This window comes from Tinamus guttatus, unplaced genomic scaffold (genome assembly GCF_059628265.1).
Source record: "Tinamus guttatus ecotype Peru unplaced genomic scaffold, ASM5962826v1 Tinamus_guttatus_pri_ptg000301l, whole genome shotgun sequence".
Lineage (NCBI taxonomy): Eukaryota > Metazoa > Chordata > Aves > Tinamiformes > Tinamidae > Tinamus > Tinamus guttatus.
In genome coordinates, this window is record NW_028288835.1 from 602,540 (window position 1) to 673,335 (window position 70,796).

The window sequence follows — 70,796 nt, forward strand, 5'->3', positions numbered from 1 at the left end:
GTGTTAAATCCTGGTCAGAACGAGGTGCCTCTTTTGAGGTCGCCCTGCATTTTCCCTTTGTAGACACTGTGTATGCATCTTCTATGCTACAAGGAGGCAGATTTTTGTCTGATATTACCATTTGAAGCATGTGCCAATGTATTTTTACTGAAATGCTGTTCACTTGCCATGTATTTGTCATGGATTTATATTTACTAAGTAGCCTTGTTAACAATAGATTGCTGGACAGTTTTAGACCACCTGTAATGCTTTGATTCCTCCCTGTTGGCACCCCAGAATTGACAGGCACCTTCTGGGGCAGGGTTGTCATGCTTGCCTTTTGGTTTTGCTCTCCCTAACTTTCAGAACGGATCTTACTTCATTCCTTGGAAGGATATGGTAATATTCTAGACATCAGCTCTTAATTAAGAGATATAGGGCCTGCAAAGAGACCTAGTATCTTTTATTTGACCAGCTCATACGGTTGGTGAAAGCTGTCAAGGTTTCACATACACAGACCTTCCATAGCTCCAATGTACAGAGCATTTTTGTGCAAATAATATCCATTCTTATCTGATGTTTTCTGAGTATTTGCATTATAAAATAGGGCAGTGCAATTACTTTTATGTAAAAAAGTCTATATCTATTATATCTTATCAGCACAAATATATATGTATAAATGTTTCGTGTTAATGTGAAAAAGAAGTTGCAATAAATTATTTTTTCCACTGACTTTCAGAAATGTGAGGATTTTCTTCTCAATAAAAATAACTTTTAAGTGTTTCATTTCATACAAAAAAAAGTTCTCCTTTATTCTAAAACTCTGTAATTCCTAGTCCCAGCTTCAGTCTTTGGCGAGTCCCTGCTCCAGTGTGTGTGCGTGTCCAAGAGCCTCCTGTGTTCGGGTTAGGGGATCAGCTCCTCAGATTGAAGTTGTGCTCAAAATGTAGGTTAACATCCCCAAAAGCCCTGTGTAAATAAATGACTTGGAAACATCATTACTATCCATCCACTTTGAGCAGGATTTAAATCACCCACCAAAAGTTTCGGAATGGGAAATAAAGGGGGAAGCCACATGTGTTTCTTTCCCCCTTCTGGCTGTGCAACAGCCCCATGGCAGCACTCGCAGAGCCTGCCCGGCCCCGGACAGGCGCACAACAGCCGCGTGCACTTAGGGTTGATCAAATCACTGCAGTTTTAGTGGTGATCCCTCCCCGTGTGAGATGTGGGGCAGCTGCCCGTGCTTGGGCACTGCCCCCATCGCCCTGCAAGGACACGGGGTCCTGCCGCGCCGGGCCGAGGGCAGGAACCCACACAGAAACAGGCTTTCTGCAATAAATACGTTGTTCGGGAAACGCTGGTGTAAGTAAGTGCTGTGTTCATCCAACACAGAGTTTCTGTGAAACAAATACTGGTGCTTCTTGCCTCAGTTAAAAATTCTGTTTCAATTACAGGGTTGAAAGCAGCACGAGGACCCTCACTGGGCTTAGCGATTTTGAAGCAGCCTTGTTAAGCACAGGCTGTCAGTGCTTAGGAGGTACTTCATGAAAATTTTCAAAACCCATTAGGCTGCCCGTTAACACGACCCCCTTCCATAGATGATGTTGGTCTTTTCATTGACCCATCCCTGTGTGGGATCCCATCAAAACCCGTTTTTTTTTAATTTGTATGGCAAGGCAAGTACATTTCTGCACGGTACCTTTTTGACAAAAATACTACCCATTTAGCACAGTGACAAGGAAGTATTGCTATAGTCACTAATGATGATCAGTGGATAATCAATCCACTTCCCATAGACTCTGCTGGAATGTTGCAGCTCAAGCTTTCTGCAACTGATTTTTATTTATATTTATGCACCATAAGATACAAATTGTACAGGGAATCCTCAGCGGGAACACACTGGGAACAAAGCTTCATGTTTAATAACCAGGGGAAAAGCAGACAATAATAAACAGTGAATGAGACAGTCGTTTGGGTATGTCCTCAGTATTATCACAGTAGTTATTCTTGTATTTTTTCTTCTTACAAAAAGAAGTAAAAACACTGCACTACTGTGGTAAGAGAAATAAAGCATTGGAAGCTTGTCTTTTTCTTTTAGAGGACCTGCCTGTTTTTATTACCCCACAAAAGCGTTGTTGGCAGCAAAGGCTTATTAGTACCCAAAAAGGTTAATTAACACTAATTTGTATGCACCTATGTATTATACATAAATATGTATTTATAACACAGAAGGAGGAAATCCTCTAATTTGAACAATAAGCCAGGAAGACAAAAGTGTGAAACCAATTACATTACGTGTGGTTTTTCCAGTGCTTTGTGTGTGGTATTTCATGAAGTTGTGGTACAAACCCGTGCTTGTCCAGTCACAAATTCCCGTTCACAGCAGCTGTCATGGGCATGAGAAGGCAATGGGAAGGGATCTGCTGGTACCTGGTGTGAGCGAGGGCCGGGTGGAGCTCCAAGGCTGCGGGGCCTTTCCCTGGGACGTGTGAGATCTCGGGCTATGGATCGCGCTGCAGCGGGACGTGTGAGATCCCGGGCTATGGATCGCGCTGCAGCGGGACGTGTGAGATCCCGGGCTATGGATCGTGCTGCAGCGGGAACGTGTGAGATCCCGGGCTATGGAACGCGCTGCAGCGGGACGTGTGAGATCCCGGGCTATGGAACGCGCTGCAGCGGGGCCGTGGCCGCGGGGTACCCACGCGCTCGTGCCCGCAGACCCTCCGCGTTGCCCGGCGCGCGGCCGGAGCCCCCCGTGTGGATCGGGGATGTTCCCGTGCACGGTGTGTGCGGGTGAACGCTCCCCACGCACCGGGACAGGCTGCAAACCCGTCACTGAGCGCTCCGTCCCGCTCACACAAGGCAGCGCTGGTCGGTGACGTTCTGCACGGCCCGGGCACTCAGCTCGCTGCTCTGGACGGGGTTTTTGGCTGCAGCAAACGCATCGTGTCCCTGGCCTGCCTTGTTCTCTGCAGGTGAGGAGACGTTGTCGGCCTCGTAGCCTGTTTCACTGGAGCACCGGGGCACAGAGAGGGTCCATGGCACTCTTCTTTTTTTGTATATTTGTCTTCATTGCCTGCTAACAAGAGCTTTTCCTTTATTAGGGAGAGACTGAGACGCGATGCACCTGCCTGACAGTGGGAGCGGGAACAAAGAATAGATGGATTCTTAGGAGGGTTCATTCACGAACACTTTCCCATCTCCTTTGTTTTCTTGCTCTGTCAAGGTTTAAATAGAGCAGTGCTACTCTAAGCTTTTAAAAATAATAATGAAAACTCCGTTCCCCGATGTATAACTGCGCCCACAAGACATTATCTTTTCCTCCATTGTTCTTCAGCCCTCTGGCTGGCTTTGGGTGACAATTACGGAAAAACTGTAACAATAGATGCTGTCTCCACCAATTCACTCTCTGTTTTTTACTAGCAGGAAAAAGGCTAATGTGCATTTTCTTCATAATAGTTGCTGGATCTTTCTGCCAAAATGACTGTTTTGAAGATAAAGAAGATAAGGGAATGTAGGAACGATTTTGTGATTATTATTCTGGGAATATGTTTATTGTCTGTTAAACAGGTTTTGTTCCAGACGTAGACTCCATCTCCTGCAGCGATTGCTGTATCCAGCAGTCGTATTGACATTGCCTTTGTTATTGCCTTCGGCACAGATGAGGAGGGGGATTTCAATATCTGCAAAGCAACCAGTACAGATTTGAGGATACAGCGTAACTGCAGTCTCTCCAGGGGAGTAATCTGCGTGATGCGGGTATAGGAGCCCACAGCAGCCAGCCAGCGCTAGCACACATTTATTTTTACCTGTTCATGAGCTGGACACGTCTGGCATGAAGCCTGTGCATTTTTTATATTATCGGTTCTCAGAGCTATTCCAGCCTTCCAAAATTGACTTTGCACTTGGATAAATGTGGTATCCTGTCTAGTGCTCAAACACTGAACTGTTGTTAAGATGACAGAACTTAGCTGAATGCAGATAAAAGACCAAAAGAATTAATGCTTCCTAGATGCAGTTAAACATAATCCCAAACTGGAGGCAAATGAGGTCAACAGTCCTTGGGCTTTAGTTAAAAAACAACTGCATGACTATATTTTTCAGCCTGGAAATAAAACTCTGAGGTCAGTGTTGCTAGCTTCAGTCTTTATGTCAATAGGAGCGTGGTGTTGTAATCAGTATTTCAAAACAATCAATCCGGCTTCATAAATCTTCTGAAATAAGCAACGTGCTAAGTGTGAAGAAAGACACATCCACTTCCCACAAGTCCTGCAGAGCGTATGTAACATTCCTGGAAACACAAATAAAGGCAGGTGATGCCTGTTACTTTCAGACATTTTTTTGCAAGTCAGCTTATTAAAGAGCAGTTTTCATATGCAAAGTGTTCAGAAACAATCTGGCTTTCAAAAAGAGTTTGCAGGGTGCATATCCCTTTTTTACAGAGGGGATAGTGAAGCTTACAGAGATTTAACGGTCTGTCCAAGAAGCCAACCCTCTCTCATAGTGTAAGGGCGCTGCAGCAAGCCTGCAGAAGGGGGTCTGGGTTCGGGATCTTTTAGTTCCTGCCCAGGCAAGTTCAACTTTTCTCTTTCCCTAATATGTGTGAATGGCTTTGGGAGCTGGGAAAGGAGGGGATCCCCTGAACTGCTCTTCATTTGGAAAAAAACTCAGTTTGCTAAGAAAACACAACGCAGAAACTCTTCAGAAGAGGAAATCCTGCACCTTTTCTCAGTTGAAACTCCATGGGGGAATCAGGTGGTTGTCAAAGAGGAACTTGTGGGTTACTGGAACCCCCTGCCTAGGGAGGGCAGGAGGCCCCTGTGCCCAAAGCCAGGGGCTGTGGCCGCGTTACGGCCGCGCGGGCAGCGCGTGCATCGACTGAAGCACCACAACGTCACTGCAAATGTTAGGGTGAGAAATCTGTTAACTGACCCGTTCTTTTAACACGTGAATGCATTTGCAATGGCAGGAGAGAATCAGCAGCTGTAAAAACACTCTGGTTTATACCTGGATTGCTGATGAGAGGCTTCCCACCCACGCCTGCCCCAGCACCCCGAGGGAGCCGGCCCCGGCGGCCTGGGCATCGCGAGGGTTTGCTCCTGAGCTCGCACCTCGCGTCTCTGCCGTTGCTTCCTAAGCGGAGTCTTCTTCCCTGGCTCTGGTCTGGGAGCAGCTTCCCTGCACGGAGCGCTGGGAAGCGCGCGGGCAGGACCCGGCTCCCCGAGCCCGCGCACGGCCCCGCGGCGCCTCCCGGCCGCTTCCCAGCGGCACCGGCGGGCTCAGGTTATCCCGCATGGAGCAGGGCACGGAGCGGCGACAGCAGCGCTCCCCTCCGTGCTAAAACCTGCTAACAAAAGGTACCCCGAGAGGTGCTTGAGAAACCTAAGGCACTGTATGAAACCGGCGGGTTCCTTCCCAAAAAGAGCCGCCTCCTCCCGTGCTGCCGTTTGGAAGCAGGTCAGTAAGGCTGGAGCCGCCAAGGCTGTGATGAGCGGCAGCAGCAAGGGCTGCTCTGTGGTGAGTTAAGGAGACCCCTGCGGACCTCGTCTTGGGCCTCTCTCCAGAAATGCTCTGGTATTTAAAGCCCTCGCTTGCAAATGTGAACCAAATGGCTAACCTTGTCCTTATTATAAAGAGAAGAAAAGAGCTCTCCAGCAGGGTGAATAAACAGGACAGCAGAAATAACTCCTAACCTGCAATTAAACCGGCAATTCATCTTTTCCTGCAGCCTTTGTTAAAGCGGAATTATTTACAGTCACTTCTGCTGTTCATTTTCGAAGGCTGCCTGGGGTGCAGCAAGAGTGCTGGTGTGATGGCCTGATCCCTAGTTCCCCAAGAGGCCTGACCTCAGTTCTCCCTTGAACCGTGTGTCCTCAGGGCACGATCCCAAAGCCACGCGTCCTGCCGGTCAAGGGACACGCTCCACTCTTTATTTGCAGCTATTCTGCTTCCCTGGACGCGCTGGTTGGAAAGGGAACCAAAGGCTGGACCGGCCGGTTGCTCTTCTGCTTTGGGCACTGGCCGCTTCCCCGGCACCCTGGTGCTGTGCTGGGGTCTCTGTGGGACCCCTGGGCGCCCCTTCCCAACACTGAGCCAAGGAGAGACTCTCCCAGCACCCACACTGTGGATTCAAGCCTTAAATGCACCTTTCCAGCTGAAATCAGCAGTTTGGTGACAAGCAAACCAGCTCCTTGGGTTTGTTTCTTGCAAGTTATGAATCCTTGTCTTTCCCTCACTCCCTCTTTCTTCCCTCTCCCCAGAAAATCATAAAAAAAATTCATTCCTGTCTCCTTCTGGTTTGGACTTTCCATTATCCAACAGTTTAATGTTTAGTGTTGGCATTCGGGTCATCTAACACTGCTGGAATTCATGTCGTTTGAAAAATATGTGTTACATGGTTCATTACATTTTGGTTTGGCAATTCACAAAACAGCTGTTGTCTTTCTGATGTTCATATGTTGCATTATAACAGCTGTCTTATGTCGTAGGATGCAATATAACACGGTGATTTAACATGAACATAAGACTCTAGTTCTATTAAAATGGTTAAAATTTCCTTGATCTTTAGTAGCTTTTTTAGTATGGATTATGACTATCCTATGTGACCCTTTGTCTACTTCCAATCCAAGATAAATTAATTAAACTTCTCCCAAACTATACAAAATATGCCCATAACTAACTTCATAGGAAGCTTAACTTACAGCTCTTGGAAGGAAACTGTCCTAGAAGCAAGTAAATCTTGTTACAAAGCGGATCCTATTTAGAGAGTTAATGGCTTGTTTTAGCTGTTTAGAGAGAAGACTTACAAGCCAAGGACAATATGCTACTACATTTTTCTAAGCATTTCACTTTCTGGATAATTTATTTCAGAAGACTTTTGGATCATTTTTACTTGCATGGCAGCCAATTTTATTGCCCCTGTGAACCTGGAGACTGTTGTAGCAACTGCAGCATTGCTGTAAGACTAAGTTATAACAGGAAATTACCACAATCTGTTTTGCTTGGTCTGCTAATAAAATTAGTGGCTGGAAGAGCCAGTCAGCACTTCAGGAGTAACTAACTTCTGTTGTGGAGCATTCAGATTTCTGAGAGAGGAGCTGAAAACCTCCACAGGCTGCGTTTGTCTGTGGCATTTCTCCCAAAGCAGGGCAATCCATTTTACAGATCTACTTTTGTGCCTTATGTCAGCTAATTTGACCACAGCCCTCCTTGGTGAAATACAGTAAATGTTGTATTAAGACAAGCTATATTGAAGATGTCTCTAAATTGGGGACAGGAATGAAAATTGTTGAAAAGAAAAAAAGAAAATAAAAAAGCATCATATTAAATCCAGGCTATTACTCACACTTGAAACATGCCCAGAGATCTTACATCTGATTTTATTCTATCCTGCAGTTCTACCATTTCAAACTACTGCACAGTCTTTAACTATGAGGATGTGGATGAAGTCCATGGACTGCTAAAGAGAGTCTTTACTTTTGCCCTTTTCTGTTTTTCTCACAGTTCTCTTTTCCTTCTCTTTATCATGGCAGCACAGCTATGAACTTTGGGGAGCGTTTATCAGGATCGTTGTATCTGCTCAGTGTACTTGAAAACATCCCTAAGTCATTTGATTTACTAACCTCAGTAGCCGTGTCCATTTGGAACATCCTCTGCTCCTAACAGCAAACACATGTTGGGAAAAACGCCTTGCCTTGGCAAATCAAAGAGCAGCTTTGCTTTTGATGAAGTGCAAATGTTTTAATTCTATCAGCGTACGACTTGGTGCAGAAAAGTCTAATAATAATGAGGGAATATGGACGTGAGCTCAAGAGGAGAGGATCAGAGGAGCAGCCTCCCAACAAGCAGCTTAATGAATAGTTTTAAGCACTGCTGTGACTTTTCCAGTCATGTTCCTTTCCTTGTGCTCTTCGTGGGAAAATAAAACAGATAACAGATAACGAGGAGGACACAGTGCGAGGGAGACTCGGTCCTTTCTGAGCCTTCGGGCTCCTTTAGATGCAAAGCTTTCCTTTCCCTGCCTGGACACGTCCTCGAGCAGCGCGTGGGACTCCTTGCTCTGCGGGCACCCGGGCAAGGCGGCTCTGCATGGGACACGATGGGATGTCCCGTGCCAAGGGATTGCTCCCATCAGTGCCAAGGAAGCAGCACAAAGCGATGCTGGGCCCTGCTGGGTGCTCTTTTTCTTTTTCTTTACATGGATAGCCAAAGGAATCACCTTTTATTTTTAAGTCTGAGAGATGCCTTATGACTGTCGTCTCTTTCCTGCTCTTAAGCCAAATATGTTGTTGCAGGTGAACTAGCCTTTCATTTCAAACAGCAGGCCAGGTATGTGCTTTATTTCATTAATCTGACTTTAATAACACCTGCCTAATTCGGTTAAACCCATTCAGTCCGAATATGCAGAATATCCGAATATCCTATCTCGTTTGGCAGGGCAATCACATATGGTTTATTGCTTTAAATCTCTGTAAACTAATGTTTGACCTTTTTCAGCTGACTATTTGAAGGCAGAGACCCTTTGAATAACCTGGCACTTATAAATCCACCCAGGGAGCCTAAAAAGCCAAGTTTTACCCTTGCTGTAACCCTGAAGAACTTGTCCTGCTTTAGGCACTGTTGGGTGGCGTTTTGTTGTTAGTGAAGTCCGTGTCATTAGCGACTGCCTCCTGTTTTCTTTACAGGCGACCTGATTGCTTTTCTTGCAATCATGTAAGTGAGTGACCAACCTGTGGAGGATTTTATCCTCTGCCCTCTATCCAGGGAAGGTTGTCGGAATTAAGCCACTGAATTTGCCTGCTTTTAGTTTAGTTCTGCAATTTGCAGCCTTTCGCCTGCTCTAGCTGTGGAGAGCGTGATGAAAACGTGTGTGAGGATGAGTGCCCCGGGGCTGACACTCAGCGCAGGAGCTGGAGCTGCCAAGGACACGGAGGGTAAAACGGAGGGCAGAGAGCCAGGGGTGTCCCCAGCGCAGGAGCTGCCTGGGTGCTCAGCCCTCTGGTTTCCTTGGGTACCCATCTCCTGGTAGAAACGCCACAAGAAATGTTCTGGTATCTCCCTCCTGTTGAAAACTGCCCTTTTCTCTGCCTTTTCACCAATTTTTTCCCCATTTGACATGTCTTTGGGATTGAAGAAAGCATTTAATTTGCTCGCGGTGTTTCAGATCTCTAGATTTCCAGACATCCAGATTTTCCAGATAGAAATTTCTTATCAACTTGTTGTTCTAAAGACTTCTTGGGGTATCTCCAGAAAATGTGCAATCTCAGCTGGAGATGATTGGGTCATGTAGCAGCAGTAAAGAAAGAATAAATAGCCTCAGAATTTAGCTCAGAATCTCATAATCTACTATCTGCTACTGTCCCCAGTCTTCAACAGTCTATTGCTTATTTTTATTTTATTATTATTATTACTTGGTTTTTGACATTTGCAGGGTTGGACTCGAAGCTGTTGTCAAAGAGGTGAGTGGCAGGGCTGGGCTCCTCGGTGTGGTGCGAAGCATTGCATTGCATTGCATTGCATTGCATTGCATTGCATTGCATTGCATTGCAGCAGCATTGCAGCAGCTGTGCATCCTGCTGCCTTGCAAGGAGGGCCCGGAGGCTCCGTGGGGGCTGTGCCCGTCGCCTCGGGAATGCTCTGCCCAGCTGGGGCTGTTTTGGTGATTCATTTTATGTTGATGCAATTAAGCTTTTCTTGTGTGGGGTGTGAAGGAGGGAGCAGGAGAGACTAGATGAGGGAGTGTGGGTGGTGGTTTTCTTGCTCTAAAAGATGTTGGTGTTCTGCAAGATCTGCTTTGAACTGAGAGTAGGGGTTGATGCTTTCCAGTTTCTGGAGCCTGCAGGAGGGTCTGGTCTAGTGAGGGGCTTCCTGTGCTGAAGCCCTAGTCTGACATGGGCTGCTGCGAAACAAAGGACATGGACAACGAAGGACATGGACAACGAAGGCTTTTGGGGGGAAATGGAATGACCGCTCTGAAGTGCAGCGATTGACTGCCTGGCACCCCTTTGTTTCCCTCAAGAATTTTGAGGTATGTAGTTCTTTAAGTGATCATTTTGCCTTTTTTTTTTTTTCCAGTTACTAGTTGGCATTTGCTGGACTTTGCTGTTCCAACAGCAAGCACTGCTTCTCATAGCTTAGTGTGGAAGCAGCCATTCGATGAAGTGTCTCTGGTTAGAAAGTTCCTCCTGTTCTCTGGCTTGTGCCACGGAGAGCATGCTTTGCTGGCTTTATTTGGGTAGTTGTCTGAAGTTTTGACTACAATAACCCAACAAAATTCCATTTGTTCAAACTACAGATCAAGAAGCGATGTAAGCTTCCAGGTTAAAGCATCCCCAGTGCCTAAGGGAACTCTAGGTTTACATGGGTGTGCTTTGAAGTCACTGAGTGGTTCCAGTTTGGAAAACTTCCACTGAGCTCACTGGACTTTAGGGCATCTCTGTAACAAATCATATTGGCCCTGTGACACCGTGGACAGAAATGTGAATTTTTGCTTCAAGGTGTCTGGTTGTGAATGCAGCAGGCTGGCTGGCCTGTCCTCCTGAGCTGGAGCAGGAGCAATACTTCAGATCTGTTTCCCTTGGCAGCTACAGCACACGAAGGCTTCCATGGTGGTTATGTTGATTATCCCAGGGAATTGAATTATATTAAAATACTTAATTGGTACCTCCAATAACCTTAGCTGTGGAAAGTGCCCCATGAAAGAAGTTACTTTAGTGGCATGAGTACGAGTTAGGCTGAACAATGCCAGAAGCAAGCATTGTTTTATCAATAAATGTCTTTTTTGCAACTTCTGGGGCTCACAGGCAGTGCTGAGAAGCCTGCACTTCCCAGCTTCTGTACAAAAAACTTCCTGTTTGTAATGGTTCCTTTTCATTATCTACATTTGATTGACAACTTAAAACGATGTTTTTAGGTATCTGAGGGTTAATTGACAACACCCTGCCTTACATGCCTGTTTGCAGGTTTTGGCAGGTGGAAGGGACAGGGGCAGCTCTTTCCCCTGGGCACCAGGGCTGTGCTGGACGTGTTAGCGAGTCGTCTGTGCCTCGGGGCCGGGCGAACCGCAGCGTTAGCACCGCAGAGCTGGAGCGTGCGGCTGCCCAGGCCCCGTGGAGCCAAAGGAAGGCTCTCCTGGAGGCAGGGGGTCTCTGGCTTGGGAAAGAGCAGCGGGGTGTGGGGAGCTCTTCCTCCACGCTGCTCTGTGAAGCCAATCGTGCAGGTGGTTTGAACAAGCCCTGTTGGTGTCCCCGCTCCTGGGCCCGTGGCGTGCGGGGTGCCCCTCTCTGCGCCGCGGTTGTGCCCGGGGAAAGGGGCAGGAAGGAGCCTCTCTCCTCAGGAGTCACCCTGCGTCCTGCGAGGTCTTTACCCTGGTGAGGAGTCACTGGAGGCGAACTTGGCTGGGTGGATACAGGCACTTAGAGCAAGAGAGCCAGCAGGACCCAGACAGTCATAGCCTGGGATCCACAGCAATATCCTGTTCATCTGCAGCTTACCATTAATAACCCAGTCATGTTTCAACAGTGCAATAGTTAATTATTGCAATATGAACTTGAAAATACTTCCTGTATCCTGGGTTTACTAAGTGGATCAACTGTCAGCCTGAGAATGTGTTTAACTTGGGAGGCAGTTACCCCACGCTATAAACATCAGTCCCTCTAGTTACTGCAAGGGAAATACTTCTAAAACAGAGTGCTCTGGCCAGTGGTATGAGTGCAGCAGTACAGTTCATCCTGGCCTGAGGTTTTAGAAGCCGGTTTGTGTAAGCTCTTCAATGAATCCCTCAGTGGGGAATGGGGATGGGTATGTTTTTAATTTGCCTCAGGAATTAATCTAAACATTGTGCTGCAAAGACAGTGTTTCTCAGCTCAGACTAAGTAATATTTGGTCTATGAGTAATTCCTCTGAAATATTTCCAGAGCATTATTAATCAGAGGAAAATAATCCATCTTGGATTATACTGAGCAGTTCTATAATAAGATGCTCCGTGGGGAGAAGCCTGTGGTACGTGGGACATCTGCTGGAGAGACCCTGCAATGAATCCATCCACGACACAAAAACCTAACCCGAGCCCTCCTGTCCAGGCGGTTCCGTGCTCGTTTTGCCTTGTGGATTAAGGAAATGCCACCCCTGTTTGCTGGTCTCTTTGGTCAAAAGGGAATAGCTTCTCCTTGCATAAAGCCTTGTTTTCTGGCTCTCCTTTTAGAGCTTTTTACTTGCATTGCAACACTATAGTCTTTGAAATACAGCTAGAGGGAAGGAGGCAATGAGCCAGGGAGGCTTCTTAAATGCTGTGGTGCGAGTTTTGGTATTCACAGCCTTCCCACCACACATTTGCCTATGGGAATCTCTCTGTGGGAGCAGGAAGCTGCCTTCCTTGTACCAGTACTTGCTCTGGTACTCTCACCAGCTTCCCAAAGCTGTGAACATTAGGGTCAATGTTTTAGATTCAGATTATTAGCACGGGGAAAACTTTCTGAACTCCGTCCTTCGACCACAGAGCTGCATTTGCAAAAAGAAAAAGCAAACGAGTAAGCAGCAAGGTAGTGCTAAGAGAGACGCTCTGTCAAAACTACCTTGCTGCAGTCGGAATAGATATATCACTTTAACTCATCCAGTAAAACGCAGTATTTTCTTAAATCTTCCCTGACGCTCTGTCACCTTCACAGCTGCGTAGTCCTGCTCTGGACAGCACGCAGGCCGCCTTGGTTGTGCTGCAGGCGCTTGCTGTCTGCAGCCGTGCTGAGGAACCAGCAGCTCTGCACAACCCCAGCAGCAGAGCCCGTGCAGAGAGCCCTGACCCGGCCTGTCCTTGGGCTTGGGTGAACAGCGCCCGTCTTTGGGTTAGCAGAACCTGTGAGCACCCTCTGGGTTAGCAGAACCTGTGAGCACCCTCTGGGTTAGCAGAACCCGCAGGCAACCTGGTATTGCAGCTTGTCCCGGGGCAGGGGAGCTCTGCAAAAGGCCCTTCCGTCGCGTGCTGGCCTCTACGTAGTGGAGCCTCCCCTCTGAGCACTGGCCTTTTGTGCTGATTCTTTAGCATGTTCTGGGCTTCGTTTCTTTTGCCGGCCCTGCCCAGCAGGAACAATACCAATTTACCCTTGGTTAGCCCTTATAATTTCAGCCTGGATTTATTTAGTCCTTAATAGCAGAAGCAAACAAACACGCCCCCCTCCAAACACTGTGACAACTGCATAACGCTTTGATCTTTCTCATGTCGTGTATTAGATCACTGTTTCATCTCTCTCCTGTTTTTTTCACCCAGAAGCCAGACAATAGCCCGATTTCTGCTTCCCAACCCGGGTGTTCTGGCGTCCAGCAGTGACAGCCACGAGCTGTGTGAGCTGGAGCTGCTCCTGGGGCAGGAGCAGAGCAGCCCGGGCCGCCCCGCGTCCCTCCTCGTGGCCCCGCGTTGGCCGCTGCTTGGGCTCGGGAAGCAGGGTTGGATAGATCTTTACGAAGCAGAAACATCTCCTGGGTTTCCCGAGCGGCTGATCCTAGTGCTTGTGCTGATGGGAAGCAGTTGCCAAAGGACAGTGTTCTCATTACGTTGTAAATAACCTTGGGGACGTGGCTGCTTAAGCAAATACATGTGCTGTATCCACTATGGAAATAATCAATCACTAGAGGTGAGGAGGCTGTATGGAAGCGCAGCGTGAATTACAGGGTGTTTCAGGTGTTTTTGGAGAGCGCAGGGGGCAGCTGCCCAGCACAAGGGCTGCAGAGCCCTGGAGCTCTCTGGGGAGTCACGATGCAGGAGGGAGAACGTTGGAGCCCGTCAGCACATCCAAAGTGCATCCCTACTGTGGGGGTTAGCCTGGAATGCCAAGTCTAAACTGCCCTGGCACCTGGGAGCAATCTGTAAGCTTCTGAATAAAGCTATCCAACAGATAGCTGCTACCTGCGGCTTATTCTGAATAGCAATCCATGCTTCCAGCCAGGATCATCCTTTAGCATGTAGCCTGAAACTTAATCTTGGGTGCATCTTGTCCCTGCCTCTTCTGAGGTGTTTCTATCAGAGCTCCGTTTGGCACCTCCAAATGCATGGAAAGCCGGACAGCTGGACTCTGGGAAGACATTCTGGAAGGCATGGATTTGTTCAGAACTAATTTCAGATGTTTATGCTAGACAGTGGTACGTATTAGAGACACTGTATGAAGGGAATAAATCTTACCCTAACTTTAAATGGTTATGATGCTTGCTAAGATGTTGTATTTATTTATTTTTTTTAAAATCTTTATTATGTAATTTTTATGGGTTTTAGTGTATGTATGATGAGGAGTGTTTATGTAAACTATATTATTACACATCTTTGAAAGCTTATTTAGTTGCCAAAATCTTCTCTAAAATGTCATAAGAAGCTGAGCTACTTCTGCTCCCTGAGAGTTTCACCCTGATGTAGGAAAGCGCAGCAGCTTTTCTAGCAGTTTTAAAACAATAACCTTTCAGGAAGCCTGATTTAGCACTAAAGCATGGAAACTCTTATTCTTGCTGACTCTATCCAGGTCTTGCTAATAATCTTTATCACCCTCTTTCCCAACCTTAAACACTGAAATTACGTTGCTCGATCCTACTGAATCATCTTGAATTTTTATTGCTTCCAGCAAAGAAAAACGCGGTCAACAGGATATTTATAAGTAGTGAGATCAGTAGCTTCGTTGCCTTAATAACATTTCAGCCATCCAGGCAGGTCTGTTTTCTCTCTGGACTCCAACAGTGTGAGTTTGGGCTGTGTTTGCCCTCCTGCCTGGTCCACCCAGATGCTTTGGGTGTCTCAGTTTTGGATTTATAGTAGTAGGCAGACTCATGAGTGTGTCTTTTTTTTTCTTTCTTTCTTTCTTTCTTTCTTTCTTTCTTTCTTTTTGGTGGTGGAATGGGGATGTATTTCAGGCAGAGCACATTTGTAGTTCTGCAAATTCAACCTACAATATTCTTCACTGGAACATTTGCATATGGTGCACAGGTAGCAAAAACTTTATGACTTTATATGGTATTTGCTTTTTTTTAATTATGGCAATTCTGCACCTTTATTGGAGGTTAAGGAATGTGTCATTTATGCTAACATGTATGTTAACATGAATTATTTCTCCTTGCTCAAAATGCAGAAGTTTTAAACTAGGTCAAAGAGAAAACATTGCATTTTCTGTCAGTATCACTTCTTATGCTACTATAAAAAAATTAGTACTTTTAAAACAATTTTAGATAAAGATTACATTTTTCTTTGAGAGAAAGTGAGACTTTGCAAAGTTTCGCTCTTGAAGGTTATTTAACAGAGACAAATAGTGCAAGGCAATAAGAAACAGGAAAGGTAAGAGATGTAGGAATGGCCACAGTAAAAGATATTACTGTCTCCTTTTGCTCCTTAAAAAAAGGAAAGGCAGTTGCGAAAACACTTAGTTTTGTGCAAGTCCCTAACATTCCTGTATTCCCTTCGTTTCTTCCTTGTGCGTTGGCTGCTCTTGAGACGGAAGATTCCACTGAGGCATTTCAGGTGCCTTCAGCAGCAGAAAGATGCACATCCAGCAGAAGTTGGTCAGGATATACTCGAGCAGCTCTATGATTGTGATCATGCTGGCACCACAGAACAGCCCGAGCTGGCCACCGACATCAGCTGCAACAGCAGGAAATAAACACATGTCACCCTGAGCATCCGGGTTAGTCTAGCAGGCCAACAAAGCTCTGCTGCGTTCAAGAGCTAAATAAATGTGCATAATTCATCACTTTGAGGAGATAGAGTTAATATGCTTAAGAATGTTTATGGGAGAAGATTAACATTTCAATGAAGATTCTAAAATAACAAACCAAAAACAAGTACAGCGCAAGAAATTCTGCTGTGGAGCATGTGCATAAAACATTTCCTACTTCCATGTCTTTTCAGCCTTTTCCTTGCTTCTCCTCCCCCTTTTTCCCTTTTGCCTCCAAATCCTTTATGCCTCACTACTGTTGCAGTTCTATGTGTTGTATAGCCACAAATGAGTGCAAAATCTCCACCGTTGTCCATGGTGCAAGTCATTTACTGGAATAGCAGGAGCCTTTCGAAATGGAGTGCGCAACCAGTGTGTGGTTGTTGCCATTAGAATATAAAAGGCACTGCCTTTTGTTTAGAAACCCAGCTAGCCCATGACTGGGGGTGGGAAGCAGGATTATTTTTGGTTTAATTATTAATCAACAATAAACAAATATTAAATAACACTCGCTTACCAAGCAACTCGGCTACAGTCAAGGCCTTCTGCTGCTGTGTTGTTTTGTAGTTCAGATCGTTATATTTAATGTCAATATGCACAAGATTCTCCCTAATGACAAATACACACAGTCTTACTCAAGACAGTCAGGTTGGCTGTTCGTATTTATCTCCTATTAGGATGGAGTGAGTTCAAGGAGTGCCGTGGTGTCTTTTATTGAGATTAAATCTGCAAGAAATCAGAGGGCTGAAGAAAATGTGCTGGTAACTTATAACAGGAGGAGCAGATCTTTGGTTTTTGTGACTCGGTGCGGTTGAACTCCAGCATTTCCAGGGTCTTAAAGAAGCTGGAGTGGAAGGTTATGCAGTCTGAACCAGGGCAGGTCGGGTGCTGGCCATGCCCTTGGTGCAGCGCCCACCACCCTGGATCCTGGGCAAGTGCACGCTCCATCCTGCTGATGTCAATGGGGCCCAATGCAGGAGACCTTTGTCCTGTGCTCAGACGTTTAGCTTTGTCTCCTGCCAAGAGCCTTTCTTACCCAATTTTATTCTCGCAGGCTGCAAAATAGAAGAGAATGTAAATCTCTGTTGAAGCAAGACCTCTGGAATTATTCAGGGGAATAGAGAGCTCATCTTTAGGAATCTGCATAGCCATTGAACAGAAAATAAACATAACCATTGTGGGGTAAAACAGCCACAGAAACTGTTTTCACAAAATTGAAGAGTAAAGGAAGTGATTATTTTTCAGTAGTGTTAATAGATATAGATTGAGTTGGAAAAAAATAAGCATGTTAATTTTTGGCAAATACTGTTATTTGCCATAGAGATTCATCACTTCTATCTCTTTGTGTGAAAAATCCAAAATTCAGGTAATCCCAGAAGGGCTGAGGTTGGAAGGGGCCTCTGGAGATCCCCCAGTGCAGCCCCTGCTCCACAGGGACACCCAGAGCAGGGGCACAGGGTCCATCCAGGCGGGTTGGAGATCTCCAGAGCAGGAGCCTCCACAGCCTCTCTGGGCAGCCTGTGCCAGGGCTCGGGCACCCTCACACCAAGGAAGTTCTTCCTCACGTGGAGATGGAGCTGCCTGGGGTTCAACTTGTACCCGTTACCCCTTGTCCTGTTGATAGCCATCACCAAGCCTATTTAGCCTATTTTAATAGATTCTATTAATAATAAAGTTTCTTACTGTTATAATGATCGCACCACTAGCAACTCCAGTAAATTGGTAAATAGTTAACTTTTCCCTTTTACATTTTCAGAAATCAATAGGTCTCCACGTTTTAAAGTTGGGATTATGGACTCATTAATATGTTGGCATGATTCCTATTGGGTAAAACTTAGTAACGGAAGAATGTTCTTATTTTTGCTTGCTTAATTGAATAACTTCTGGCTTGTGCACAATGTTTGCAGACAGTAAAATAATCACTAATGCTAAAATGTTCTCAAAGGCTTATTTTTTCAGTATAATTATGGGTTTCATTTTCATAATCTTAATATATTCCCTGTTCATGTATTCCCTGATCTGGGTTGTTTGCTGGCTTTGGTTGTGAAAGAGTTAAAGGTCTCAAGTCCTGTCTACTGGATGGATTGCTCAAGTGGATTGTGGGTATCTGATAACCTACTCTTATTATGTTTTAAGAGATCAGGGACAGGGAATCTAATTGAGAACACTATTTTTCTTTAACGGGGGTGTCTGTTTTATGGCATTGACAAGTACATTTAAAAACAATTGATCCTATTCCTTAATAGGCATAGCATTAAGTGAGATTACCTGATGTATTCTGGGGTTTTCTTCAGCTTTGCAGAAATGAATTTTATGGCTTTTTCTCCTGCAAAACTTGAGTAGGTGACAGTGGTAGGATAATCTGTTTCTTCACATGGGACAGGGCAAGTGGAGTTGTGGGTTCCTGCTGTGCATAATCCATTCAGCTCTATTTCATCTGAAATGTCAGGAGAAAAATCGTATGCGATATTTCTGAAAATGCACATGTTTGAGGCATTTTTTGAGAATTCTAGAGTGGTTTTTAAGATACTCTAATAAATACATGGGGCAAGCTATCCTTAGAAATGTGAATAAATGAATATTTGTAATGGGCATTTGGGAAACGGGTGCATAACAGTAAGGCCTGGGATCTCTGTGCTCTGTGGGAAGCCTCTTTCCTGGAGGTCCCCGCAGCAGGAGCTGGACCCCAAAGCTGAGGAAGCCCCAAAGCTGAGGAAGCCCCAAAGCTGAGGAAACCCCAAAGCTGAGGAAACCCCAAAGCTGAGGAAGCCCCGCAGCTTCCCGTTGCTCCGCGATGGATGTCATCACGGCTGCGGGCTTTCCACCCGGGTGACAGGTCTCGTAGCCCGCGATAACCGCTCTAAGCACCTGCAGGCCTCTCTCCTTCACCCTGGGCTGCCCCGCGGAAGGGGCCGTGGTGCCCGGCAGGCGGGTGCAGCGCCGTCACCCACCGCGACCCGCCGCGTCCAGCCCTGGGTGCGTGTCCTGTCACCCTCGGCATCGCCTCGGCGCGCCTTTTGCTCCGTTACTCAGTGGTTTCTGCGGAACTTGGTCCCAGAATATCTGTTAAGGAATATACCTATTCCTACCACGGCACACTATCAAAGCTCGAGATTATAGAAGACTGTGAGCTTAATGGAATTTGTTATTCTAGCACAGGCCTGAGGGGAAAAAAACAATAACTGTCCATAGTAACGTCTTGCTTGAACATATTGCATAGACATAATACCACCCCACCCGCCAAAAAAAAACCAAACCCACACACAAATGTAAATCATCTTGTTTTCCTTAAGCATTCATTTATCATTTTCAGTATTTTCCAGAAAGCCTATGAAATGAATTACATCTATAGAATTTTGAAAACATATAATCTGTTTTAACTTTTAAAAGGAAAAACCTTAAAGTGCAGGGGTTTTGAGTTGATTTTTATCCCCACAAGTTAGCAAATCTTACTACTGTGCTCTTCATAGCTCTCTCTTGAACAAAAAGAATAGAAAGAGCATTGGAGCTAGAAGGATGACACCATGAAGGTTCACAAATGCAAGCAAGACTCTTGATTAGTGAAAATTAATTCTACATGCTTCAGTTTTGAACTGTTTGACTAACACAAGTTATTATCTGTTTTTAACAGGCACTTACTCAGTGCCTGGTTTGGTCTGTTTTCAGAATTCTAAATTAAATGTGACGTGCTTCATTTCAGCACAGATTTCAGTGTTTGGTTTTAATTGAGAGAGAATTTCTGCTGTTTGGAATTGGCATAGTAAATATGAATATGAAATTATTACTTACAGAGTGCAGGATAAACACAAGCGTAAAACTTCTGTATATTGCATTCTGTTCCATTTCCTTAAAAATAAACAGATAAATTCAGGAGCATAAATTAACAATCTTAGCTCCTAGCTTTACTTGGCTAAACTGAAGAGTAAAGCCATCAAAGTCTGCATATTACTTCATGCTTCTTATTTTTTAAGTGAGAAAAGGGTTCAAAGTAGCACAACAGTTATGAATGCCAAAAAGGGGGTATGTATGTGGAAATACAACAGAACGAACCACGAGGCTTTTTGCTGGAGTAAATATCTTTATTATATGCACCAGCCAAAAGCTTCTTTTAAGCTGGTGGCTCACTCTTGGCGTTAGCTTGCTCTGGCCAGGAATTTCTGTCTTTCCTTATGGAAATAAACAATAAGGTAGGGAGCTGGTCTATAGAATTTACTGAGTGGGTTTCAGTGGCAGTTCAGACCTTTGTGCAAGACTTGGAGATGTCACAGCTAAGACTGCACCCCAGTGCAAAGTTTGGGGTTTCAGATGGTCTGTTTCCAGCGCAGATTGTCTCCTTGCCTGGGAATATTGCTTGGCCTTTTGGAAGTGCCAAGATATCTGCCAAAGGAGTTCCTTTAAATGATAGGCTCTCTGTTTCCTTACAAGCACATCATCAGCACCATTCTGAAAATAGTCACTATCCTTAAACATTTTGCAAAAGAATTAGGCTTGCCTGTATACCAGGAAAGCTTGTTTTTAGAATAAATCACCTGAAATATCTCTACAAACAAATGTACAAATCTACACAGTCAAATTCCTAATGAAGTGCCTACAGCTAGGTCAGGCCATTTATTAGACTGACTAATGGAGATAATAGTGAACTGTAGCACAATTTAAGGAATATTTAAGGAATTGAGGAATCGCATTTAAGGAACGTTAAGGAATATTTAGTGTCTCCAAAAATATCAGAATTCGTGAATAGCAGGTTTGGCAATGATTATATATTATCACTCATACACTAGCTTATACTTTGCACTTGGATTCTTTTATATATAGAGCTGACGTTAAGAAGATATTAAAAAGAATGTTCAATAACATGCATGAGTTATTCCTTTGTTGTTTCCTTCTAGCTGCAGCATTAAACAGGAACAGTTAATCCACTTTCTGTTCAAACTCTTTTAATGACATTTTCTCTATGGTGGGAGGCTATTCTAAAAATATTCTAAAAGTGAAAGCTCAGAGACTTCTTCAAATGTCTGCAAAAAATGTCTTTTACCCAGAATATTGATTTTAAATGACACTATGTTGTCAGTTACTGCATGCTTTCAAGTCCCCACAGCTGATTTTGCTGACGAAGGGGTTAAGGCTAAGGTCTGCCTTCTTCTCTGGGGGCTTTTGGTTCTGCTGAGCTGCTTATATGTGTATATATATATATTCATATTTTAAAAAACAGCTGTGAGAGCCGAGTTTGGAGTTCTAGTTCTTGCTTCACAGGGAGTAGCCCTGTTATTACTTTTGCTGCTGGAAAGCAAGGGCACTAGTCTGGGCTATTCCTTACATTTCTAGAGCAATTTGGGTGCCCTGGGGGATTCAAGAGGGGGGATTATGGCACACATCTGTCCTCAGTGTTTCCCACGGCCCTGTCGGCTTTCGCAGGGCCCCCTTGCAGGTACCAGACTTTGTCCCTTGTTTGGGTAGGGAACCAAGTTCTCCTGCTTTGGCCAGTCAATCCTGCCCTGGCTGCCGACCACCTGAAAAGTTAGTGTTGTCCCACAGAAAACAAGAAATCTGGGGGTTTTTTTTTTAATGGGTTTAGTTCCATATCTTTAGGAGGTCAAGACAGACCTCATAGAGGTTTTTCTCCCAGCCCTGAAGCACAATCTTTTATTTATTTAAGATTTTTGTATCATAAGAACAGCTAATGATCAGGCCCTACTCTTAGAGCTCACAAAATGTCTTATTTGTATTCTTGAATTAAAATAAAATGACAGGCTTATTTAATTTAAAATAAATTTAGATACTGTATCCCTGTAAAACTAAATCAATCTTATCTATAGACACTACTCAAGAATCTGCCCCTTTTTGCTTGCTGCTAAAATACGAGCAAGGTCTGCTAGCAAGATAACCTTTAAATACAGCGTACGTTAATATGATATTCTGGAGTAATACCTGGAAGAGTGAACGGTAGACAGCCACACCAATCCTGTACGTACCGGGCCTTGCACTCCTGCAAGCATCCAAAAGTGCTATAAACCTTGTGGTGCTGAAGTTTCATGTCAGGTTTGCACTCTCCCCATGGGTATTCTTGAATAATTGTCTGTAGGATAGTAGTAAAAGAAGATATATCTTTTGTCTCTCTTTCTTTTTTCATATTTTGAAGTGCTAGAGGAAGCTTGTTTGTATCGTAAGCAAAAATGTTGTTGATTTAATTGGATGCAATTATAGTTCGTACTTTTGGAGTTATTTTAAAAAGAATTTCCTCTTTAATATGGCAAAAATAGCTTATGAGTTAGCCTTGATCATGAGGGTAATCCACCTCTATAGGTTTTGACAAGGAAGCAGAGCTCACTTTAGCTTGCATGTAGAACTTCAAAGTCCTGGTGTCTAGAATGAGCCACACCACTAATACTCATAAAAACAGTTCAGCAAGCTTGATTCTGGAACTGAGAAGAGAATTAAATACAGAGAACAAATATATTCCTCCTGAAAATACTTCTTTGTTCCCCCACGTTTGAGAATACATATGTGTTGATTTCAGATTGAACAGGACAAGTTAAAATGGGATTCCATATTCTAGTCTTAGGTGAGTGTGAATAGGCCTGTGGAGAAGCAGGAAAGGTAGTTATGTGTCTTAAATAATGCATGAAAAGTGTGTTTTTCAGATGTACTAGGATTTTTCGTGAAGGGAATAGCAACAGGGAAAACTTGCATTATTTTGAGGTTGATGGTCTTAATGTAAAAAGAGCATTTTATCACTTCTAGAGAAAATGTTCTTTGTCTAAAACAAAAGTGATAACCTGCTTTTCTAGATTTCATAAAACAGGATCAGTCTAGACTCTAGTGTGCTAACTTGTCTTTTTCTGGTATGACATTAGTAATAATAGACTGTGTTATTGGACAGCTGTTGTGGTATCCTTGTAATGATATCCCTGTAGCACTACACGGCAGTGAGGTTGTAAGATCTTAGAAAAGAGAGGTTGACTTTATCTGGGAAGAAAGAGAGCAGTAATTTTGGCTACAGTTGGAGGAAACATTATTCTCCAGAACGGCTGTGGCATGACTATTTTAATTTCCAAACCTTTCAGTCACCATCATGCTTCAGAACAGAATTGGAGAGGGCAAAGCCTGCTCGACGGAGAAGGCCCTACCTTGAGCTGGCGGATGGCCACCTGCGCGTGCATGCCCACCGGCGTGGATAGACCCAGGCCGTCGAAGCGCGGGAGCTCCTTGGGCGAATGGATAACGTAGGTTATACCAGCATCAATGTAACCCAGGGAGGGGTCATCGATGAATTGTTCCTGATAAACAAAGCCAAAGCAATTTTAAATAATTCTTTTTATCACCTAAAGCTTTACTGTTGTTTAAATCGGTGCAACGCATTTTTATGTGGTTTTAAATCCCCAGCTGTATCTTTGACAATTTAGAGAAAGGTGTAAAAGCAAAATTACCTGAATTTCCTTGGTTGCACCCCTATTTGGGTTTTCTTCCAACTGTTCTAAAGCATTGGCTTTTTTTGTTTTCCTCCTGTTATCTTCCATCTTCAGCAACAAGAATTCACAGTACAACAGTGATTAACAGCTTGGAGAACTACTCCTTTTACTTGCAGCTACCTCTCCTGTTTCTGCAGCCTTTCCACTACCATCTCCAGGACTTGTCACTTCTGTTCATGTTACCTAAAGAGCCAAACTGAATGTCTCACTCATTTTACCACTCTTAGTTTTCTTCTCTAGTCTCATAGGTAGCGTATCGTGAGTTGTCTGTGTGTTCTGTTGATCAAGTATCTACAGTGCCAAGATCAGATCTTTGCTGACATCAAGCTGCTACTGAAACCAACATTTGGTAGGTAGAAATTTTATCCATGGGATCTTCTCTACTCAGCCTTCATTTAAAATTAAACATTAGTTCCCTGAAGGGCTTGCATTATATTTCACACAGATGCTGTTTCAGTTGTGGGTTGCATTACTGATAGTTTTCAGAATAATTTAGCTGAGGACAGCATCAACAGTCATCTCAGATTTTTAAATCAGTTTTATCTTTCCTCTAAAATCCCTTCTCAGTCAGAAAGAAATAGTGTGCACATGAAATTCTGTAAGTGTGCGTACAATTCTACTAATCTGTAAATTAGCACAGCAAAGAATTATTAGGATGACTGTACCTGTTTAACATCAAAAAGTAAACTTAAACCTCGTCCAGAAAGAGTCACTCTTCTCTTTTGCGGGAGATCGTTGTGATTAAAAGTAAAGCAGTTTCCGTATTCAGTGAAAACATGTTCAAAATCCTTCACAGAAAGAAATAGAAGGAAGATTAAAATAAAAGCAAGATCACTTAAAATTATATTACTGAGTCACAGTGCAAGAGATGGGCTGTTTTATTCCCCAAGGAAGTGTTAAATATTACATTTAGAAAAGCGTTAACTAATGGGAATTATCAAAAGGAACTTATGCTTTCCTATGGGGAGAGGAAGCTATAGAAATCTAAAGGAGAATTTCAGTGTTTATTAATATCTATGGGCTGTTACACAATTCAGTGAGGTCCTATTTTGTTTTATTACACCTGTTTCATATAGAAAATATATATTGGGGAGCAAATTTTTCTTCTAAGTTAAGTGTTTACTAAACACTTAACTTCAAAATAAACTGTCATAGTATAAATGAAAATACAGGACATAAAATTTCTGTGCCAGAAAACCACCTGGTCACTCACCGGAAAAATTCTCTATTATAAGTGTATCTGCCTGTTTTGAAGTTTTAGTCATTAGTTGGTAATGTATCTTTTCAGTTAAGCGAATTCATCAATGCCTAATTGTAGAATGGAGAGCATGTTTTCATGTTTGGATTAACCCAAAACAATATAAACCTGATTTTTTAATGTTTACTTGTTCTATTTGAGTTCTAAAATATTTTATGTAAGAACTGACATAAAAATGAGAGGATCATATTTTTCAATGATTTTCCAAAATTCCCAAAGATGGGCTGTATTCATTTCCATACTTAAAATTTAAGTCCAGAACAGCTGGGGAAACTCTATGCAGAACCCACACAAAAAGTGATTCCTTCAGCTGAGTGCGACTATGCAATTGTGTTTTGCAAAAATTCCATTCAAACTGAATGGAATAGAAAATGCTGCCGGATAAAGCCTGGAGGCATTGCACTTTTTTTAAAGGCTGATGTTTATGCAGAAAGGGTATTTAGGCAGAAAGTAATTTAGATTGAAATCCCCATTTACAGCCCAGGGAGCCTTAGTAGGCAGTCTCTGCAGGCTTGTTTAGAGCAGGAGCTCTTCTCTCCATCTCTCCAAAGGGAACCCAGGAGAGTAGCTGGCCGAATTAGCTATGTAAAGTTGAGTGCTGACACTATATCCCCTTTCCCCTCTGTGCTACTGTTCTAGTAAAAGGAAAAATATTTACCTCTGGGTAACACGTCTTTCCAAAAAATTGACATTCTAGCAATGTGCTGCTGTTGAGATAAAACCCGTGTTCCCTTGTGAACTCTTTAATGCTAAAGTTCTGGTTGCCAAGAAGGAATTTGTTTAGCTCTTGAGAAAAGTTTTCTTGCATAGCCTCTTTCTGGTAAACTCCAGACATGATGCTCCAAAGGAAATAGATAATTTGGAGGTTGGTTACTGCATGAGCTTGAAACCTGTCAGCAGGAAGAAGAGAGAATTCTGCAGAGTTATAGAACTGATCCCAGTGTTTTTTGCCAAATTATGACATGATTTGCTTGTTGTCTGTCCTTAGACTACATCTAATTCTTGTCCACAATATTTTCAATGTCTACAACACCAATAACCAATGCAGCCTCCATTTCTACTAAAGGAGAGTTTTCTATACCCAGGAAGGGCCCCTTCTTGTGGCAGTTCTGGTCAGTAATATGAGCAGCATTTCTGCTGTGTGTGGTTGTTAATGCAGATTGGCCGTCTGCAGCGGCCCAAGCCTGGCTTTGCAGAACCGAGGGCACGCGGAGCAAGTGCATGGATGTGCAGGAAACGAGCTTGGAGGGCTGTTCCTCGAAGAGGATGGTGGGGGGAAGAAAGAAAAAAAGACTGTGTTGCATCAATCACCAAACTGATTTCTTGGTGAATTTGTGGTGTTTGTGTGTGCCTGGTTTACTAAGGCACTGCACACTGTAGCAGAGAGCTCTCACGAGCTCCCACTGCAACACGGTGGCACAAACCAAAGGTGACCCTTGTTCCTAGGATCCACTTGAAAATCTCAGAACCATGATGAGGTATTAGAGGTGCTTTCCTGACACAGAGCATTAAAGTCATAGTGAAACAAATTAATGGTGTACAGTGCAGTTATGATACGTTTGGTCTCAAAATGCTGAAAAACGAATAAACTCAATAAAATGCTGAAAAATGAATAAAAATATATGGGTGTGTACATATGGATATATGTACATGACAATAGCACATTCTTTATTTAAATTGATTTTTTTGTTTCTCTCTCTCTCTTTTTTTTAAAGCATATCATTGTTTTTGTATGATAGATCTTAATGCCGAAACTTGAGGAAGATCAGCAGGAGCAGATCTTTGCAACTGAATTGGAGCCAAAAGATGAAGGCAAAGGCAGCTCTGTGCCTCTTCCATGTTGGTCTGTCAGCAAATAACTCGCTGCTAAAAACAGGAATAAAGAATAAGCACAGCATGAACAGATGGGTGTGGAAGAAACTTGTCACCTAACTGTGACTTCAGTGGCCAGCTGCCAGGCTCAGCAGGTTGCTGTTTACTTGCAATGCGCTGCAGTTATAGTCACAAGAACTGGGAGATTTCTATCATGCACAGCCCACTCTACTCAGCAGAGACAGTCTGCGGGGCAGGTCTGCAGCATAACCCTTGGATGGTTTTGTGAAGGGCAACTGGAAGGAATTCAAGTGAAGCAGGAAGGCTCTGAGTATTTAAAACCTGGACTTTTGGCTTATTCCGCCAGCAGAAGGTGGGTGTTAACAAAATTGCTCCCTCTTAATGAAACAATGTGAGTAAACTACTTTTCTAAAACTGTTGTTAGATTATGTACTTGCTCTAGAAAGCAGGTAGTGTGCTTGCTACTTTCCTTTTAAACTGAGCACCTCTGGAAAAGCAAGCTGGTTTCTGTTACACTTCTACATTTGTATGAGGTTTCTATTTGAGCTTCTCTATCTGCAAATCTTGACTTTTAACTTTGTGACTGTTCCATGGCCACACTGCAGAAGGAGCACCCCTGGTTAATGTGGCTCCACAGAGGTGTGGAATACATACCCCTTGAAGCCCCATTTTTCTCGTTTTGTGTGATTTGCTTAAAGAAGTTATGGGGTCTGGCTGTGTTAGAGGTGTCAGATAAAGGCTTGTTGCCTCTCAAAAGCGACCAAGAGGAGTAGCTGTTACCTGTTCAAGTTGCAAAAAGTCACAGCAGGAAACTCAACATTTTCCACATACTGAACATGAACTGAAGTTGTTGTTGGCCAGCTGAAGTAATAGATGAAGCGATTGCAGATTTGCCAAGAGACGATGGCAAGGGAGCCCATGACCACCAAGAGCCACAGCGCTCTGCGTGTCTTGCTCTGCGTCTGGACAATATTATGCACTCCATGAAACGACGTGGATGAGGCAAAATCCTGATGGTACTTCCTTCTGTCCTCCAAACGTGGCAGCAGTTTCTTTATTAAGTACAATCGTGTCTTTTCCAATAATCCTTAATATTGAACAAGATGGAAGCACATTTTCAATATTACCATTGAAATGGCACTTGAGAAAGGAAACTATGTGATTCTGGCACTGGAGAGCAGTTTAGGACAGTCGTAAATTGTCTCCGTAGGGAGTAAACTTGCTTCTAAGGGTGCTCCAGAGCTCTGGAAGCACTGTGTGCTCGATTGGCTCAATGATGCCTCAAGACTAAACCGTTCAGTGTTTTAAGTGTAACATATTTAAATGAACAGTTTCCCTTTTATGGAAAGATTTGGATTTGATATACCTCTGTGATCTAAAACTTCAGGATGCTGTGAACCTGATATAAAAAGCTAGGCATCTGCTACTTTCAGTAATGTCCTGTTAAAGGCCTGGTCCTTTTCACTTGCTTTGAGGAAAAAAAGATGAAAAAGGAATTATAGTTTTTTAGAATTTCTCTCTTTGATTATTGAAAATTTCTGGATGCAACTTAAAAGGGTAGAGGTTCAAAGGCAGACCTTTTCTTTAGGTTTCTATTGCTCTCCTTCCATGCATTCGCAGGAGGAATGTTTTTAATTTTCATTTGTCTCTTGCTTTGTTCAAACTGATGTTACAAAGAGAAAAAAAATCTAAGGTTAAGGGCTATAGCACTAATGAGTGTAATCAATACCTGTAAATGTAGCCAGATGAAGTTTGTCAGGGAATGATCTTGTGAGATCGGGGACCACAAAACACCCAAGCCAGGGGTGCCTGATAAGGCCTTTGCTGTAGCTAATCATAACTGCTTTCCTAGTCAGAGGCTTTTTGCAGAGTGCTCCAGATTGTTATCAGCTATTCTGTCACTAAGAAAGGGTCTGAAAATAGTAACTTAACAAAACTTTGCCAGACATCATTATTTGGGGTCTGAAAAGAAACGGTTCAGACTAACCTTTAACAGCAATTAAATGCCTCTCATATTCTGTGTTTTTTAACTCCAAAATAGACAGTGTGGCATGTGTTGTAGGAAAAGACCATACCCTTTACTAGATCAAATAAAATACTTGAAGTTATGGTAGCTGGACGAAGGAACAAAGGAATGTAAAGCTATAGGGTCAAAGCTATAGGGAACACTCTGGGATGTTGCGTTGGCCTCTCTGCACACTGTGAGAATAAACCCCAGGTGCTACTAGGCTTCAAAATATTTTTGAAAGGAAATAATTTTTTGTTATTTCTTTCTTTCCTTCTTTTTTTTTTTTTTTTTCAAATATATGTGTGCAAGCTTTTGACAATACTGGTATGATTTACCATGCCACCTTTTTACTGTCCAAGAGCTGTTCCAGCTCTTCCTGCTGGAAAACTCTTGGAAGGTGTCCCCTGAATCCCTTGGTGAAGCTGTAAAGCCAGGTGTGCTTTTGTCCATAACACAGGAGCTAAGGGGAAGCTGACACAGAGCTGCCTTCTGTGCAGACTAAAGCGCTGGCCCAAGAGGAATGGGTAGAATTTTATATTCTCTTGGTGTCAGATAGGCATGCTGGTAACTGTTTTGAGGAGCCAAAAAGGCAATTTTTCTAATCATTCAGCTCGGGCCTTATTCTGGTTCTTTTAAAGGGAGCAGTGGCTTCAATGATCTACAATGACTTCACAGAATAATTGAATGGTGACTTCAGCAACGACTTCTCAGGCTATTTCTCAATAGTTAGGCTTTTATTTCTGGCAACAATCCTTCTTTTCAGGATTACAGATTAGAATTTAAACAAAAAAAAGTTTATTGGGAGTCTACATAAGCCACTGATACAATCTCCTTGTAGTATTCAAGATACTTATCTAGGAAGACATCTGGCCAATGCACTGGATTTCTGTCTGCTGCGTTGGAGATAAATGGCATTTCTGGGCTCCTCTCCACAGTTATCAGCGTGTGATTCTCCCTCTTTGCATCTTCCCTGAGTAACAGCAGAGCAAAGGACATTCCTACCATGCGTCGCTGTCTGTAGACTTCAACATGTGACTGAAAATGGAACCGTTTTCCCAGGGGAAGTGCTGTTTGTGCATTCTGCCTATGAAAGTCTTTAAGAAACCATATTCTACTTTCAAATTTCCTCAGAAAATAATATTTTAAATTAATTAACTGGAAGCGAAGCCCTTTCATATTAGAAATAAGGTACACATTTTATTTTCACAGTTGCAACGTTTAATTGTCATCAGCTCTTCATTAATGCAAACATTGGAGAATGACCTTAAAAAAGAAATACTTATGTTCAAGCTCAGCCAGGGCCCTTACCTGTATGGAGGGGCTAATTCAGGGAGGTCCTGTGTGACTTGTCTCTGTGTAAAGCTTGGTTAGTTTAGATAGATTCAAGATTTAAAATCGCTGAAGAATCATTCAGGAGTGGCATTGCCTAGTTAAACCATTAGGTTTATTCTAAGTGCACAAAGGAGCAATAGTTGCAGCCATTCTCTCCCTCCCTAACACTTTCCCTACAAGCTTCCTTCTCATCTCCCTCCTTTACATCCTAAAAAAGGTGAACTGCTGCTATTCTTGGCCAAGGTACAAAAAGAAGACATTGTTTCTCATATTTCATGTAAATTCTAAGAGAAAAAACAGAAACAAAACAAACTTACATGTAAGTAAAACTTTAGGTAGCACACTGTGGTTTGCCTGCTTACATACCTTTGGCATCCAGTTGAATGAGTCTCCCAAGTGGCTCCATGAGGCTGTCCTTGTTCCAGTAGGGAAGGAATGGATGCACTAAGCTGCTTTATCACTGCCAGGTAATGGCTTTTATAGAAAACTAAATGGGAGGTGATACCCAATGACACACAACACTGGGCAATTTACCTGCCAGGGTTGCTATGTTTTGCCTTTAAATAACATGGTCTGCAAAGTAAAAGAGAAGATTAGCTTTATGACAGGATCTCAAGTACATATATATAAATATGTCAAGTGCATATAATATTAAACCAATAATGGCAGAAATGCAGCTTTCTGTCTTGGACATTGCCTTACATTGCAAATGACTTTCCTATTTTTTTTGCTTTTTTATTAGAAGGATCAGTTGTTTTCACTAAAATGTTGTGCTGTTTAGAACTGAACAAATTCCCTGTAGTAGGTAAGGAGCCCACCTTCCTTGGAGGGCATGAGCATCTGCCATGGGGCTGCCTCCGTCAGCAGGACGCAGCTATTCCCCCACTCCCCCAGTTTAATGCTTTTGTGGAGCTTAGCCCACAGGAATGAGTGTTGCTAGCGAGAACTGACCAGGTGGGTGGGATGAGAGGGCACGCAGAGTCTCCTATTCCATTAGCTGCTTATGAAGAAGTGTGAGAGCTGATTCTGTTTTACACCAGTGGAATGGTAGGGTTTGAAATCTCTTTTATGGAAAGACCTGGGCATCTAATAAAAGGCAACAGGGAAATACTAAAAAATTCCAGCCTGGAGCGGGCTTGAGAAGACTTTGAGGTAGATCCAGAAAACTTCACCATTTCTCTGCCCTAAGAGAGGTGGGAATTTGGGGGCTGCTTCTTCAATCATTGATTCCCTTAGTAATGGTCCCATTTAATGCCCAGTTTCTAGGTAAACTAGCTTGGCCCTTCATCACCTCAGTCTTCAACTGTTTCATTACTATTTTCTGCCTATTTTCAAGCTGCAATAATTTAGTTAAAGCACTCAACTCTATTTAGCCTTTCCAGGATGACAAGCAGTGGATTTCTGTACCAAACTTGTTGGAAATCTCCTACTTTTGTGTAAGCACTAGGAACTCAGCACTCAGCACTAGCACTCAGCCAGTGGAGTAGCTAAAATAGGCTGCTTTTCAGTATCTATGTTGTTCAACCATATCTAACACACTACTGAACATTTATTTGTGGATCTGTTGCTTTCTATCAAAATAAAGCATTCTAATTCAGATTATCAGGTGACAGCCATGATGTCACTTAAAACTTACATGTGTTCTTAAAGGGATATTATGTTGGTCTTTCATACTGTACTGTTCACAGGGTTAAAGAAGTACAATCTGTAAGCCATTCTCTACAGGCCAAATGGGATTCACCTTAGTTTCTCTTTCAAATGTTGAGCTGATAAGCATGCTTGACATCTAATCTCTTATAAAATTTCTTTTTTAAGATTATTTAAAATATTAGACTAACTAGCCGCCTCTCCTGTGGTGGTTTTTTACAAAAAAGAAAACACTTCATGGCTGTCTTATAGTAATTTATTCTTAAAGAAACACTAGGGGGCGAAAAGTAACTGCCTTGTGTGGCCAACCTGCATGAGAGACTGCAAAATGACCCTGGAAACGACAGCTTCCCTCTTCCTTCTCCCGCCTGTCCGGACACAAAATCTAAGTAAGTAACTTGCAGAATTAATTTGTAGTGTTTTAAGTGTAGTAATCTTAGGGGTGTTTTTTTGTCTTTCCCAAAGATTTTGCAGAAACATCTTACAAATTATGGATCTTCTCTATATTTCCTCCTCTGCCGAGGCCTGGTGGGGTGTATAGCCTAGATGCAACAAAATTTCTTCAATGAATTCTTATTCTGTATATATATAAGCATTTACTAACATACAGAATGGCAATTATTTAATTCATACATAAAAATACCAGTAAAAAGTGTCCTTGTGCTACTAGTGTCCTACAGCTGATGGATTTTTTGTTTGGTTGGTTTCTCCCCGAGGACTGTTTCATCCTGCTCTGGTTTAAGCCTGTTACTTCTTTTTCTGTCCCTCTGTGCATGGAGAATCATTTATCCATTTTCTCTTTGAAGGACGCCTATCCACAGTCTTTTCAGTCTTCTGCAAGCTACACAATTCCAATGTAATTCTTTCCATCTCTCTTAATAGGCAGTGTTTTCTACACAAACCATTTGTTATTTTTGCAGTTCTCTGCTCTCTTGCCACGTGTTCTTCCTCTTGAACAGCGGTGCCCAGGGCATAGCAGGAGCAGACAAATCCTTTCTGATAGTGGATGGAAGGGGAGGTCTCCATGGCACATGGAAATCTTGCATTTAAAAGTCCCAGTGTAGCGATCGTTCTTTGCATTGCTTCACTTTGTCGTTTAACTTACTATTTTTGATTAACTGAAATACCCAGATCATGTGTGAAAATGTTATTTGCCAGTTTGATTATCCCTGCTTAAGTTCAAAGTACTACCACTGAAACTGCACATTATTTCAGTGCATTTCTTCAATGCACGAAGATTGTTTTGGATCCCCGTCTCTCCTGACAACATGCTATGGTACCTTCATCATCTGGGATGCGCTCCTGAATCCCGTCAGGTTAGGGGTTTGTTGGCAGTTTGTCCTGGCCAGCTGTGCCGTGGGTGAACAGCAGGAGACCTTCAACCACGGGAAGGGCTGGGAGCAGCCCAAGGCTCCAGCCTGGGGTCCTGCTGCGCCTGCGTCATGAACAGCATCAGTGTGTCCGGGAGGGGAAGAACAACAGCCTGCCTGCACTGAAAGGATGAGCCCTGCAATACGGGGCTGTAGGATGTCGAAAGGGGAAGGGTTTGCCTTGGGACAACTGCGACACCTCATGTATTCTTAGCTGTGACCAAGGTTTGTTGTTTCCTTAACTTTATTCACTTTGTTGATACTGATCCTCCTTGATGAAAGGAGGAAGTTGTGTTAATGCCAGTGAAAGAACATGTGCTCCCTACCCAGGAAATAATTATCAGTCTGAATATGAAGAGGATAAATTGCTCTCGTGGTGCAGTTCGGAGCTCAGGCTTGGGTCCTTGGCCATCTGAGTGTAGTGAGCAGGCGAGTGCAAGCCCAGCTCTGCCATGAGTGCTGGCATGAAGAAAATACTGCGTATGCAATGCTGTATATTAAGAGAGTAGTAGGAACTGGAGGTGGTAATGAGAGTTCCTTTTTAAGTAAAGTTTGGGGTGGGAGACCCAATCCTAGCATTTCTAGCAGGAGTAGATACTAAGTAATGAGAAAGACTTCTGCTCCATTCTGCAGAGCCAAAAATGACAGACAAGAGGGAAACTATACTGCAACATGGGAAATGTTAATGGAAGTTAAACATATGCTGAGAAGTGACAACACAGGTTTTTGTGTTTAAAAAATAGAACAAATACAATATTAAAAAGTCCTTTCAGCACTATCTCTTCTCTGTGTTTGTAGTTTGCAAGACCTTGAGCTCTGTTCCTCCCCCTAAATACAAATGTCTGATTGGATTTTTAATATTGCATCAACTTTAAGCTTGTTTATTTAAGCCTTGAGTTACTAAATTTTATTTCTTTCTTGAAAAAGACTGTTAACTTCAAATGCTGGCTAAAGACCAATGCTAGTTTGGAAAATCAGGAAATACTCACAGAGCCAAGGTTTTGTTGTCAAATCTCCTTTCCCCTTGTGTGTCTTTCCTCACCTGTCTCTCTCCTATGTTATATCACTGAATTGCCTGGGGATGTGACTCTGTTCTGTGCTCGTATAGAAGGTCTGGCTTGGGCTGCAAGCTGCTTCAGGTATGCACTAAGCAATGAGAAGAAAGCCAAACAAGGGTATCTAGAAATAGTGTGCTGGGCTGAGCCTATCACAAACACAAATTAATGGTCAAATGCAGGCCCATCATTATAATTATCAACTTATTTTTTAAAAAAAAAAAAAAAGCCTTTCAGTTCTGGAAAGCTTTTTTGGAAGATTCTTTCAGTTCAGGACATTGAGTAATGTGTAGGCTCGAATGTAATTTGTCTGTCTTTGAGTTCTTTTCAAAAAAGCAGGATAGTGATGATCCAGAAATGTTTTGAGATGTCCCTTGTCAACAGAACCTCACAACTGGCTGCTGCACTGCTTGCTTTTGCACTTCACTGTCATGTTTACACTTCTGTGGTCCAAGAGACATTTTCTTTCACCACTGTAATTTTGTGGTGGTAACGGCGCTCACATCAACACATCATTAAGGTGGGTTTCTGAAGGTACCCATTTTGAAGGTAGAGTTAAAGCAAGTGCAGAAGAGGGTCACTGGAACTATGAAGGCTGTGGTTCAGTTATTTCACACAGGCTGTGATTTAGCACCAAATGGAAATTAAAGTTGCTTGGTTGCTCGGAAGGAGGTTTGAAAGCAGCCCGGGGCACCGCTCCGCCAGACGGATGCATTTCCATGTACAAGTCATCGCTGCAGGCTGCAGATTCACAGGAGAGGGTTGTTCAGTACAGGGCCACAAGGACCTTAGAAGTCCTAGACTTTATCCAGTGCAGTCATTCTTAGTTAGCACAGACATTTTCAATCCACTCACTCCTAGACTGTGATTCTAGGTAGGGTAACATCATAGGATAACAGCTTTGGGAAGCTTCAAGTGTCACTTGCTTGTAGCCAGAAGGTCTCCAAGCTCTCTGTTCAATTTAAGGAAGCTTGGAAGAACCTTGATCTGGGAAGGTTTTGTAATCAAAGTGAGAGCTTGACCAGAAAAAAAAGGATGAAAGTGTCCAAACTATTTATATGTGCTTTTTATCTCCAGAAAGGAATTCCTGTAGGACAACATAGGTGAATAAGTCACTTCTAAAATAATAGAAGAGATGGACTCTTGGCTGGATTCGTGGCAGTGGGAGCTCATTCTTACCCAGCTCTCCTGAGGCTAATGTTCAATGCTAACCAAAAAGAGTTTATTTTGTGGACTCTTGGCTCCAGCTGTCTATGAATACACAGCAGGACGCTCTGCCCTGCCCTGCGCCCCAGCTGGCTTCGTTACAGAGACTCTTTTGCCTTTGCAGCTCACATGTTGCAGCCCAGGTGAGTTCACTTTGTCTCTTCTTGAGCCGTTTCGCAGCCGAGATGGGCCGGGATAGGGTACCTGGGCAGGGGAAGGGCAGGTAGAGCGGGGAGGACGGGGGAGTAAGGAGAGTGCTCAACTGCTCCTGTTCTCGGCCATGCCAGCCAAATCCGTTCCTGGAATCTGGCGTTTTTTGTTTGTTTGTTTCCCCCTCCCTTTTTTTCCCCGCCTCAGTATTTGACTGTTCATCCTGTATTCAGCCCAGCCACGAAACAGAACGTTCTGGCTCTGTGCTCAAGGTTACTGCACACGGATCCATTTCTGGATTCACCGAGCACTGACTTTCAGGATGGAGAGGGGGGAAAACAACACAAACAAACAAACCAACGCAGGCACCGCTCTCGAGGCCCGGGCGTTCCAGCCCTTTCCATGCTCACAGCCCAGAGTCATCCCAACACGCAGAGCAAGTGGGGTGTAGTTACTTACCTGTTCCCACGTTCTTCTGAGTGAGAACGGCAAAGGCGCTGACGGGGCATTTTGAGAAAAGGGTAACACCATCAATTAATTACGGTTACATGTTGCTCTCACGTAATCTTGCATGGGAGAATTTTTTAATTGAGACTCCTTTGTACTTTATAGCTCTGATATAAAGAGCACAAAGTGGCTGTAAAATCCCCATTGGCATAAAGGCCACTGAAGGGAGAACCGGATCCCAGCACTGAGCCACTATTTTGAGCAGTATGACCGAAACATGAGGAGACATTTGTTTTTCTGTCATTTATGAGGGTTTCTGCAGGCAAACCAGAGCCGAGGGCACTTTGTTGGGGCAAACCTGCTTTCATTTGTGCTCTTGGCTATGCTGCTAGCAAACACTTTCAGAATCAGGTAGTATAAGCCCCTGTTCCCACTCTGTCTGTCCGTACCAATTTCATCACACATTTGTGAGGCCTTCCTGACATCACATTGCAAGAGATGGTCTGTAGTATTCACTATATTTGAGAAGTGAATAGTGTATATGGTGTGCGTAGCACCCTATGGAGGACACAGGCGCATAGAGTACTCCCTTTCAGAGGCTAAGGAATAATTTTTTGAACCTATGGTATTAGGTAGTATTTTTTGTTAAACATATATATTTTTTCATCCCCTGCTTCTTATAAAAGTACAAAACTTGAGCTCAGCATCTCTATCTACACTGCATACAAACTGAACAGCTTGGTTGTCTATGACTTTCTCTGCTATGGAAAAGAACTGGGAAATTTGTTGAGGCTTTTCTGAGATCTGATCAAATATTTCACTAATTACGTTTCAGTAGTGACAAAGCTGCCAAAAGACTCTTCTTGCTTATTTTAAATCACCATCAGTGTTGTACAAACAGAGTTAGAGGAGTGCACTTGTGTATGTGGGACTTGAACCCAAACCAAGTGTTTTTTTTTTTCTTTTTTCCAGTGCTTGGCAGTTTTCTGGAGGTTTGGAGCCTTGCATTCTTGCATGCTCTCAGCTATGTCGTGCTCCTGTAAGGTTGCTAGTTGCAAGTGAAACGCAGGAGGAACTGACGGTAGGGCCAGAATTGAAGACAGAAGACCCATGGCCCCTGGGGACAATCCTGGGCCTGGCTGAGCTTTCAAACCACAGGGGCAGAGAGGTTTGACAGGGAGAGGAGCACGTGGTGATTCGTCACCGGTGACGCTCGCGGGCCGGTTTTGCTTCCATCTCCAAGCTTCTCCTTAGGCTGTCGCTTATCACCGAGGTGCTTTGGGACCGATCAACTAAGATCCTTACGCAGAGAGTTTGGACGATGGGAAACACCTTTCTGGGTTGCTGCGTTCTGGCTGATTTGGTGTCATTCCGTTAAGTGAAGCTCCGCTCCTGCCGAAACGGGATGAGAGCTGCTGTAGGGCTCAGTGGAGATAGGAGCTTGGGTAGGTTTTGAGAGAGCTCCGTAATCCTGAACCAGTTAAGGGCAGATATACTTCCCAAAGAGGGAGTTAATGTTTCGTTAAGCTCAGGGTTTAAAAGGGCTCTAAAACTTCAAAGTCCTTCCCCTACCAGGTAGTAATATAAAGGCTTCAAGGCCAGACGGGTGCTCTGGAAGTTTGTGTTTCACAGAGGAAAGCAAAGCTGCACAAGAAAGTAGACAAGTGTTTTTAGTTTGTGTGGGTTTTTTTTCCGGATTAAATTCATATTCTTTCTTTGCTTGTGCCTCAGAGAAAAGGTTTGATTTCACTAGGGAGGCTCAGGCTGTGTGTTTAGTTAAAGGTGTATGGGGATGACAACATAAGGCCTCCTTTTCTGTGCATTTGAGAGCCCTTAACCATGTTAAAGGTTGTGTTATTTGGTTTGTAGTAACGTTCTTTAAGCGCAAAGGGAAAGGTGTAGCGCACAGATGTCATCCTCTGCGTCTGCATTCGCAGTAGATGTGAGCAGTGAGGAGCAGGTCACTGTCAGGTTGTGCATCATGAAGGAGGCGCAGCTTGACCTGAACGATTCCTGCATCCCAAGGGTGACTTTTTTGTGAACCGCTTTTAGTTCAAGTGACTAAACCAGCTGAGACGAGCAGCCCCCAGCACCCGCTGGGAGCCTGGCGGAGGCTACGTGCCCTGAGCTCACAGGGCCTGCAGTGTTTGCAGTACGACTGAGCAGTAAGTTCTTTTTTAAGGGAGCTGGCAGGCCCAATGACGAAAGAAATGCACCCTGCTTACTGGTTTCTTCACCGTGTGTTAAGCTGATGATTAAACAGAATTGAGTAACATCTGTCAACAGATGAGAGTGAAACTTTTGCATGAAGAAATTTTCATGAGTTAAACCCTGGAAAAAAAAATGCATGAGATGTATACGACTATTTTTTAGCTCTCTAACCTAAGACAATCTGTGTGCATTTTTGAAAATAAGTATATTTGGAATCTCTTGCAAACATAGTTTTGAAAATATTGGGAATCTCTTGCAGACATAGTTGCAAATTTCTACCTTGCTTTAACAAGTCCTATATCAAATATTGCCGTTCACTTGCCCTGTCATTGAGTCGCCGGCGTTGGTCCCCACACAGCTGGGAGGGCTCGAAGCCCTCGCCGGGGAAGGCAGCAAAGGGCAGCGCGAGGATCGCGGCGGGTCGTGTTTGGGCTGCACATCACAGCAGCACGTCAGCATCCCGACCTTTGCGCTGCGGGAGGTTCCGCGGCCGGCGAGGAGCAGGGCCGGGCTGGAGGCCGGGGCCGGGGCCGGGCTGGAGGCTGCGGACGGGGCCGGGCCGGCCCGCGGTTACAAATACGGGGCTGGCGCTGGCGGTGGCCGCGTTCGGAGCCGTCGCGGAGGCTGCGGGGCGGCACCATGAGCGGCTGCCCCTTCGTGGGCAGCAAGTACCAGTGGGTGCCTCTTCCCTCTGCTCCGCGTTCTAGCAGCAGCGCTGGAGTGTAGGAGCCCAGGGAGGAGTGAACTGGCAAAAGCAGCTGCTGCTGCCGGGCTGTCCCCCTGCTACGGGACAGGAGACGGGACAGGGAAGCTGTTGGATATTTGGTGCACAGGATTAATGTCACCAGCTGCTGCTGTGAAAAGCTGCATTGCAAATATATTGTGTTTATTTAGTGACTGCTTTCGTGGTTCAGCTTCTCAAAGCAAGATATTTTCTGAACCCTAGGTGCAACTGTTAGTAAAACTGCTGTTTTATTCACAGCTTTTATTTATTTATCTATGTATTTACCCATTTTTCCTTTTAGATTTAACTTTAGCAAGCTGTCTTTGGAAGATGAAAAAGATGACAAGTCCCAAGAAGGGCTGAATAAAGCGAGCAGGGGTGGACTCGTCTATGGAGACTATCTCCAAGTAAGCGCAAGGCCTTGATTCTCAGCGCCCTGCTCCCCCTTACAGTGTTTTGACCCTTCTCCTCCCCGTGACTACATAGACTTTTGCTAGAAGATCTCTGTTTCCCAGAAGATGACTGGTGAACAGCTGAATATGTCATCTGGAGAATGTGCTGGACAGTTTTCTTTCTTTTTTTTTTTTTTGGTAATTTAAAAAAAAACTTGAAATGATTTTCTGAACTCTACTGCCTGAGGTATCTGAATGTCTCAGTTCTTTTTTATTACTATTATTTTTATTAAAAATAAGCGACCCTTGTGACCATTTAGCCTGACTATTAATATAGGCTGCAATTTAAGGCCTGTACTTTTTTTTTTGTATAGTATTTCTAATTGCCAACTACTCTGTAGGAATACTGCCACTGATAGCAGAATGGAGAGCATTACTGAATAGCCTTATTTTTATTTTTAAGCTGAACAAAATATTGAACGCTCAAGAACTCCAGAGTGAAAAGAAAGGAAACAAAATCCATGATGAGCATCTTTTTATTGTGACACATCAAGGTAAGTGGCTGCGAGAAGTCAAGGGGGGGTTGGCTGGTGTTCTTGCTAAGGGGAGTAAATTAGTGCTAAAACATGCAATACATAAATCATTCCACTTTAGCCACTACAACCCTCTTACACAAATATAAGCACAGATAAAAGAGTGTTTCCCCTATATCCTTTGTAGGGCTGTAATCAACTATTCTTAGGAAGCATCATAATATTTGGAAACCAAAGATTTGAATTCTGATTTGAATTCTGGATTCCGATTATAGAAAAATGAAGGTGGGGGCCGGTTGTGTCTTGTCTGAAACCTCAGTCCCATTTTAACCGTCACGCTGGGAACACACAGTCTATGTAAAGGTTATAAGTAGCTCTGAGATTAGCTGGGGAGGCCATAGTGCTTCTCCTGGATCCGATGAAAAATCTGTTAATATCCTTGATGCTTTATTGTTTCGTGTAATAATAATTTAGGTAAAGGATGGCATGCTTAAAATGGATGTGTATTTCTATATCAGCATCTCAAATACCAACAGTGTAAATATAAGCTCTTCATTTTTAATCAAAATATAAATATTTCATTTCATCAATAGTATGAAGAAAACCCAGCGAGATCTTGAAGTTAATGCCAATGATGCTTATTTCCTTGCAGCTTATGAACTTTGGTTTAAGCAGATTCTATGGGAAATGGACTCTGTTCGGGTGATCTTCGAAAATGGCCATGTAAGTTAAGAACAAATACACTTTGGGGGAAAATGCAGCCCTTTCTCCTTCCTCCTGCCTCACGGCCTGATGTATTTGGGCTTTACTAAATTAACATGCACATGTGTCTATAAAACAACAACAGCACACACGCACAAAAAAACCCTCAAAAAACAAACCTGGAATTCTGCTGAGGAGTTCCTAGGTCATGACAGTACAGGGATTTGATCTGCAAAATGCCATTTCCTCCTGCCTTTTGCCTTTTAGCTATGTCACTCTCCAGAACCAAGTTCACGGGCCAAAATGCTTTATCTTCTCCTGTTAGCACGGGGTAGTTTTGCAGACTCTCATTTCAGAATATTCGGCATGCTCAGAGGCAACACTGAGAAGGAGAAGGCTAGTGCGTATCTTTGTGTTGAAATGTCACTTCTGGCTTTTTTTCAAATATTTGCAAGCTACATACTGTTGATTGCAGTGGCAACCCCTTCCATCCAGTATCTAATAGGTGAAAGGAAAACTCTTTTCAGGAATTGCATGTAATTAAATGAAGCATAACACCAATAATCAAAATGACCATGTATGATTGTGTGAGAATTTCTGAAAAATGACAAGTATAATATTCATTTTGTTATATATATAAATAAATTGCTCAAAAATAATATGTAACATCTTTAAACATTTGCCCAAAGCTAAATACATTTTGTAACTATAAATAATGTAAACAAACACCTGATTTTATGCTATATCAAAGAAAGATGGCTGTCTGCATGTAATTTGAAATATGCATTGTGTTGAATAACATCCTGAATGCGTGTGTGATGTGAGGAAAATTTGAGAGAACACAGAAAATAAGGAGCCTTTCTACTAAAATGTTCAAAGAAAATGCTTTTGTTCTCCTCAACATTCACAATTTTGTTGGCTTTCTAGTGCAACATGATAGCCAAGTCAGAATTAGTTCTTAGGTAGGATAATTTTTCATTTATTTCTGTGATAAATTAAACCTATTTTTTTGATTGGAATTCAAAATGTCAATGTTAAAGTTAAGAACATATTAAGATGATTGGGTAAATGGTTTTCATCCTTCAATTTGTAGTTTGATATTTTTTGGTTGCATGCGCCAAAAAAAATTATCCCATCAAAATTAGTAGGAGTTTTATCAGCCTTTTCTGGAGGCCAAGTGTTCAACCTACCCTTAAGACAGCTGCCTTATTTTCCATTTGATCTTTTTTGTTTCCCACCAGATGCAACTTTCTCTGTTTTTCTCTGCTTGCAAATGAGCTTTATAGATGCTCCTGGGATCTCCTAGGGTATCTCCCAGGTTATTCAGCTTCTCGACTCTTTCTCCAGCTGTCTCTTGACTTGTTCTTTCATTGATTACAGTAGAAATGATTTTTGACTGAGAATTTGATTTCTTATGACGACATCTATTTCAGTAAAAAACACAACAACAACAGAAAATCCTCCCATATATTTGGCCCAGTTATGAGGTATTAGCACTGACAAAATCAGATTTTGGTCTTTTGAAATTTATAGTTTCATTTTTTGGTTAAAAATAGGGTTCTGTCTTCAACATGAGATTTTCATGTGGGAACTATAGCAATGTGCAACTTCAAAAAGACCTTAAGTAGGCAAAATGCAGGCTCTTTACAGAACCCTTTTCCACCTGGTGTGATCCTTGTGTTTTCCTAAGGTGAGAGATGAGCGGAACATGCTGAAGGTTGTTACTCGAATGCACAGAATCTCCATGATTCTCAAACTACTTGTGGAACAGTTCTCTGTTTTGGAGACCATGACTGCACTGGACTTCTTTGATTTCAGGTAGATACTTCCCAGCTCTCCACGGGGATCTGTGGGTGAGTGTCACCCCTAGGGTGGCTGTGCAGCCAGGGCAGGACTTGCGCGTGCCCGGGCAGTGCGAAACACCTGATCGTGCAGCGAGGATGAGCGCGAGCTCCAAAGAGAGCCCTGGCGTTAGAGCGCAAGGCCGAGCTTTGGTGCGAGCCCAGCGGGCTCTGCAACGATGTGCAAGTTATTTTTTGATATTTAGGCTTGATGCTTTGAAAACAGATTAATTAAATTAATGGCAGAAATGAGAAAAACTGTTGTATTCTGCTTGAGTCTCCGATCTGCCTGATTCCTCACTTAAATGCCATCCAGCACCCCATCCATTTCTACATTGTTTAAATGCATTTTTTTGCCTTTTTTTTAACAGTCCCTAACTTAGAAGCACATGAAACATAATGTTGATTCTATTTGAAGTTTGAGACCTGTGCCCTTCTGCCCTGTAGATAACATTCTGATACTCAATTAAAAGATCAAATCAATAATTCGTTCTCACCAAATCTTGTATCTTCAGTCTAAAGTATATTGCAGTTGTCTAACAATGTGGGTTTTCAGGTTACTTTATTAAACACTTCTTCCTATATGAACAACCTAACATAAGTTTGAAACAAGCCCGTTATTAATCCCTCAAATAAAACCCACTAAGGGTTTTTATGGACTTGATTCTATTTCACAGAAGATAGTTATTCTTAAGTGTATTAAGTCTATTTAAAATGCATTTAATTACATTTTAACGATGTGAAAACCTTCCTAATACCTGCCTGGAGGGAAGATGATTTTCTGTTCGGAAAGGAAATGATACTCGCTCAAGCTTCCTCCTGTACTACGCACAAAATTCCTCTTGAAAACACAGTATAAACATGTGTAGGTGCCTGTGTGCAAACACACACTATACAGCGAGAAAAAAAATATATATCGTGGTTGCATTAAAATAGCTTTTATTGGTATTGTCTTAGTTGCAACCATAGTACAAAAGTTCAGACATGTATTTGGTGTTCTTCAAATGTGAGAGATATCGTCCTTTTTCTTTTATTAAGAACCAGGAAACCCACGCCATAGAACAATGGCCTTTTTCTTTTTTCTGTCTCTCATTTTCTTTTCCTCCGTTCCCACAGGGAGTACCTCAGCCCAGCCTCGGGTTTCCAGAGCCTGCAGTTCCGCTTGCTGGAGAACAAGATCGGCGTCCCGCAGAGCCTGCGCGTGCCCTACAACCGGCGGCACTACCGGGACAGCTTCAAGGGGCAGGACTACGAGCAGCTGCTGCGCTCGGAGCAGGAGCCAACGCTGCTGCAGCTCGTGGAGGTAACGGGCTCCTCTTGCGCCTCGCCTTCCTCGCTCCAGGAAGGAGGGTGTTCCTCAGTGCGCTCAGGGAGGAACTCTTCCCTTGGAACTTCCCCTGGAACTTCCAAGTTCCCTTGATGAGCTGCCGATTGCCCCGTCAATCCACAACTGGATTTGTAGCAAATTTAACATGAAAGGGAGTCAGCCATCAAAAACCAACAGCACTGCTGACTTCTCATGACATCTCCTCTGGTCTGAAGGGAAAAGCCTCACTGGGTTTTCAATTGGTAAATTGTATTCTGGGAGTCTAAGATGTCTGCGAATATCTGGGTGCTGCTTCATCCCCTTTGTATTTCATGGCCTTAAGCTCTATTTTGGAATAAAACTTTTGTAATATTTCCCCTGGTAGTGACGCTTACAGTTATTAGACAAGACCATCAAAGAAAAGCAAAATATCTTAACCAAGAAAGGAAAGAAGAAAGAGATGTTTATCTTACGTTTCATGATCACTTACCTTGATTTTAGTCTTTTTTCAAACTCATGAATAACTCAGAGTAACTTGTCTAACACCTCACCTGTCATTTTCATAATTAAATTTATGCAACTTTCTAAAGAATAAGCCTCAACAGCATCCATTTATTCTCTATTCATTCCCCTAATGACAGCTCTTATAGAACATATATGAGGTTTATGCAACTTTTCTTCCCATATGAAGACTTGGTGATCTTGAGGTTTCTTTCAGATGAGAAGGAGCTAAATCAAATGATGCCTAAAGAAGATCTAATCAGAAAATTTTCTATTTTTTTTCTTCCTAATTTCATTCCTATTACTGTAAAGAAATCAGAGCAGAAGCTCTCATTACTGCTAAGTAAATATGTTTTGCTTTATCAACTTCTTACATTCTGAGGTAAGTTAATGACGGTGTGCCTGATCAGTGTTCGCTCCTTCTGACATAACAGAAACTAGCTGTTCCATTGGGTTGTTCTTTATCTTTCTCATGAGTCTCATGTCTTTACATTCATCCTATTTATGGGGGATGAGATTGTCTTCCTGTATTAATAAACTTAAAAGGGAATTGGTTTAAAAAAACGCGGTTAGAATGAGACAATTTCTGTCTTCCAACACCTTTGATTTAGGAATTATTCGGAATCTCTGGATTATAGCTTATTATATAGGTATAAATCTTGCATGTGGACACACTTCTTAGAGTATCTCTGCAGGAAATTACACTGGAACAACACCAGTAATATAATTGTGTTCCTTTAACTTGTAATTCTTTGGTAATTTATTTACATTATTAATATTGGAATACATTATTGTTGTCATTAAAGGCATGGCTGGAAAGAACACCAGGACTTGAAGCAGAAGGATTTGATTTCTGGGGACAGTTTGAAGTGAATGTTTTGAGAGGTCTGGAAGAGGAATTTGCCCTGGTGCAGGTATGCAATGCACTCCTGATCTAACTGTAAGCAGAGCGCTGGCAAGATCGCATCCTAAAATTTAGTTTTAGACCACTACACTTCAGCAGCCTCTGTTTGCAAGAGGCATGAAAAAAATGCACATTTTTTCCAGGAAATCCGATTAAGTTCTTAACTTGACATCTAAAAATGCTTAAAGCATATATGGATTTTAATTGCAAAAAGAAAAGAGATAGTATCAGTGGAAGGATGAGAACTGAATTTACAGAAACAATAACTTTGAGTGCCTGCATTTACAGTTCCGAGTAAGCTCCACAAGTTTGAGTCCTTACGGATGATGGAAAGTCATGCAGCTTCATTAGCAGCTGCTTGTTTTTATGTAATGATATGTGACAATCTGCTGCTGAGAGATCCTTTGAATTACATGGGCAAATGAGCATACTAAAAAAACACTTCATTTTTAGAAGCAAATGAATTAGCTGTCCCAGAATATTATAAGGCATGTAGGTTGAACTGCATGTTTTAATAAAGAAGGAAAAAAAAAAAGAGAAAAAAGAAAAAAAAGCATAAAGCAAGAACTAATCAAGTTCTTGAGAACGCCTGCTTACCACTTCCCAATTCTTCCACCTACTTGCATTTTGTTCTTTTCTGCACAAGGGGTGTTTCTTTTGCCTTAAAAATTAAGAAAGAAAATAACTAGATTTCAAACAAATGAATATTAGATTTTTCTATTGCCTACAGACCTAAAGTTATATGTTGCACCTTTCTGAGTATTCATTTATCCAAATTGTATAGTAGCTATTGTAAATTTTTTTGTACATTTTGTCATAATTCTTTTGCCAAGATGACTCATGTCTTTGCCATGAGATGACTCATCTGCCTTATTGGAATATACAGCCCTTACATTTAAGGTATGAGCTTACAAAGTATTGCTGATAGAAATAAAAATCACATCATGGATCATTCAAGAGCTTAATTTTGCCCTGCTGAATTCTAAAAAAAATACTTTTACTTTAAATATCAAAGGCCAAACCAGAATCAGAAGAAAAAGATGACCTATTATTGGAACTCCAAAAACAGAAAGATGTACTTCTTTCGTTATTTGATGAAAAACGCCATGAACACCTTCTTAGTAAAGGTAGAATATATTAATACATTGATGAATTTTTTTTTTGTATTTTATATGACACAGATGTAATTATCAACTATTATCATTAAGTTTGCAGAAAAATGTCAGCAAACTAAGGACAGCTGTTTTTTGCAGGAGAAAGAAGACTGTCTTATAAAGCACTGAAGGGTGCCCTAATGATCTACTTCTACAGGTAATGTCACAAGATGCACCTTGAGGGGTTAGCGGGAGCGGGAGAGGTGAAGGTTGGGGACACGGTCATGGACTGGTTCCGGTTGGACGGGGCCTTGGAGAGCGCCCTGTTCTAGCCGTCTGCTCCAGCCAGGCCATGGCTTAGCTCCAAGCCAGCTGAGGCTGCTCGGGGCAGCCAAAGGAGAAGGATCTGCCTGGGTTGAGGTCCCTCAGCCTCCCTAGGAGGCCACTTCCGGTGCTTGGCCCCATGTTGTGTCCCGGATCAAGCAAATGTTTTGTGCCAGCTGCACTGCAGTGTCCTACAAAGGTTTGGAGTATGTTTCCAAGGATGAGATTGAGGCTTGCATGGCAGAAGCTGTTATTGGACTATCTCCTGGTACCCTACTACCAATTTGGGAAAATGTACACAAGTCAGCGATACGCATTGCTGAAGTGATAACTTTGCAAAATATAGTGTGTCCTTTACATTGAGATGTCTTTTCTTCTCTTTGCTTTTCCAAGAGAAGAGCCTCGTTTCCAGGTTCCCTTTCAGCTTCTTACTTCTCTCATGGATATTGACGTGCTCATGACCAAATGGAGGTGTAAGTTTCTCACTTTTACTGTGATATTCTGTCTTTAGCATCCAGGGTGTTATTTCACCCTTTCTTGCACTGTTTATGCCCAGACTTTTAGAACTTCTGAGTTCATTCTTTTGAAGAATTTTTTGGTATGTTGGTGAAAAGATGAACACCTTTCTTTGTGGGTTAATAAGTATTATTTTCCGGCGTCCCCTCCCGACATTCATGACTATGATGTTGTCATATGCAAACATTCCTTCTGTTCCTTCCCCACCTAGACAAGCACAAATGACTGCACAAACGTGGTGTTACCAGATTATAATCATGCACAACAGTGTACGCTATCTGTACTAGGCAGAATTAATCATTCTGTATCAACTGACTGAAAAGTGGCAGAATGGATTCTTGCTTTGCTGGAGATGGTTCCCGGCAGTGGCGGTATTTGCACGGTATTTGCTGGCCTGCCCTCGCCGTGGCGCAGCCCCAGGCACGTCCCTGCTGTGTTCTAGATAACCACGTGTGCATGGTGCACAGGATGATCGGCAGCAAGGCCGGCACGGGCGGCTCCTCCGGCTACCACTACCTGCGCTCCACGGTGAGGTAAGGCTGGTCCTGCCTCGTGCAGGAGCGGTTCCTGCAGCCCGCCTTCGGACAAGGCTGAACTCCAAGGAGCTCCTGGAGAAGGTTCTTGAGGGTTCTGAGCTGAGGGCCTTCCTAGGCTACCGAGCAGCTCTAATTGGTCTGATTCTCGTTTTTCAGCGACAGATACAAGGTGTTCGTGGATCTGTTCAATCTTTCAACGTTTCTAGTGCCAAGGCATTGGATACCCAAGATGAACCCAACAATCCATAAATTCCTCTATACAGCAGAATATTGCGACAGCTCCTATTTCAGCAGCGACGACTCGGATTAAAGCGCCTTTCCAGGCTGACTGCTCTAAAGAACTTCAGACCTATGGCAGTGATTGGTGCGCTCTCAAATACAGCAACAGCTCTTGTACAGTGGGGGGGTGTAAATATGTATTTATATATGACAACTCTGTGAATAGTATAATCAGCTTGCAGCAGAAATTGCTATGAAATGTCTGTTTTGCATTAGGCTATGTTAAGAGATCCCAATTAAACTTACTGGCCAATTTGACTCAGCATTAACTGTTAAAAATTTGAATCTTAAAGCCCTCATTTTGGGAAAGGGAGCAAATCAGACAGAATTACCACTCTCATATTTTATTTGTACATATTTTTTGTATTACCGAGTTTGCCTAAAGGCTGTTACTAAATTTCTTTCCAGATTAGGATATAATTAGTCTTAACAGCTTCATAAAAATACTAGTATATGAGTCCTAGTGAATTTTCAAAAAGAAATTTGAAGTAAGATTTAAAAAAGCAAGATTTTAGAAAAATCTTAAGTCCTGAATCTATGGAAACTGAAATCTTCATATATATATATATATATATATATATATATATACACACGTTATATATATACATATATTATATATTGGAGATATTTTTTCTGTGTGTGGTTACGCATAAATAGAATTGTCATTAAAAATACTTATTAAGAATAACTCAAGTACTTCATTTTACATTTCAAATAAAGTAGTATTAAAGATTTTTGTTGTCATCTTTTAAAGCAAGAATAATATCCAAACAGCCATATGACAAACATTAGAAGTTTTTAATTCAAAATATCATTATAGTAAGGACACAAATAGACAAAACTGAGCCAAATTTGACCAGTAAGTGTTGATAGAGCTGGGTCTGCCTCTCATTAGATGGGTTCTTGTCTTTCTAAATATTTTTCTTAAAAATACCTGAAATTAACCCATACAGAGCATGGGCGAGTTGTTCTGTATCTTAGTGTAACTACTTACGCCTGCTAAGTATACCTCAAAAATTGTAAACATGTAGAACTTCCTTTATAGCTTTATATACTTTTTTATAACCTTAGCTATTGTTTTCTAATTAAAGTAGGCTACTCAGTCTGTGAAGTGTTAAGGGAAGATCATATTAGAAAATATGGATATCTACTTCTCATTTTGGCAATCTGAGGTTTTCCGCCGATAAAATTTCAATGAGAGGCTGAACTACAACTACGTCACAAATGGTCATTCTCCCCTTCAAACTCCCAACAGGGAGAGCTGAAAGGGCTAAAAAATGACCACACTTACACTGAAGATTTCTGAATATTCCTTGCATTTGCCATAAGACAATTATACACAGAGCTATTAACATAGTCACAAGTGAGTGCAAAAATTGCAAAATTGCTTCAATACTTTTCCTAAGTTTTTCCTAAAATACAGAAGGCCTTCTAGCTGGACATTTCACAGCATTGCGGAATTGCATGTTTACCTCTGAATTCTACTGCATTTTTACAGATCACCAAACCTGGAACCCTTTTTGTTTCCCAAGCAGTCCCAATCCCTCCAATTGATACAGGGTCAAGAATAAACAGTTTAATTGGGAAATTCAGCCTTTACTCTCTATGGAGTATCCTCTGACTCTGGCCTCCTCCTTTCCTCCTCCTGCCCTAAAACTTTTTCTATAATAAATACATTTCTGACTTGGCCCTTTGCAATTGGCTGCAGCATCAGCATGAAGTAGAGAAGAGAGAAAGCAGGGAGCTGACAAAGCTCTCGGAGCCCAGCTCAGCTGGCCTCAGTCCCACCTCGGCTGGCCTCAATCCAGCCTCCTGAAGAGTTGCTGCTTGCTGTTCTATGCATCCAAAAACCCTGTTTAGAAACCTCGGCCAGTGCTTCCCTGCTCTGAGAACACACAACTTACTTATATTTACTGAAGAAAGGTCAAAGACTGAAACGGAAGAACAGCAGCAATATGGACATGGGTTGCTCTGGAAACAGCTTTATGACCCTACAGCTCCCTTTTTTATTCTTCTACTTCTGGAAAGGAGAAAAAAAAATAGGGTTCTACAAAAAGGAGGACAAAATGCATGTGGCTGAAGCGCCAGAAAAGCCCAGACAGACGTCAAGCCTAACAGAATATTTTCTTCTGACCTCTCCTTCTCCCCACAATAAGAACAGGCTTAATCATGGTTCTTCTCACATTCAAAGCATTTCAGGTAGCCTCTGTCATACAGCTGATTTCTTGCTTCAGAATCCTTCTCATTTGTCATCACTACATTCCTCGTTAGAAGACCTCTGGAGTGAATTTTCTAGTGTTCAATACCTTGAAGAGGGAGTTTAAATTTACAGTTTCCGTCCATTTTTATAACTTTTTTTTTTTCCTCACTTTGCAGTCAACACACAGTCCTCGCCTTCCGGCAAGATCTGATATGCAACACACATTTGAAATGAAAATATTTTTTTAAAACCTGGTCAAGGCCTATCTGCCCAAAAGAGGACATTCCTGGTGCAGTAGTTGAAGTTAGGAAATGTTGCTTTGAAGTAAAGTCTCCACATGCAGTAAACACCAAACTATTAACCAAGTAATAATTGTGTGCTTCAGCCAGTAAACGTCAAACAAACACTGATGAAACTGTATCCGCTATACCTAAAATGAAAGAAATATTTTTGAATAAATACTGAAATCAGAACTGCGTTAAACGAGACTTGACAGAATTTGTATCCTCTGCCCATGACGATAGGTGAACTGCAAGGGGAAAGAGAAATTCAGCAGCCCTTTTATTTCTCTATTGACTAACACTCTTTATAGTTGAGCCCTACTCACCTCCCTCTTCTGCTCTCATGTTCATAATTTTAGGTATTGAGAAGTCAGCATTACAATATGGCTGCTGAATCTAAAGCTTAAAATTGTCTTTTTAAACCAGATGCACCACCACATTCAGGTTGTTAGTGGTAGACTAACATACAACATGAAACTATGAAGCTTTGTAAGATCACCAAGAGACTACAGAAGAGTTTCTTTTATGGGAGACTTTTTTAAACACTTCACACACACACACAGGCCCAGAGCAACTCTGCTTTTACTCGTGCTCAATTGGAGCCTTTTTGGATTGCTGTACTCCTTTAAGTACTAAGGGCAAAGCCTCCCTGGAGCCTGTGAAGGTATCAAAGGGCGACAGATGTTAACTTACAGCTTTACAGCTCTCAACCTCAACAGCAACATCAGAGCACTCCTAAAAGGGAAAACATCACCTAGCAAAGGTGAGTAGCTGCTGATCTTGACTGGCTGCTCCTGTGTAGCACATGGCAGAAAAAGGGAATTATCCTGCTTTATCAGCTCTCTATTTTGAAAATAATGAAACTGTTCTTCCTGACCACCACTGCAGCTGACTTGCTTTAATCACCATTACTGGTCAATCACTGTTTCAAAATAGTTTGTTTATACAACCATAAATGTGAATCAACGTTTCAGCGACATCAAACAGCTACGATTTGCCTGTATTGGCTCTATTTGTGCTGTCCTGAACTTAACTCGTAGCAAACTGGCTACAAGCTCAATATCATCTATTTTTATTTGAAGCTGATTTCCATCATCTTACACCTTTTACAATGGCTCTGAAAGGTACTGTGAAACACACAAAAGCTGTAGACCTTTCTCATGGAAGGTAAAGCCAAGGAAAGACCTACAGCATTTGCCTAAGAGAAGAATTTAAAGGCTGCACAATGCTTACGGCCTAGCAGTCCAAGGACAGCAATTGGGCTTAGCAGCCTCTGCTTGTGAACACAGGCTTTACTTTCCTGGGTTCTATATCCAGCAGTTCTGCAGAAACTGACTTGTTAAGTATTGTTATGCTTTATGCAACCCTACCTTTTGTAGAATGTTTTATGATCATTCTATATGGCATGGTTCAACGAGGAAATGATTTATTTTTCTACCTGGCCTCATCTAATCTTCTTTTAAAACACAGATGTAATACAGGACTGACTTCTATTTTCTCTCTGAGCCCCCCCACACACTCTCATACTGCTTTGCTTATACAGAGTAACCCCCAGCACAGGGCCTTTAGTGCTCACATTTTTGTCACTTACCACACACGTTGTTGCCTAGCTTAACTCGAACATAACCATCTATTCCCCATGCTCGCCCCCACGAGTTCTGCACAATCCAGTAGGGGATGCTACCTAGAAAAAAAACATTTTCATAAAACAAGAGCCAACATGAGATTTGAGAGGCATAAAAAGCTTGTAACACCATTCTAATGTCTCATGGCTTTTACTGGTTTGATGACAGAGTACAGTGAAATTTATTACTATCCACACAGAGGACGGAGCTAATATTTCAGTGCTAATAGACTTGAAACACCTGGGTCTTTACGAGGGTCACAAAGCCCCAGAAAGCTACAGGAGGATGGAGAGAAGAGCTTCGCTCCGGGGACTGGCCTGCACTTTCAGAACTGAGGTGGAGAACATCCAGTCTAAGCAATGTGCATTTCATCACGTGCAGCACAGGAGGCAAGCTGCAAGGAAGAAAGCAAACCCAAAACCTGCCGGATGGAGGTTGGGTCGCTCGAAACTCACCTGTTCTGTCAAAACCAGTGATGAGCACGGCATGATTTGCCTTCCCACTGGAGCAGTGATACTGAATGATTCCCCCAAGGTAATCCTGCCAGCTCACTGCATCCACCGTCACCGCCAAGGGGCCCCTCTCCAGCAGCAGCCGCAGCATCTCCTCCTCCTGGCCGCTGCGCGGGGTGTGGGATAGGGCAAGGTTACTTGGGCCAGCACGACAAAGCTACTGGAGAGGTGGCGCTTGCTCAGCGCAAATGATTTAAGAAACAAGTAATTCAACCCTTTCCTGAAAGTTCTATGCACCATGCAGTCAATAGATAGCTCTTTTATGCACCACAATTTATCAAAATAGCATTAGGGCACACAACCTAAGCAAAAAGGTGCAGTTCCATAGATACAACTCTATTAAAATGAAGCAGGCTTCTGGGCCCAGTCCTGAGGCAACAACAAACAACAGCTACATTTTAGATCTCAGTTAATAAAAAAATGCTTTTGACAAGTGATTTTTCTATAGCATTTTCCATCTTTTTTCAGAGAAGTAACTTTAATACACAATAATACACTGAATTACGTACCCCAACATATTTAAAAATACAGGCTATACAACAGAAAAAAATGCTACTATTAATCTTTTACCATTAGTATCCTTGTATAGTAACATAAAGGAACAGGAAATTTCTATCATTGCATGGTATCTGGAAAATGTAAATTTGGCATATACACAATGGCAATGCTATAATTGATTTTAGTCATTTCTATCCAACAGTAATTCACATCCTTGTTAAAATTACAGCTCAGCTTGCAGTTTAGCATGAAGCTATATTGTACTGATAAAAATTAGAAAAAAAGTCATATTCAATACAAAATCCTAAAAGGCTGGAAGTTGTCTTTACGAAATTCAGTTTATAACACTGTTTCCCAAGGAAACCCTCTTCAAGAGGGTGGCGTTATGCAAGCAGTTAAATGCTTAAATAACTGAACACTTGCCAAGTTTTTCAACAAATTCAGCATGAAGCCAAATTCTAGCCTTTTGCTCCTTGGGGCTTTTAAGTACATCCTAATAATTTTTTTTGAGAAGCATATGTCGTCGTTAAAAGTTGTCCAGCATATCTACATGGGGCCACACAGGCAGAGATAACCACGGCTGAGAAGAGCTGCCCGCACGATTGACTCGATTCACTGCAGCAAGGCACAATATCAGAATGTAACCTATTAGTTCTTCTCCAGTACATAGCTACAGGACTGCAGCAGCAGTAACTTCTCAACCTTTGGCTGGTCAACGCACTATAGGCTCTGGCTGGCCCCACAGCTAGTGGGCACAGAAGGACAGCAAATAAAAAGAATCAATAATAGTTACCTGAAGTCATACGCAGCAAATCCTGTTATTGAAACTCCAAAATCCGAGCGATGAAAATAATGGCACAATCCTGTCTGAGCTTTAAAACTGTATTCTGAATCTCTCACCAGCTTTACTTTAGTCTGCAAGAAGGCAAATGAATGAGCATTTAATGCGTCTGGCTTTAGCATTACGCAGACTGAAACAGGCTTTGAAGTCAGCCACAAAGCTCATGCAAAATTCAGTGTGTTCCTAGGGAGATTAGCAATAAGAACAATGGGTCTAGAGATAACGTCTCCAGCTTCCCCGATTTGCTTACAAAGTTACAGAAAGGACTCAAAATTGTTAAATAAATGAATAAATAAATAAAGGAGGTATTGCTGGTTTAAACTACTCTCAAGATAATCTCCTAGCATTATAAAATTTAAAGTGACAGAGGCTCTGAATTCATTTTATGAATGGCATTTTATGAATGGTCATTCATTCTCTCCAAATGATGCTCCCCACAAAGTTATCCTCTCCTCCAGACAGATCAAGAACTGCAAAAATGCCAAGAACTACTACATAAAAAGTTAAATCCGCTTCTGCTATAAAGGTCGAATGCTCATAACAGTATCAGGAGGGTGCCAAGGTCCAGCTGCTAAGTTATTTTATCAACCTTCTCTGCAACCTTTCTTGCCATGTGCAGCGCTCCCTCTGGCTAAGCCATCATAGCCCTGGTTCTGCCCAGCAAGTCTGCTTGGGAACTCTGCTTTGGAGGAACGGAGATGAACATGCTCCTTTTGGAATGAAAAACTAAACCTAGACTGTTCCTAACTGGGGTTACAAGATTCTTCAGGGATCGAACTACGGAGTTCTTTAAAAAGGACAATAGGCTATTTAAAAAATTAAAATAAAAATGTAGGGGATTCTTTTTACTCTTATGACTCAAACTGTCTCCCTAAGTAATAATATTTTTTATCTCAGAAGATATTAAATACTCATGGTTAGATGCATTATTTATACATATTTTGCCTTTTTAGAATGGAAAGTATTAGAAACTACAGTAGGATTTATTTTTGAAACTATGTCTGCATTTTGATTGTTTCAGATCCCAAATGAAAAAAAGACAAATGAAATCAATTTTATTTTGAGGTTTCTCAAGCTCCTGCAGAACAGTCACTCTGGTTGCAGACAAAAAAAAAGGAAGTACAAAGATATATTTAAAATCAGATGTGCTCTAAAGTGTACAGTTAAAAGGAAGGGAAGGGCTCAACGTTTATGAGAAGTGTCAAACCTGGTTCAGCCAGCTCAGAGCACTAACAGTGGATCCACCGCTGCAGCCGTAATTATTGTACGAGCAGTCGATAACCTGCTGTACACTGAGTTCTTCAAGGTTGTTTCCTTTAATTGCATAGGCAGCCTCTATACCACCCACAACACTGAAAGCCCAGCAGCCTCCGCACTGGTGCAGAGAAAAGGAGAAAAGGGAGAGATGATAAGTCAGTTTTGGTTTTGAAACATGGTATTAAGAAGACAAAAAGTCAAAAAGGTCTTCTAATGCTCTTTATTTGCTACCTCATACTTAAACTTTGTTTCTAAGGCAATAATTAAGAAATTGAATCAGTCTTTTAAAATACTGATCTATTTTTCTCCCCTACAGAGAAGAAACTTTGTGGAAAGTTCCTGCTTTGCAAAAACTAGAAATGCATGGATGCCTTATTTTAAGGCTTATGGATGTCTTATTTTAAGGCTTCCTTCCTGACTCACTTTTTACTATAATAAAAACGTCTCTTGAAGTTCAGACTGATGAAGGTTTTTACTGATTATGGTTTTCATTGTGAGAAATGCATTTTCCTAATGCAAGACTGAGACTGAGATTGAAAGCACTTTGTAACCACAATTTTCAACATCTTGGAAAGAACACACTTAAGCAAACACATTACAATTTTCAACAGTTTGAAGAGTTTAATAGAAAAGTGTTACCACTTGAGAAGCAAAAACATGAAATTAAATATAACAGATTCTATCATCAAAGAGCTTTTCTATCCTGGACTTCTCAGATCTTTAAATCGGGGCATTTAACAAAGAAAGGGGAGTTTACTCCTATGAAGATAAGCAGCACAAAGGAAGGACATCAGCGATCAACAGCCCACCTGTTTCTTACCCTACAGAAGCAGCCACGCTCACACACACGACCTCAGCGCACAGTGACTCCTACACCGGGTGCTCCTGAGGGTAACCTCCCTCTGTGCAAAATGCAGGTCGCTTTGTACACGCTCCAGCCACAGCCGTGCCCGTGCTCCAGGGCATCCCGAGACTGTCCCGGCACCTTCCCAACCCTCCATCCTGCTTCACAACCGACCTGCTAGACCTGGCTCTGAGCAGTGCTGGGAACAGGAACGCAAACCCTCAGCACTTACTGTTTGCTGATTTCTCACTTCTGCAATGACTTTCTTGTCCCTCCAGTCAAACTTCTTTGGCAAAGGTTTTTCCTTCCCCTTTGGCACTTTTATGTATCTGGGAAGTTTGTGAGGTATGCTTCTTAAGTAAATAGCTAAACACAGAATACAGACATCTATAAATCTACTAACTTAAAAAATCAACAATACTTATTATAAGCCAGTAAGGTAACTTTGATCCGTAGGTAGAATCATGAGATTACCTTATACATTTAAGGATTAGATGTAACTCATGTATTTTAAAATAATAATCATACTCTATAATGACTTGAAATAACCCTACAGTAATAGAACAGAGAAATTCTATATATGAAATGTGAGTATAGGCTGTTAAGACATCTTAGAACTGATCAGAAATCCATACCTACCGCATAAAGTAAGTTTTGTTTGGAATTATTTAAATAGCCTGAAATAAAATTTGTTAAGTTTTTTTTTTTTTTTTTTTTACTAGAGAATGCTGTTTAATTATTTTAGAGAAAAAAAAATAGTGTGGAACCTCAAAGATGAATAAACAGGACATGTAACAATAAACTTGAATTGCAAGCAAGAAAAGTAAGTTTAGGTATCACGCGTCTTTGCTTAAAAAAAAAAAAAAAAAAAAAAAAAAAAAAAAAAAAAAAAAAAAACCAAAGACAGCAATGTTTGGCAGATTGCTCCCGAAGGCCAGGGCCATCATTGCACAGCTTTAGATCTCCAAGAATCTCTTGTGTTGTAGCTAGGCTTCTCTTGGGAAATGCAAAATGAACAAAATTACGGAGTACTTTCCATCTCTAAAATTGTTGCAATGAAAGAAAGCTTTAAGGTCCAGTGAGAAGAACAAATAGTTTGATTGCTAAGTAAAACTCAGTTTCTGGGAAATTCAGCCTCACAAGACCAGCAGAAAATGAAAGGAAAATTTTGCATCCTTCAGAAGTCCTCGCAGTCTGGTATGCAACATGGTGAATTAGCTGTTTACTAGCACTGGAAGAATCTACAAGTGTGACAGATTCTGCAACAGAGTAACGGAAAGGACAGAAAGAGATTAGTAGCAGCTGAAATATATACCTTTGAACTCTTCAGGAAACAGGTGAGAAAACTGATTTATTCCATAGAAAGCAGATTCATTATCATTTGACGATGCATTCATTAGTCTAATTCTTTTAGCACTTTCCTGAAGGAAAAGAAAACATTATGGACAGGATTAAGTTAGCAGCAGTGACAGAACAGGAAAAATATGTGGTTACCAACAGCTCATGAGCTTGTATGTTAGCCATTCCTAGATTCACCCCAAATTCACCCTGGATTTCCCAGCACACAAATATTAAAATCATTAGCCTAACTTCAAGAGAGGTGCTGAAATAAAAACATTTATTTGTAAGGGCACAGAAAGCAAGAAATCACTACAAAACAGACAAAATGAGTCAAGAACAAGTTGTGTCAAACTCATGCCCTTCTTTGTCAGCATAACAAGCCTTGGGGCTCACAGATATGGGGAAAATATATCTTGACTTTAGGTAAGAGTTATGTTGCTGAAAAGCGACAGAGCAGAGTACGGAAGAGAACAGCATAGGTGCCTGATGACTTGCAAAGCTTCCTCTTTCACCAGCCCCATGCCAAATTCCCGTCTGCCCAAGGCGGACACCTCTGGGACACGGGAAGGAGGCGGCGAGGAAAAGGAAGAAGAAACCAGAGCCGCAGCCCCCGCAGCCCTGGGGACCCCTTCCCTCCTGCTCCCCTGCCCGCGCGGGGTCCCGCCGCCCCGGGCCAGGCCGGCCCGGCTCGCCGCGCCGCGCAGCGCCCAGCGCGGTACCCGCAGCGCCGCCGCCTCCCTCTGCCGCCCGCCGGCCGCCGCCGCCCGCAGCGGGCAGCACAGGAGCGCCAGGAACAGGGCCAGCGCCGCCACGGCCCGCCCGGGCCGCCCGCCCGCCCGCAGCGGGAACGCCCGGGCCGGCGCCCCCAGGGCCGGCGCCGCCATGGCCCGCCCGCCGGCTGCGGCTGCGCGCCCGCCCCGCCGCCATGTTATGGCGGGGGCGGTGCCAGGGGCGCCTCACACCGCCCTTCCCACGGACCGCCCCCATATTTCCCTTTTATTTATTTTTTTTTTCCCCGTCTGCTTTCCCTCTTTTTCCTCCTCTTTTCGGAAACCTCTTTTTCCTTCCAGTCTCTCTCAGGAGACGGTTCCCCGCTGCCCTGCGCGTTACGGGGCGGGGCACGACATGGCAGCCGCCCCGCCGCCGAGGCGGCCGTTGGAGCCGGCCCCGTTTCTGTGTGCCCGGCAGCACGGTGACAGCCGCGGCTTCCCAGAAGAAAAGCCCCAGCGTGATTTACACGCCGTGTTTGGCTGTGGGACACGTGTTGTCCCCGAGAGCCACGCTGCGGGCTCGTGCTGCGCCTGCAAAGGTAGCCGCTCAGTTAAAAATACGATGTTAAAAATCCATACCAAGCCTTCCCTGAGACGTAGATCAGCTGGTGCAGGTGAACTGCACCGTCAGGAGGAAAGTTGTAGTCATTTCCGTGGGACAACAGAGGGTTCACTGCTGTGAAGACACCAGTGGGTAGAGAAGAGCTCTGGTGTCCAGCATGGTTAAGGTGTACCAGAAAAAAAAGGGCGTCTTTGAAAGAAAGTTCGCCCAGCAAACCATTTGGAAGCCGTGCCCTGCAGACACTTGTGCAGCTGCTTGACCATGTGCGCTTGTGGTGCTCCTCGGATGTCCTAGAGGCTATTCGCGAGCTGGAGCACGCAGGTTAGTGTTTGGGAAATAAAACGTGTCACCACGCAAGTATGAATTAAAAGACACATCCCTTTTATTAGTCTGCATTATCAAGTGTTTGACGTGTTTTCTGCTGGCACATTTAAATTGTTCCGATCAGCGTTCTGGCCATGCTCCTCGCTGTGGTGGTGCCTTCTGCCTGCAGGGATGTGCCAGGTCGCTTCGGCACTTGGGCTGCTTGGCTGCTGCTTGGCCTCCCCCCTCCAGCGGCTGCACAAGGTTTTAAAGAACCTTGATTGGCAGCTGCATGAAGTCCCCTTTGTCACACAATCATTTTAAGACTTCCCCCCTCCAGCCCCGTGTAAAAGGGACTTCTGCCCTTTTCCCTGACTGGAATCCATCACCCTGGGACCTGAGGCATCTGCTAATGGAAGCTGTGCTGATCTGTGGTAGTGGAGGGACCCCCTTGTCTGGCTGATCCCCTTGGTCCGGTGCAGTGCCAGGGCGAGACCCTAGGAAGGTCCCCAGGGCACGGAGGGTCAAGGACAAGCATGATATGGGCACCGTAACTGTGCATGCACTAACGAAATACAAGCAAGTTTAGTGATTGTGTAATTTTGTTTTGCATAATATAGTGTAGTGGCACAGGAAAGAAGTTACCTTGCTCTGCAAGCAGCAGAAAGACAGTGAAATAGATGCAATTAAACAGGATTCCTTGAAGTAAGTTTTAATGAGAAGTAAGTTTAGAATTAAGTGATTTTTATTATTATTATTATTTTCCATCAGGCTAACAGCATTGACTTCCAGGAAATTGGTCTACTAGCTTTGCAACTTGCAACTTATTGCTTAGAAACTACTATCTCAAAAGGAGATACATTATTTACTGTTAACATGCAATCACTGCATTCTAAAATAGGCAACTTAGCTTTGCTAGAAGAGACAAATTAACTTTCAGTTATTTTTTAGTGTTTATTTCCATGGACTGTGTATTGCTCATAACTGAAGAGGCGGTTGTCTTCCCAAGAAAAGTTCTTTATTCGATAGAGACGTCAAGAGTTCCTGTGAAACACATGAGGGCAGCAAAGGACCTTTGAAAAGGCAGCTGCAAAACCTGCAGTATATTTTTTTAAAAAAAGCTATTTCAGGAAAATAGATGCATCCCAGATTGTTTCACATTAAGGATTCTACATAGCATATCAAGAGGAAAAGTGTGTTTCTCTTGGATTTGCCCTCTCTATGTGCTAAATAGGGGTGTTGATTTATCTTGTTCATGAGCAGAGAGAGACACTTAGTACTGACAGTGTCTCTGATGACTGCTCCTCATTTTATCAGGGAGAATAGAAGCATAAAAAAAACACAAAAGGTGGGGAATTGACAGCCAAAATGTCTTCGAATGCTTTATTTTTCTGCTGAAATATCATGCTGTTAAAGCACTTTGCACTTGCTGTTAAATGAACAGAAATCCACAAAGGTACATAGAAAGATCTCTATGAACCGATAGTCTACACTGTTTTGAATTATACCCGAGTAAATCCAGCTCTGCTTCATTAAGACAAAAGAAAATACACTTATAAAAGTATCAGAGATAGGCCTACAGAAAGCATGTGGTGTAAAGTCATTTTTTAAATTTTGGTATGAATTGGTACTGGTTCAGTGACACAGAAAAGCCATGTATTTAGTTACATATCACCCCAGACAGGCACGATAAATGCAAAATGGAAGTGTACATTTTGTTTATGTTCCAAAATTGTTTTTTTCTGATAATCCGGTTTAGAATGCTATTACTGTAAATGCTTATTTTTAGATCTATTTTAGTAGCATTTCTTGTGTGTTTCTTTACTCTTCTATCTACTGACTTATGTTATCTCATGGGCTCACAGAGGGCATGCTAAAGGATCACAACAATAATGAATATATATTTAGGAAATGCTACAAGGATCTTAAGCTGTTTTCTTTAAATAAAGATATTCTTGCAATGAAGCCTAATATCTTTCAATTAGATTTGGTGTTTGCCTGGTGCAAATTACTCATAAAGGTATAATAGTGTAATTAATGGGGGAATTTTCATAGTTGTGTGGAGTCAGAGTTTAATAATATGTTATTATTTAGTAGACTAGCTATTTTTTCCCCTTCGTGTTAGATCCTTGATTCCTTTTAGGCTCCTGTTAGAGGCAGAAGTGCACTGAGGCTGGGCTCTCAATGCTTGTGTTTATAGCAAACACAAAAACCCAGTAAAGTGCCAAGCTGCAGATGGGTGTTCCGTGGATGCTGGCTGCCCCCGCGCAGGGCCATGAGGAGAGCGGCCCTCTGCGGGCAGCGGTGCCCTCTGCTCTGGGGAGCGTCTGCGCAGCACCCGCTGGGGCTCCGCTCCTTCGCCTGGGGACAACACGGTTAAAGAACGAGAAAGGAGGCTGTGCTGTGCCCAGCCGCTTCAGGGAGGGAATAATCCGAGGCCAGCAGCAGACAAACTTCAGAAGATTTGTCAGAAAATAAGAGTTCAGGATAAATCTAAGGATTTGTCTATATTACCAACTTGCCGCTTACTAACATAGTTGCACTGGTAATAACTAAGTGTAAACAAAGTAAGCGAGCACTGCGCTCCTGGAATGAAATCTGGTCCTATTTAAGCCAATTTAAGGCTAAAAACACAGCATTGCAGTGGCTAATATTCAAAAACCTTCTGAGTCCCAAGGTAGGCTTTGGAGCTCATATGCGGTAGAGAAAATTATGCACATAATAGCTGCATTTGCAGGACTAAACAAGCTGAGCATGACGGATGGTCAGAGATCCCTACGTGGCCGTTGAAGTCTCTCCTCTTGGAGCTTTCCTTGCACACAACGCAATACCTGCAGGACCTGCATCTCAAACCTGCTGCTTCTGGATCTGAGCTGAGTATCCTGAACACCAGCAAGTCTGCAGTGCTCTTCTGGCCAGGCTTGTCAGCACAGGGGTGAATCAGTGAATCACAAATGAAGCCTGGCAGCAGAGCTAATAATTTATATCAAGTGACCACACAAAGTTTCAAAATACACACAGAGGTGGCTAGATGTTACACTGTCACAAGAGGAGAAATAGCTACTCTCAGTGACACTGAAGGAAAAAATCTTAAAGAGTTCTAGAGAGCTGAAAATCAGCTTTTAAGACTTCGCAGTTCGTTATTTTCTCTGTCCTCACTGCTTTGCCAGCAGCACTTGCCAATGGATGCAACAACGTGGTGTTAGGCATTCCGAGCTGCAAACCTTCTCACATCTGGCTCACTAAAACCTTGTTGTCCTGCTGGCGTTTTCTTAATATCAGAGCAAATGCAAAGCAGTTATTGACAAAAGGTGGAATTAGTAGCCAGCCTTTTGGGAGGAAATTTAGGCAAATGGGTGCTAGCTGATTCAGTGACACAAGCTTATGTAAACATTTATTCATTTAATCATGCTGATTTCTGCCATGGAACAGTTTAATTATGGGAGCTGGATGAAGCACTCACTCTCAGGAGCAATGCTGGTCTGCAGAATCTCCTTTGCCGTTTCCTGTAAATCCTCCAATTAATTTGTCTGTACGTACTTAATGAATTAATCAGTCGCTTTGCTGGTGAAGGGATCTGGAGAGAGGGTGGGAGGACTTGCCAAATTCAAATAAAAGGCAAGGCAAAATTAAAGGAAAATGTTCAGAAATCCAGGTGTGTCTTATCCTACATGCTTTTTTATAGCTTTTTAATTTTTTTTAAGGGTCTGGTTGCTCAGTTCCCTGCTGATGACCATAGCTGAAAAGTGCCGTTTAATCATTGCCACTTTTCATATAGGATGGTTTCTCCCTTTGTCTTATTACGGAAAATGAAAGGATTGTTGAACTGTGAATGAGCTATGACTATTGCTACTATGATTATAACAATACTCAAATGACAGTTTTCCCTACAATGCTCTATATCCCCAGGTTCCTGATGCTCCTGTGGGAACACGAGCAGTGTCGGCCCCATGTCGGATCTGCGTGACAAGCGCGAGGCCAGCGCTGGCCTCGTCACCGGCCTGGGCACAGAACCCGGCGGGATGGAGGGGGATCCCTTTTACATCACCCTGCAGGCTTGCTCAGATCTTGTTGCTTACGAGCCACATGCTAGGTCTGCCATAAGGTAAAATTCTCGCTTGAGGACATGGTATTTTTGTGACGTGAGGTTTGTGGCAGGTTTCTGTTTTTGTTGCTGTGTCCTAAGCGCATTCTGTTCGACAAGAGGAGTGGTTATCCTGCCTCGCCCAGGACCCCTTGCACTGAATTCACTCCTGCCTTGACCATACCTGCTGCTAAAGGTGCTCAATCTCTCTGAAGTCTTATGGACCTTACATGCTAGGAGGGTGGCACCCAACTATCTTTTGTGAATGGAAGGATTAGTACACAGGAAAGTAAATTTAGGGAAAAAATGAGAAATAGCACTCTGCCTTTGGTTCCTCTTCTTTTGCCATGGGCAGCTTATAACTGGAATAGCTGTTATCTCGTTCAGTTGGTATGTGCAGCCAGCATATCAGTGCTACGTCCTTGTCGTGATATTTTAATCTTGTGGTCCTGAGCAGCAGTGCAAACATGCTGTTCTAGGCATCCCTTCCCCCAGAGAGGAAAACAATCTTTCTTGAAGTTGCATTTTATGTGAGAGGTTGGGTGTTCATTAAATGTGAAGCCCTTCATCCTAGTAAAGATCACTGAAAAGTTCATCCTTTAAAAATGGTTTCGGTAGTACGTTCTGCCTATACGTAAGTCATTTGACATTTTTTTTCTCATAGTTTTTTATTTAATGCATTCTAGTTACTAGGCTAGTGATGTTCACAGTATCTATAGTGCATTTGTTGTCATGGTGGAGTATTTAAAAACTAAGTATTAAATCATGATTTGGTAGCATTTGAGGGGAAGTAATCCTTACCAATACTAGATGGTAAGGATTTAATATCCCATTTAACATTTACATTTAAATCTCAGTTAAAATGAAGAATATTACTGCAATATTTTAGAATGTCTTTTGTTAAATAGCTTGGGGTAATTCTTAAAGGAATATTGGGTAAAAGAAATGAATATGTATGGGAATGATGTTCAAGCTAAACTAGCAGGAAAGCTACATTGTAGATTTTATATTTTGGGCCTGTCAGTCTCGCCCTGATGTCAGTGAAAGTCACCAGCCTCTCACCAGATTGCAGTGGTGCTGGTGGAGTGTTTTATGGGTGTTTTTCATTCATTTCATGAATCCTGTGTTCCAATCAGTATAGGCCCTGGCTTTTCTGCCTAACGTGAAGACTTCTGCTGCTTTTCCATGGCATGCTCTGAGCTTGACCACTACTCTCGTTGTTGACAGATTACTGTGTGAGAATCTACAGCACTTTCACCTTAGGGTAAGATGCCTGCCCTTCATTTTAGCTTGAACAGAATTTCTCTTTGGGGTGGTTGGGGAAATTACAACAATATTGCTGCATAACCTTGCCTCTAAGGTGGAGCCAACACCAGGCACGCTGCTTCATTTAGGTGACAATGCATGATACAACATGAACTTTCATGTTTTCTTGAAATCAACAGTTCATCTGCTTGGATTATTAATACTTAAGTGTTTTGTTAAAGCTGAAAACATAGCGAAATCAAGTATCTTTACAGCTGAGGATGAGTATGTATGTTTGGAGCAAGTTTGGCAAGCCAGCGTGCTTCATTTTGACGACAGGTGAGAGGATTCAGGTTCAGTATCTGGTTAAGAGCGGGATCAGCCCGTGACACCTATCACTGTTATCCCAGAGAGCAGAATGTGCTTCCAAACCAGAGCTGACACGTGTGCACACTGCACATAGCTGATCACCCAGGGAATGAGCAGTAATGAGTACCTAAGAGTGAGGTTGTTATTAGGTGCCTTTGTGGCCCAGTATTAAAAAAATATGCGTTGAACAACCAAGCTGTTATTTGGCATAACAATTCACTGTAATTTGCAGCCAATATTACAGCAAAGTATAAGCAATTAACATGGGAAAGCAACTGCCGTGGCAAGAGCAGCGTAGCCTCGCGAGTAAAGAATTGTTTTCAGGAGTCACTTCCCCAGCAGAGCTGTCAGGGTGCTCTCTGCCTTCAATACGTCTGCCTTACAGGGTCCTGCATGGGCTTTGGTGCTGGGCTGCAACTGCCACACAACGTTTTCTTTGAAAAGAAGGGTATGGGAGCTCGGAGCCTACAACCAAGGTGCCCTAGCTAAAATTGGGGAACTCCCCTTTGCTGCTGGGTGCACTAAAAAGCAGGAGAACTCAGTTTCCTAGGAATGCAAAGGCTAGCGGTGCAGTTCTCTTTAAGCAATCTGTTTCTTACCTGGGTGAGAAGCTTTATTTAGAGCTCCTTGTCTTCAGGTCCTTCTAAAGAATGGTTACTGTGGCAGTGAGAAGGAGCCGTGTTTGCTGTGCAGCAGGCGGGAGCAGCAGAGATGAGCGGAAAGGCGGGTGCGAGGAGGGGGCCTGCTGGGCAGCACGGCCGGGCAGAGGAGCACAGCCCTGCGGGGCCTGGCCGCTCCGCCGGCCGCTGCGGGCGCCCCTTGGTCTGCCACGAGGAAGGGAGCCCCCTTCCCTTCCCTTCCTTTGGGGACAGGAGGTGGCGAGAGGAGGGGACCGCAGAGCGCCCCAGCGGGACCTGGCCCCTGCCTGGGTCGCTGCTGCAGCCGGGCCGTGCTCAGGGGATGGCCACGCTGGAGGCTCCTGCTGCCTTGTTGGGCTGTACTGCCGGGTACTCGCTCATGTTCAGAGCGGTTTGTCCTTTCTGTCAATTTTGAAGTTAAGTATGAAGTGTGTGTAATAAGCTACATTTTTCCCCTTGCTAAGTGAAGTATTTTTCTAGGTATGCTAGAATAGCAAGAGCCTCTGTGGCACAGGCACTCTGTAAGCCCTTGGTAAAATGCGGGGTCCCTCTGGCATGCCTGGCTGCCCTCCCTTACATTCCTTCCAAAACTCTCCCGTGAGTTTTACTCTGTGAGCACTTTTTTTCTGGATTAATTTCCTTTTTGCTGAAATACTACCTGTAGGCTAGGAGGGGTAGTCCAGCAAGATGATAAAATCTAAGACAGACTCCACTGCTTGTCCCATAAAACATCACTGCGAATGTGCTTGGCTCCCCAGAGTCTCAAACTCTGGATTGTGAAGTAGTTCTCAGTAATTATGTAAAAGAAAAATAGTGGCTTGAACATAAGCTTAGCACTTGAATGCTCATTAGTGGTATGCTATTTATTCTTAGAGGTGACAAACTCTGACTTCATAGCCTGGTCCTTGCCAATTCAATTTGGTTCTTGTAAACATTGAGAAGACTGAAAATGCAGGAGCAGCAGCTGTAGCGTTAACCCAAATGCAGTACTAAACACACTGCTGGGTAATGTCTCCTGTGCACTCTTGTATCCTACTGATAGGAACAACATCTTGGTGCCAAGTAGTCCCTCAAAGTATGGGAAGAAACAATTGAAAAGAATGATTAATTTGTGATTTTTCTCTTTCATTATTAAAAGTGGGTGATTAAGAAATTCTTCCCATGTGAGTAAACTAATTTGATGAATTGTGGTGATTCAGAAACAGCCTGGATTTACTTTAGATAAATGCAGTCTGTCAAATTAAAATTAGTAGTACATTTTCTGACATCTTTTCAATAGACACAGAAGTCCTAACTGAGACAGGTTTTAAATGGACCTCAATCTTTAAGAGGGATTTGTTGTGACTTTTACCTGGTGCTGTTTCAGGAAGGAGAAAGTGAACAGTTCTTTTACCTGTGTCAGTGAGATATGGGCAAAAGACATTCCTCTGGTGGGTTCTTGTAATCTGATTAAAAGCCATTTAATGATATTTTTATAATATTCAAAGTACTGTCTTCAAAAGTGCTATGAACATTTTACTTTTCTGAACTATAGATACACTGCAATAGAATTACGTGCTGTGCTAAAATTACATAAGGGGATATAAAGCATTATAATAACTTCATTATTATGTTGAAGAGTTAATGTAAAGGAGAAATTCCCAGCACTTTGTTCGCGGGGGATCATTTGAACAGGACTGCAGCACAGTTTGGCTGGTGCTCTGGGGAATCACGGTTCTGGGAAATCATGAACTTAAAGTCTATAAAGAGCTTTTTACACCAGCCTCTAGTCCTGAGAACACTTTTAGCTTAAACTGATAATTGCACAATGAGTGGGAAATGACTTCTGCAGAGCAGGGGAAATAACCATATTCCCAGGCTTTCATAATGAGGAGGGTTTGCTAGCACAGGTGAACAAGTGACTTTAAACTATCCATCGGTATTCCTGCTGCAACCAAAGAGTTGGGACCTCGGAAAAATCAGGCAAAGTGGGAGAGGGCAATGCAGATCGAGAAGAATCTTACATAGATTTGAATGGCAGATCTAACAGTATTTGGGGATAATGATACAGAATGTTAATCTTATTGTCCAGGATCTTGCTTTTAATTAAAATCCACTATCAGTTGTGCAAGAAATCCAGAGTCCAGCAATAATGAAACACCCCATTTAAAGGGAAGTTCAAATGGGTAGCTGTGAAAATGTCTCCAATAAGGGTGTGCTGTTCTTGTACCGCTGCACGTTGGCTTGCCTGCGAGCAGTTGCATAACTAGAGCTGTGCAGCAGGCAGAACGCTCCGGTGTTGTGTAAGGCTCCTCTACACCTCATTCAATGTTCATGTTCAAACTAGAATGTGTTCTAAGGTATGGTGTCATTAAATGATGAAAGCATCTATTTTATGGAGCATTTGTAGTGTTCTTGCACTTCTTTAAGTGAACTAGTAATCAGCAAGCGTGGTAATTGTTGGTCCTTTCTGGCTATTATGATTATAGAAATTCTTACAGAAAATTCTATTTAAAATGCTTGTTTTTATTATTGGCAAGTTTGAAATACTGAGTTTAATTGGTTTGCAGCACTCTATGAAGTGAACCCTTGCTTTACACAAGCTTTGCTGTTTTGAAACTTTTGCTTGACCAGCCAGTGAAAAATGTCACCACCAGCCACATAAACCCAACTCCCCTCCCCTCCTTTTTCATTTCTAATTTTGATATCTGATTTACTTAACCCATTTTTGCTGATCAGCAAATGAGCTTGGTAACAGTGTTTCTAATACTATGCCAAGCTGAATTTCAGATATAACTAAAATTGGCATGTTCTTTTCTGTTTTAGATCTAAATTGTATCTACTTCCAGAAGAAAATCTTGAGTGGCAGCTGAAAGAAAGGTTCATCTTCAAAGTCTCTTTTCTAAGAAATGGGAGAAGATCTCAGCGACTGGAGCGCCTGCCGGTGTGCACAGAGCAGGAGCTGTCAGAGGACGTCCTTCCCGGTGGTCCCTCCTCCGTCCTGCAGGTAACGTGTGATTATCGCAGAGGAAACTTAGAGCAGACATCCCTGGCAACGTCAGGTCTTAAGATGTCATGTTCTGGCAAATATGTGTCCTAGTTTTGCCAGTGCTGCTCTGTCCCACAGAGTTCTGAGGGACTTAGACAACTCTCCTAACTCAGTAATTTGGATTATTGCACCTTAGATGCATTTGCTCTATTTCCTTAAAGCAATGAGACTGTGAGCAGGGTTCCAAAGGAATTCTCTGCCTTCCCCTGCAAGAGCTGCTCCCGGAGCCAGGCTCACAGTGTTGCAGAGTCTGCAGAGAGAAAAAAATACATATATATGTGTTTTCACTGTTTTAGTTCTTAAAATGACTTCTCTTTACTAAATCAGCTCCCTGAAATGAGTGCCTTAACTACTGCTGTAGTCTTATTGACTTTCCTCTCCTGTTGCAATAGAAGTAGATCTAGCAATGCTCTCAAAGACATAAATAAGTTAATAAAAGGTAGAAGTAACAATAAAGCCATGGTGGCTATTAGTATTTAACTTAATTGAAGCGTGATTATCTGCAGAAATATGTTAGCTAAAGCAGATATGGAAACAACAGAAGCAACTGACCTTAAGCAGGTCCTTGATAAAATAACGCAACAAAAACAGTGCATCTGTTTGTGCAAATCACTCTCTTCTGAAATCCATGTGTATATCACTGTCCAATTCATTTCAAAGTATTCAGTGCAGGGATGCTCCTGTAGATTGTCAGACATCCCGTTTGTGAGTCTGTAACATTATAGTTGCATAGAAAATGAAAATAAGGGGTGCGTGATGTATTTTTTTGTCCCTCCTTTAAATGCATTATTGCAAGAAGGAATTCGATGCAGAAGTCTTTCATGTGACCATTTTCTGTATTCAAACTCTTGATTATGTCTGAGGTAATCTCAAGACAGCATTTGTCAAGAATAATTTTACTAAATCTTCATGAAAGTTCAGTTCTAGTTGTGTGAGTTTACGTTTTGGCACAGAGTGCTCCAAGGCTGGCTGCTGGGATGAGTAGGAACCAAGATGTTGGGGAAGTCTCCTCAGACGTTCCGTGGAGATTTGTTTGTATAAGAACACAAACCCTTTTCTGCCCAGGGTCCAGCAGTGTTTCACTAGTTCTGCACAGGGGGATGTGGACACGCAGGGTGTAAATGGGTAGGGAATTGGACACTGTTTTGAAATCCATGGCGCTGTGGTCATTCTGCTTCTGTCTAGCTACAGTAGGAAGCTAGAGTATCAAATAATCTGTGGTTTCTCTTTAATTTATACCTATCTTTGCATATATGTGCACCTACGTTCTGTGTAACTGATTTCCCTTTCTAAAGAAAGAGTTGACAGACACCTGATTTGTACATCTGGGGCTGAAGTACTGTGAATCCTCAATGTCCTTGCTTCTGAACTATCAAATATCCATAACAAACTTTTTTATTCACTTGTGCATTATAAAATAGTTCTGTGTGTATACTCTTTGTTTCCCAAATTTCCTTATTTATTCTGCATTTATTTTGATGAAAAGAAAATGGGCAATTTTTTTTGAATTATGTGTCTGGTTGTATAATTCATTTGAAAACAAAAATGACACTTGCATTTATATGCTCGTGTTTAACAGAAGAATACAAACCACATTCATGCTGTTGTGCCGGCATTTGCAAAAATACATGTACGCTAGAGTAAAATACAACTTTCAAGAGTAATTCATATGAAAGAACCGTAAAGGAATAGGGTTATATACAGACAGTAACTAACTTGTATAATATTTATTCACATTTGTGTACAATTAATATGACAGAAATTACTAAAATAATTACAAAAGGTCAGTTTCACAGCCTTAGACTCAGTTTTGCAAGTTTTCTCATATCTACCTTGATCTGCTTGCAATTTTTTCATGAATATGAGTTCTTCATGGAAAAACTCTCTTAAAATTCAAAAAAACCCACCATGATATATAAAGCACTAAAGCTTTCAAAGATATTCATACTATCTGCACTAGATTATTTTCAGTATCTGTCTTCGGAATTAGCTCTCTAGTAGTATAACCTTACAGCGTTGCCTGTAGACACAACCAGAGCTCCCGTGACTGCAGTAAGTCCCTGAGCGCAGGTGGTGTCAAAGCCTCCCTTTGCTCCGGGCGTTTGTGCGAACAACCACCAAGTGTTCAGTGTGTCCCGCAGTCCTCATCTGCCTTCTCGTTCCAAACTGTGCCTTCATCCAGTGAGTACATTGGAGAAGACAGCACAGATGTCACAACTTGTCCTCCTTATCCAAAATCTTCTAATGTAAAAACAAATACAGAGAGGGTATCTGTAGAAGTGGTCTGTTTTGTATATTAAGGAAAGGCATCATTTGTGAAAAGGTGAAAAATGATAGTAAATGTGACATCTATGTTAAAACTCTGCTGCTTTCCTCCTAAATATACTTTAGACGAGAAGGGCAGAATGGGGAGTCCAGAATGAATAAATGTGGTCACTTGGTGCTGAGTGTGTGTTGTGTTTGTTTGTTTAGAAAATGCTGAAGTACAGTTTGGAGCTCTGTGGCTGTGACACAAGGAACCTAGACTGAGGTTTCGGCCTTGGTGTTATTTACTTGTTTTGATTTAATGTGCTTTGTAAGCAGGCTTCTGCATTGTGTCAGCCTTCAGTTAATTTTGTTTATTTCTGTATTTTACAATTACAAAATGTGTTTTGTACATGTTTTCTCAAAACAATAGATATGGTGGATCAAAATACAATTTAAAGTAAGAAAAAAGAATGAAATGGCCTATTTTTTTCAAAAATTAACCCACTGAATTAACCCACTGAAGAATTTCTCATTTCATGTTGGTATGATGATCCTCCTCATCAAAGGAGGAAAGGGGAAAATAATATAGGTAAAATGTTGCATTTCTGTGGGTAAAAATATTGATCATAACAGAACATGTCCGTTACAGTAGCGTGAGGTTTGGCTCAGTTGGGAGGAGCAGAAGTCTTCAAGGATGTGTTTAGCTCTCGTCTTGGCCACGTTGCCCTGCTCGGGCCTGGCAGGAGTCACTGTGGATGTCGTCTGGTGACGGGTGCTCCCCTGTCACGCCTGGCCCCTTCCCTCCTGTCAGAAAGGGCACGAGTCGGGTGTTATTGGACGCGCTCGCAAAGATG

General features: G+C 42.6%; 3 protein-coding genes across 3 annotated transcripts; 1 reads left to right on the top strand and 2 right to left on the bottom strand.

The window, feature by feature from the left end:
• Positions 1-15,386: 15,386 nt before the first annotated feature.
• Positions 15,387-29,965, bottom strand: ASIC5 (acid sensing ion channel subunit family member 5). Its single transcript, XM_010217510.1, has 10 exons — positions 29,926-29,965; positions 27,000-27,306; positions 25,045-25,276; positions 23,794-23,916; positions 22,787-22,936; positions 21,588-21,735; positions 19,449-19,505; positions 17,928-18,096; positions 16,177-16,268; positions 15,387-15,586 (listed from the first exon to the last, which is right to left on the bottom strand). The coding sequence occupies exons 1-10, from the start codon at positions 29,963-29,965 to the stop codon at positions 15,387-15,389; spliced, it is 1,518 nt and encodes a 505-aa protein (XP_010215812.1).
• Positions 29,966-38,283: 8,318 nt separating this feature from the next.
• On the top strand, positions 38,284-47,364 carry TDO2 (tryptophan 2,3-dioxygenase). The gene is made up of 12 exons (XM_088528079.1): positions 38,284-38,319; positions 38,671-38,776; positions 39,225-39,315; positions 39,947-40,017; positions 41,687-41,814; positions 42,954-43,140; positions 44,451-44,558; positions 45,564-45,675; positions 45,802-45,859; positions 46,360-46,439; positions 46,925-47,015; positions 47,175-47,364. Exons 1-12 carry the CDS (start codon positions 38,285-38,287, stop codon positions 47,326-47,328), a joined length of 1,221 nt encoding a protein of 406 aa, XP_088384205.1. The 5' UTR covers position 38,284; the 3' UTR covers positions 47,329-47,364.
• Positions 47,365-49,799: 2,435 nt separating this feature from the next.
• On the bottom strand, positions 49,800-57,580 carry CTSO (cathepsin O). The gene is made up of 8 exons (XM_088528137.1): positions 57,416-57,580; positions 56,671-56,776; positions 55,588-55,721; positions 54,462-54,629; positions 53,207-53,328; positions 51,859-52,022; positions 51,370-51,462; positions 49,800-49,927 (listed from the first exon to the last, which is right to left on the bottom strand). Exons 1-8 carry the CDS (start codon positions 57,578-57,580, stop codon positions 49,893-49,895), a joined length of 987 nt encoding a protein of 328 aa, XP_088384263.1. The 3' UTR covers positions 49,800-49,892.
• Between the last annotated feature and the right edge of the window lie 13,216 nt (positions 57,581-70,796).

Bases quoted from the DNA above. Each gene is read 5' to 3' on its own strand.
- ASIC5 (XM_010217510.1), bottom strand. From the start codon at position 29,965: ATGGAGCCACTTGGGAGACTCATTCAACTGGATGCCAAAG. The intron at 19,506-21,587 runs GTATTACTCCAG...TTTATTTTTAAG, and splicing joins TCTACCGTTCACTCTTCCAG to GAAATGGAACAGAATGCAAT. The intron at 16,269-17,927 runs GTAATCTCACTT...ATTTGTCATTAG, and splicing joins AAAACCCCAGAATACATCAG to GGAGAATCTTGTGCATATTG.
- CTSO (XM_088528137.1), bottom strand. From the start codon at position 57,580: ATGGCGGCGCCGGCCCTGGGGGCGCCGGCCCGGGCGTTCCCGCTGCGG. The intron at 56,777-57,415 runs GTACCGCGCTGG...CTTTTCCTTCAG, and splicing joins GGGAGGCGGCGGCGCTGCGG to GAAAGTGCTAAAAGAATTAG. The intron at 49,928-51,369 runs GTAAGTGACAAA...CTTTCATTTTAG, and splicing joins GCTAGGCAACAACGTGTGTG to GTATAGCGGATACAGTTTCA.
- TDO2 (XM_088528079.1), top strand. From the start codon at position 38,285: ATGAGCGGCTGCCCCTTCGTGGGCAGCAAGTACCA. The intron at 40,018-41,686 runs GTAAGTTAAGAA...TGTTTTCCTAAG, and splicing joins TGATCTTCGAAAATGGCCAT to GTGAGAGATGAGCGGAACAT. The intron at 45,860-46,359 runs GTAATGTCACAA...TGCTTTTCCAAG, and splicing joins CTAATGATCTACTTCTACAG to AGAAGAGCCTCGTTTCCAGG.